The 71,293-nt window shown below is 48.4% G+C and overlaps 5 protein-coding genes and 1 pseudogene across 5 annotated transcripts; 2 read left to right on the top strand and 4 right to left on the bottom strand.

Annotated features, from left to right (window-relative positions):
* Window positions 1–30,517: 30,517 nt before the first annotated feature.
* On the bottom strand, window positions 30,518–31,274 carry LOC127321915 (low molecular mass early light-inducible protein HV90, chloroplastic). The gene is made up of 2 exons (XM_051350875.2): window positions 31,017–31,274; window positions 30,518–30,923 (listed from the first exon to the last, which is right to left on the bottom strand). Exons 1-2 carry the CDS (start codon window positions 31,161–31,163, stop codon window positions 30,570–30,572), a joined length of 501 nt encoding a protein of 166 aa, XP_051206835.1. The 5' UTR covers window positions 31,164–31,274; the 3' UTR covers window positions 30,518–30,569.
* Window positions 31,275–32,016: 742 nt separating this feature from the next.
* On the top strand, window positions 32,017–35,244 carry LOC139835634 (uncharacterized; annotated as a pseudogene).
* A 16,226-nt stretch (window positions 35,245–51,470) lies between these two features.
* On the bottom strand, window positions 51,471–52,106 carry LOC127321949 (low molecular mass early light-inducible protein HV90, chloroplastic-like). The gene has a single exon (XM_051350902.2). The coding sequence runs from the start codon at window positions 52,022–52,024 to the stop codon at window positions 51,503–51,505; it is 522 nt and encodes a 173-aa protein (XP_051206862.1). The 5' UTR covers window positions 52,025–52,106; the 3' UTR covers window positions 51,471–51,502.
* Window positions 52,107–57,552: 5,446 nt separating this feature from the next.
* On the top strand, window positions 57,553–57,879 carry LOC139835633 (uncharacterized). The gene has a single exon (XM_071825491.1). The coding sequence runs from the start codon at window positions 57,553–57,555 to the stop codon at window positions 57,877–57,879; it is 327 nt and encodes a 108-aa protein (XP_071681592.1).
* A 1,901-nt stretch (window positions 57,880–59,780) lies between these two features.
* Window positions 59,781–60,550, bottom strand: LOC127322060 (low molecular mass early light-inducible protein HV90, chloroplastic-like). Its single transcript, XM_051351012.2, has one exon. It carries the CDS (start codon window positions 60,408–60,410, stop codon window positions 59,886–59,888), a length of 525 nt encoding a protein of 174 aa, XP_051206972.1. The 5' UTR covers window positions 60,411–60,550; the 3' UTR covers window positions 59,781–59,885.
* Window positions 60,551–62,044: 1,494 nt separating this feature from the next.
* LOC127322059 (high molecular mass early light-inducible protein HV58, chloroplastic) lies at window positions 62,045–63,018 on the bottom strand. The gene is made up of 2 exons (XM_051351011.2): window positions 62,755–63,018; window positions 62,045–62,678 (listed from the first exon to the last, which is right to left on the bottom strand). The coding sequence occupies exons 1-2, from the start codon at window positions 62,869–62,871 to the stop codon at window positions 62,223–62,225; spliced, it is 573 nt and encodes a 190-aa protein (XP_051206971.1). The 5' UTR covers window positions 62,872–63,018; the 3' UTR covers window positions 62,045–62,222.
* Between the last annotated feature and the right edge of the window lie 8,275 nt (window positions 63,019–71,293).

The following is a 71,293-nucleotide window of genomic DNA, read 5'->3' as shown; positions in this document are numbered from 1 at the left end:
GGAAAACCTTCCAGAGCCGCCGCCATCGCGAAGCCAAGATCTGGGGGACAGGAGTCTCTGTTCCGGCACGCCGCCGGGACGGGGAAGTGCCCCCGGAAGGCTCCTCCATCAACACCACCGCCATCTTCATCAACGCTGTTGTCTCCCATGAGGAGGGAGTAGTTCTCCATCGAGGCTCGGGGCTGTACCGGTAGCTATGTGGTTCATCTCTCTCCTATGTACTTCAATACAATAATCTCATGAGCTGCCTTACATGATTGAGATTCATATGATGATGCTTGTAATCTAGATGTCATTATGCTAGTCAAGTGAGTTTTACTTATGTGATCTCCGGAGACTCCTTGTCCCACGTGTGTAAAGGTGACAGTGTGTGCACCGTGTGGGTCTCTTAGGCTATATTTCACAGAATACGTATTCACTGTTATGAATGGCATAGTGAAGTGCTTATTTATATCTCTTTATGATTGCAATGTGTTTTGTATCACAATTTATCTATGTGCTACTCTAGTGATGTTATTAAAGTAGTTTTATTCCTCCTGCACGGTGTAATGGTGACAGTGTGTGCATCCGTGTTAGTACTTGGCGTAGGCTATGATTATGATCTCTTGTAGATTATGAAGTTAACTATTGCTATGATGGTATTGATGTGATCTATTCCTCCTACATAGTGTGAAGGTGACAGTGTGCATGCTATGTTAGTACTTGGTTTAGTCGTATTGATCTTTCATGCACTCTAAGGTTATTTAAATATGAACATTGAATTGTGGAGCTTGTTAACTCCGGCATTGAGGGTTCGTGTAATCCTACGCAATGGTGTTCATCATCCAACAAGAGTGTAGAGTATGCATTTATCTATTCTATTATGTGATCAAAGTTGAGAGTGTCCACTAGTGAAAGTGTAATCCCTAGGCCTTGTTCCTAAATACTGCTATCGCTGCTTGTTTCTTTTTTCTTTGCGTTACTACTGCTGCGTTACTACTTCTTGTTTACTGTCCTGGGCAAAGCACTTTTCTGGTGCCGTTGCTACTGCTCATATATATTCATACCACCTGTATTTCACTATCTCTTCGCCGAACTAGTGCACCTATTAGGTGTGTTGGGGACACAAGAGACTTCTTGCTTTGTGGTTGCAGGGTTGCATGAGAGGGATATCTTTGACCTCTTCCTCCCTGAGTTCGATAAACCTTGGGTGATCCACTTAAGGGAAAACTTGCTGCTGTTCTACAAACCTCTGCTCTTGGAGGCCCAACACTGTCTACAGGAAAAGGAGGGGGGCGTAGACATCAATAAGCAGGTACCTAGACAAAGCGAAGCAGAGGTTCAGCGGGATGAAGTCTCACGACTGTCACGTGCTGATGACGCAGATACTTCCGGTTGCAATCCGTGGGATCATGGACGCGCACGTCCGTGAAACGCTTTTTGGCCTATGCAACTTTTTCGACGTCATCTCTCGGAAGTTTGTTGGCGTGAGGCAACTTAGAAGGCTACAGGAAGAGATCGTGGTGATACTGTGCAAGCTTGAGATGTACTTCCCGCCCGCATTCTCCGACGTTATGGTGCATCTGCTGGTACATATCGTGGAGGATATCATCCAACTGGGGCCGACGTTCCTGCACAGCATGATGCCGTTCGAAAGGATGAATGGTGTCATTAAAGGGTACGTTCGGAACAGGGCACGTCCAGACGGAAGCATAGCCAAGGGCTTTCTGACCGAAGAGTGCATCTCCTTCTGCACGAGTTATCTAGAAATCGAGAACCCCATTGGCCTGCCCGTAAACAGGCATCTCGGGAAGCTCGCTGGATGGGATCACCGCGACGGTAGCCGCGAAATGCATGTCGACTTCAAGGGTCAAATCGCCGACTTTGAAAGAGCAAACCTAGTCGCGCTACAACACATAGACGTGGTCGATCCTTGGGTGGTAGAGCACAAAACCTTCATCGCAAAGACGTACAGTGATCTGGGCCAACAGATGACGGACGGAGATATAATCAAAGAGCACAACTCAACCTTCACGCGGTGTGTCGAGGGTGCTCCTCGGCAATGCCCTCCGATAGGGGCTTAGGGTTGATGGAATCCTGCAAGCCGACACGAGACATCGGTACACAGACAAGCGGGGAGAGCGATTTACCCAGGTTCGGGGCCCTCGATGAGGTAAAACCCTTACGTCCTTCCTGTCTGTTCTTTGATTATGATGAAAACAGGTTACAATGGGGTGCCGAATAGTTCGGCTGTGATCTCGTCGAGATGCTAGTTGCTAGGGTAACCTAGTTCTAAGCTTCTGCTAGCTAGTTTTTCTAAGATTCATTGTCCTTCGATAGCCCCTCTCCTGGCCTTTATATAGGTGGCCAGGTCCCGAGAGGTCTAATCGAGCACGAGTAGGTTTACAATAGATCTATCTCCAATCTTTCCTTGTTCGGCTTCTTCCGCGTCTTGTACTCCAAGTAATCTTCCGTCGCACCGCCCTAGTGGCCCATCTTGCCATCGGGTACCTTCATGGGCCTCTAGTTGGACCGTGTAGGGTAGAGCAACATTGGTTACCCGAAGGGTAATGCCCATGTCAGTAGCCCCCGAGTGTCTAGCCGAACATAGTTCGGGTAGAGACTAGAGCATGTCTTCTCCCGAAGTTCTTCTCCTTGATCATTCTTGCGTTTCTTCTATCTTCTATTTTCTATCGGGTGCGCGTCAGCGCTCCCGATGGGAGTAGCCCCCGAGTCTAGGTACGGATGCTTGCAATCCGTGCGTAGACTCAAGTTGTACTACTCGAACATTTTCATCTGCCGAAGCTTTTTCCTGCAAGTCTCTGTGGTCCATCCGATACATTTTCTTTATGCAAGGGATAACGAATAACGTGCCCAACTTTTGTTGGTTAACTGCCGATGGCAAAACAACGTTATCCTACACAGAATCAAGTCCCCGGGCATGATCCTGGAGTGCGAAAAAAAAAAGTTTTATCGGGTGCGCATTCAACGCCCCCGATGGGAGTAGCCCCCGAGTCTGGGTACGGGCGTTTACGTTCGGATGCAGACTTGAGTCAAGTTTTTCCTTCGAGTCTTTATTCTATCGGGTGCGCGTCAGCGCTCCCGATGGGAGTAGCCCCCAAGCCTAGGTGCGGATGCTCGCAATCCGTGCGTAGGCTCAAGTTGATCACCCGATACTTTTCTTATCTCTTCGTATGCAATCAACAGTGCCCATGACGTCACTAATGACACGCTGCTGTTGTGACCTGATTGACAAGACTTGACCCCCCGGGCCCACCCTAGTTCTGCGCAAGCAGTTTTTAGGTTTTGACCAGTGCACGCACAGCGACCGAGGCGTTTCCTCGATTTTCGCGCGACGTGGGAATAATGGGCCGCCGGTTCCATCCTGTTTTCTAGCGCCACATGTACAGCTGGATTCGCTCCACCTCCCACGACGCCCACGGAGTTATGGCCACGATCTTATGTTAATCCTTTTGGTATAAATAGAGGGCTTCCTCATTTTTACTTTTTTACACCTCCTACTACTCATCTCCTTCGCGCATCCTCTCCTTCTTCCTGCATCCTTCCCTCAGAAGCTTCAAGCGCCATGGGTAAAAAGAAGGGTGCTAGCGCTTCGGAGACGGCCAAGGTTAGCCGTGATTGGAGTGCTTCCGCCATCTCCAACCGCGACATCAACAAACTGCGGGCCCTCGGATTCATCTCCGCATCTAAGGACGATATTCGCCTTCCAGGTGCAGTTTCTCGCCCAAAGCCCCCAAAGGGCTTCACCGTCATGTTCATTGCTTTCTTGTTCCGCGGCCTTTCCCTTCCCGCACACGAATTCCTTCGTTCTCTTCTTTTCTACTACGGAATTCAGCTCTGGCAGCTGACCCCAAACTCCATCCTCCACCTTTCTATCGTCATCACTGTCTGCGAAGCCTTCCTTGGCATTGATCCCCACTGGGGTCTCTGGAGGAAGATCTTCTACGTGAAGCGTCATAATGACAGCAATGGCCCCCCCGTTGTCGGTGGTGTTGGCTTTGTTGTTAGGAAGGAAGTCGACTACTTCGATTATCCAATGAAGGAATCCGTCCAAGGCTGGCGCAACAAGTGGTTTTACCTGCGGGATCCGCTAGTGCCTGGGCGACGCTTAAACCTTCCTCCTTTCGAAGATAGGCTGATAGCTAAGCCAAAGAAATCTTGGCGAAACACTCTTTCTCCCGAAGAAAGATTGACAGCCGACAGGCTGTTCGACCAAATAGTCATTCTGAAGAATACGGGAGGCCTGACAATGTGCGGTACTGAGGTTGTCTCAGTGTTCCTTCAACGTTGAGTGCAACCACTGAAGTCTCGCCCCCACCAGCTGTGGCTTTACACAGGCAAGGAGGATGAGTCTAGAGTTAGCTCTGCCGAACTTTCGGCTGAAGACCTCCGGGACGAAGTCCGCCACTTAACATGCCTTAGTATGAGGGACAACATCGTCCTAACGTCGGCCCGTCCTCCTTATGATTCTGATCATCCTCCAACTGAGGTAATTCTCTGCCTTGTTTCTTTTTTTTTCTTCTGCTGTTACTATTCCATTATCCATCGTGCCTTACAAACTCCTTTTCCTTCGGCAGGCGCTTGCTGCTGCCCGGTGCTATCCTCCTACACCTGAAAGCGGTGTGATACTAGAGGATGATGATGAAGATTCTGACGGAACCGAGGAGGCCCCGCATGCCCTTGAGGATAGTGATGTCCAAGAGGAAGAGGCTACTGAGGACGACGCCTTCATCAGGAGTAGGCGTCGGAAGCAGGTACATGACGACCTTATCACTTCGGCTGAATCAAGTCCTCGCGGAGGAGATAATGATGCCGATGAAGCTACCGCGCCTCCTCCCACCAAGAAGGGTTCAACAAGCTTCTTCGCAGGCGAAGATGACCTTGACCTGTGAGTGTCTCTTACTCCTTCTTTGATTTATTTCTCATTCTCTTGCATGCTAAGTGTGCACTATTTTTAAGCAGCTCTGAAGATGATGAAGACGAAGTCCCTCTTGCGAAGAGGGCCAAATTTGTTTCTGAAAAAACTGCTTCGGCCAAGGAATCCAATCCTTCTCCCGCGAAATCGATGCCTCCCTCGCGAACGGTTGTAGAGAAGGTTCCAGTGTCGACGGTTATTCCTCCTGGCGACGTTCCTACTTCATCGGCGGGTCGCGACCATGTAAGTATTCAACCTGCTCCGCTTCTGCCGAAACTTCCTTTATATCGACTGAATGCTTATGATCTTTTTTCGCCGCAGCCGATTTATGCCACAGTCGATGCTGTGGCGGAGTTTGCCGAAGAGTTCACTCGGCTAGAAACCGAAAACTCCCAACTTCGAAAGACTATCAGATCTTCGGCTGATCAAGTGCTTGAGGCCAACAGGCTTGCCACTGACGCCAAGAACGAGAACGTCTTGCTGAAGGAGGAAGTGAAGAAGCTGAAGCAACGACTGAAGGATGAGCAAGACGCCAAGCGTGCAGCGGCGGCCGCGATCGACAGGAAGGAAGGCGCTCTTTGCGAGTCTATCAAGGATTTGTTAGGTAGAACTCATAGTCCCCCGTTTTTCGTCTTGGTGTTTCTATCATCGATTACTGATCTGCCTTCTTTTCAGATGGTGCCGACTTAACCGTCACCCGACGTCATCAACTTCGGGAGGACTCTACAGCCGACGCCTTGTCACTTGCCACCGAGTCCAATGTCCAAGTACTTGCCCTTTTGCAAAAGGCCAAAGGAGCGTTGTCGAGGTTATACTCGATGATCTTCCCCAAGATGAAGGAGGACAAGACTCTCGACGAGATGGCGACTTCTTTCCTTGTTGACCCTTCCGAGCCTGTGGAGGTATTGAAACGTCGTAACCGTTTATTTGGGGCAGTTCTTACTTTCCAACTGCTCATGGGCCACGGAATGGGGTCAGACTTGGAGGAGTTGTCTAAGGTGTTGCCTGTCGATAGTGACAATCATTTAGTCGACCTTGGACCTTACAAGCAATCGGCAGTTACTTGTGCCAATCGACTCCTGAAGCTGGTGGATGAAGCTCAAGCCAAGCCTGCTCCCGAATCTGCCCCTGGCTCTTCATCAGCGAACCCTTGAAATTTTCATTCAACTTGTTGTAAATAAGATCAGTCGTAACTTCGATGCAGTCCAATTTTATTTCGGCTCTGTTGCCAATTTGAACATGCTTTTGAATGTATCACATATGCCCAGTGCTCCCGATGGGAGTTTTACTTTGATACTAGTCTGAATTAAGGATTGCACTGCAGATTCCTCCGTCTACTTCTCGTGCTGAGCTTTTTCCGAATCCTTCAAATAATGATGATTCAGGCCTCGTTCGCCGCTTGCGAGAACAAGTGTCTAGTTTGGACAAAGATATCACTTCTCTTCGTGCGATGGCGGCCTTGGTGAAGAAGAGGGGGGAGATAGCGACAGCTATCGAACAGTACGCTCTTGATGGTCTCCATGTTGCTACCGAAAGTTTAGGCTGTAAGTATTAACCCATGCTCTGTTCTCTGCAATAATTCTGAATATTCCCTTAACTGGTTCTTATTCCTTTCCAGTTGTAGCTCCAGATGTGGCTGAGGAGAACAAGAAGATTCATGAAGAAGTTGAGGCAATGACTGACGTTGCACACCCGAATCATGGTTTGTGGCTGCATCGTCCGAAGGCTGTCGTCATGGTGAAGTTTAAGTATCGGGTGGGAAAGGCGCATTATTATTTTGATAAGTTTCATGCTCATCTCACGATGGTTTGGAACACCTTGTTTCCTCTGGACCAAGCACCTGAAACCTTATCTGCCTTGTTCACCCGATTCAAGTCTCCCGAAAGGATTCGGCAGCTGGTGCGGAAGGAACTCCTGGCTGGTGCGGAGCTTGCTTTTGCTTCAATATTGGCATGTCATCCATCTCTAGATTTGGGAGCCGTAGCGAACACCGAGAGGAGTTTAAGCCAGTATCATGATGCCGCTAGAGGTCCTGCTTACACCATTGTTTCCCGGATGGAGTCGTGTCTTGAAAAGGATCTGAAGGCCCATTGGGACCGGGGAGCTCGACTATGAATGCAATAGCCTTATTTCCTGCGTAAAATTACTTTGTATAAATTTATTGCGTACGTTGTACGCTATGTTAATTCGATTGATATTTTATTTGTCGGGGGCGGCTGAGTGATCAGTTCAACCTGCTCTCCCGACGACTTCGTTGGATTATGCAATGTTATTGCAAAGCCTTTGTGTAAGTTTTGTAAGAGCGAGACCCATCGACTTAGTCGAGGGAATTAGATGCTTGGCATCGTCACGCGGTGCACCGGTTTGAGCCTTGTTTTGTGATAATGTAACCATCGACTGCAGCACTCGCGTATTTTTCGAGGCTTGGATTGGTTGTTTTCTTTTTGTGTGTCACTAATCTTAGCTCTCGTTGAGAGTATTTAATTAATGACACTGCATGTTTTCTGGGCCAACGCTCCCGATGGGAGTAAGAGCCGAAGGTAGGGGCCGCAGTCGACCTGTTCAGGTGGTGGGCCTAAAAAAAAGGAGGCAGAAAACTTGATTAAAACTTTATTCATAAGGAAAAGCAACCTTAAGGGCTGTAAAAAATAAAAACAATCGCGTCCTATGTATAGAACCGTCGCAGGTGTGCGACATTCCATGGATTGCCGACATCTTTTCCTGAAGTTGGATTCTTGAGCCTGTACGCTCCTCCTGGTATCACTTCGGTGATGATGTAGGGTCCCTCCCATGCAGACTCGAGTTTCGAGGGCCTTTTTTGCTTCAGCCGAAGTACCATATCTCCAACGTTAAAGCATCGGTTGCGTATTCGTCGACGGTGGTACTTCCTCAGCGCCTGCTGGTATACCGTGGTTCTGGCTAAAGCAATGTCTCGGGCTTCATCTAGTAGGTCTACAGCATCTTGCAGTGCGATGTTGGAGGAGGTTTCTGTGTATGCCGTCACTCGAGGTGCTTCGAATCGAACATCAGCTGGCAGGACTGCCTCGGCCCCATGTACCAAAAAGAATGGGGTGTACTGAGTCGACATGTTAGGCGTGGTACGCAAACTCCAAAGTACTGATGGTAACTCTTCGACCCAAGCTCCCTCTGCGCCTGTAAGGCGTTTCTTAAGACCGTCCCCTATTAGACCGTTGATCCTTTCCACCTGACCGTTTGTTTGCGGGTGAGCCACTGATGCAAATTTCAATTTTATTCCCCTGTCATCACAAAATTCTCGGAACTCTTTGGAGTCAAAGTTAGTCCCATTATCTGTGACGATACTGTGAGGCATGCCGAATCTACACGTTATTTCCTTGAAGAATTGGACTGCTGTTTTTGCCTTCTGGTTTCGTACTGGTACTGCCTCGATCCACTTTGTAAATTTATCGACTACGACTAATAAGTACGTGTGTCCTCCAGGCGATGATCTCGGCAGTGGCCCAACTTGATCGAGTCCCCATTGGGCAAACGGCCACGCCAAGGGTATCGTCATTAGGTCTGTTGCGGGGGCGTGCGGTTTTGGGGAAAACCGTTGGCAAGGGTCGCACTTCATGACCAAATCTCGAGCGTCCGCTGCTGCCGTTGGCCAGTAAAACCCTGCCCTGAAGGCTTTTGCGACGAGAGCCCTACTTACCGCATGATGCCCGCAAGTTCCCTCGTGTATCTCGCGCAGCAGTGCCCTTCCGTCGTCGATGGCGATGCACCTTTGGAAGATGCCGGATATGCTACGCTTGTAGAGTTCACCGTTTACTATGGCGAAAGCTTTCGATCGCCTGATGATTCGTTTTGCTTCTACTGGATCCGCCGGCAGTTCCTGCCTTGTAAGGTACGCCAGGAACGGTTTAGTCCATAACGGCTCAAGGAGGAGGACCTGTTCGGCTGGGAGAGCTGGAGCTTTGTCGATAACTTGCTGCGGGTTTGCCTCTGCATCCTCAGTCGATGGTTTTAAGGGTGCCGGCGCCTTCTCTTTTATTGATCGCTGAGTGATTACCTCGTAAAATACTCCGTCTGGGATGGGAGAACACATGGAGCCGATATTTGCTAAGGTGTCGGCTTCCTCATTGCTGGCTCTACCGATATGTTTGAGCTCGCACCCTTCAAACTTGGCTTCCATATTTTGATATAGCTGCCGATAGGCGATCATGTTGTCGCTAACTGCATCGCACAGATTCATCGACTGTTGTACTACCAAGTTTGAGTCCCCGTAGATTTCCAGGCGGGTCGCCCCACACGCCTTTGCCATCTTCATTCCGTGCAGCAGTGCTTCGTATTCTGCTTCATTGTTTGTCGGCAGGGAGAAGTTCATACGTAGTATGTACTTCATCTTATCTCCTTGTGGTGATATCAACACTACTCCTGCTGCAGCGCTTGTGCTTCGCTTTGACCCATCGAAGTACATTATCCATGATCCCGACATGTCGGGTGCTGCCGGTGTCTGGGATTGAATCCAGTCTGCCACAAAGTCTGGGAGGATTTGGGATTTTATGGCCGTCCGGTTAACATAAGTTATGTCGTGAGGTGCTATCTCGATAGCCCATTGAGACACTCGACCTGTGGCCTCTGGATTGGTCATTATATTTTTCAACGGCGCTTCGCTCACGACGACGATCGGATGCTCTGTGAAGTAGTGCCGTAGCTTGCGGGCTGACCTCCACACTGCATATGCCAGCTTCTGATGATGAGGATATCTCTGTCTTGCGGGTGTGAGTACTTCGCTGAGATAGTAAACGGGCCTTTGTACGCCATGAACTCTTCCTGCCTCTTCTCGTTCGACGACCAAGACGCTGCTGAAGACTTCGGCTGTCGCAGCTATGTACATGAGCAGCGTTTCCTTCTCGCGGGGGGTTACAAGGACTGGAGATGTCGACAAGATCTTCTTCAGATTGTCGAAGGATTCCTGCGCCTCCTTTGTCCATTCGAACTTTTCCGATTTTTTCATCAAATTGTAGAAAGGCAAAGCTTTTTCTCCTAGCTTGGCGATGAACCTGCTGAGTGCTGCCAAACGTCCTGCCAACTGCTGCACTTGATGCAGATTCTTTGGTGGCTCCATGTCGAGAATAGCTTTGATTTTCAAAGGGTTAGCTTCGATTCCCCTGGCTGAGATGAAGTATCCTAGTACTTGCCCCCCTGGTACTCCGAAGAAGCATTTTTTGGGGTTTAACTTGATCTTGTACCTTTCTAGGTTATCGAAGGTTTCCCGCAAATCGTCCACGAGGGTGGCAGTGGGCTTCGTTTTCACTACGATATCATCGATATAGACTTCGATGTTTCGCCCGATCTGTTCTCCAAGGCAAGCTTGCATGCAACGTTGGTAAGTTGCTCCCGCATTTTTCAGCCCGAAGGTCATGACGTTGTAGCAGAAAACGCCGTGTGGGGTGATGAACGTGGTTAGCTCCTGATCTTCCTTCTTCAATTTGATCTGGTTATACCCAGAGTAGGCATCGAGGAAGGAGAGGCGGTCGCATCCGGCTGTGGAATCAACTATCTGGTCAATCCTCGGCAGCGGGAAGTGATCTTTCGGACAGTGCTTGTTGAGACCGGTGTAGTTGATACACATACAAAGAGCGGTGGTGTCCTTCTTGGGTACCATGATAGGGTTAGCCACCCACTCTGATTCCTTGAGCTCTCGGATGAATCCTGCTTTACGAAGTCGATTGATTTCCTTACCAATTGCTCTCCTCTTGGGTTCAGAGAATTGACGCATCGACTGCTGCACTGGTTTGGCTGTCGGGTCAACATTAAGGGCGTGCTCAGCGAGTTCCCTGGGGATACCTGGCATGTCGGATGGTTCCCATGCAAATATCTCCCAGCGCTCACGGAGGAACTCGATGAGCACGCCTTCCTATGCGACCGTAAGGTCAGCCGATATATTGACCGTTTTCTTCGGGTCAGTGGGGTGCACCTGCAGCTTCTTGGCTTCCTTTGTAGCATCAAACTCGTCGGATCTTACGTTTCGGTTGTCGGCTGGTGGTTGCGTATGATCCACAGCTGCGTCGATCGCATTGAGTTCCTCCTTAGCGCCGAATTTCGAGGCGATCTTCTGGAACTCCCTGTCACAGGTGTCTGATCGAGCAAAACTCCGGTGAACGGTTATTGGGGTTCCGTTGTTGCCTGGCATCTTTAGTTTTAAGTACGCATAATGAGGCACGGCCATAAACTTGGCAAACGCTGGCCTGCCGAGGATGGCATGGTACTGAGACTCCCAGTCGATAACTTCGAACTCGATCTTCTCTCTCCTAAAATTGGTGGGCGTGCCGAAGACTACATCCAACGATGTTTTCCCAAGAGAATAAGCGGGTCGAGTCGGTATAATGCCATGAAATCCTGTGTCTGATTCCCTCAGCATATCGACTGTTAAACCCATTGCTCTCATTGTGTTGGCGAACAGTAGGTTTAAGCCGCTTCCTCCGTCCATGAATACTTTGCTCATGTTGTACCCTCCGATCTGCGCCTCGAGGACTAGGGCTGCATGGCCTGGTCTAGGGACGGCTTTCGGGTGATCTGTCCTGTCGAAGGAGATACTTTGTTCCGACCAGTCAATGAATTCGGGTGTATCGACCATAGCGACTTCTGCGTACTTCACTTCTCGCGAGAATTTCTTGACTTCCCTTTTTGAAAAGCTGGTTTTGTGGATCATGCTGACCTGCCCGCGTGGTTCTGGGAATACCTCAGCTGGTACATACTCGTCCTTCTCCATTGGTTCGCATGGCTTCGGTACGTACGGCTCCGGTACGCACGGCTCTGCCCGATAGTTGTACGATCTTGCCCTCTTCTCCATCATGTGGACTCTTGATATAGCTTCGCTCCTGAGGTCATCGCAGAACTGTCGAATCTCCAAGAAGTGTCTGCAGTTCCTCAACAAGTGACTGGATTTCTCCCAACCGTCATTTGGGTCGATATAGGAGTGGAGATAGCATGGTGCATCGAGTTGCTCCGTGGCCGATAAGTGCGGTGAACGAGCGTGGCCATGGATCGATTGCACGCCCTCCTGTTCCCGTTCGGGCTGTCGAGGGTGAGGTGCTGCACGTTCTTCTTCTCCATGGTATAATTCCCTTCGTCTTTTCTTTCGCCCTGCTGCGGGGTCGAAACCTCCACGGCTGCCTCCATGCGTGCTTCGGGTGGAATTCCTAAGGCTGCTGCCAAGGTATCCTCTGCCGAAACCGAGGGGCCCAAACCGGACGTATCCGTCCTAGGGAGGCGAAGAAAGCCTCCGGAGTCGATGATGAAGTGGACCCCTCCAAAAGTGGTGGTCATGTCGTCACGAGATTCCGCAGGGATCGAGTGCGACGTCTTGGGGTGTGACACGAACTCGTAGGATCCGCAACGGATTGGATCTTTTGGACCTGGAGGTGTTGGTGACTCGAGCACGAATGCTGCAGATGTGACTGGTACTGCCGATGCCCTGCCTTGTGCCGACAGGCTTCCCACAGACGGCGCCAATTGTCGAGGGTGCTCCTCGGCAATGCCCTCCGATAGGGGCTTAGGGTTGATGGAATCCTGCAAGCCGACACGAGACATCGGTACACAGACAAGCGGGGAGAGCGATTTACCCAGGTTCGGGGCCCTCGATGAGGTAAAACCCTTACGTCCTACCTGTCTGTTCTTTGATTATGATGAAAACAGGTTACAATGGGGTGCCGAATAGTTCGGCTGTGATCTCGTCGAGATGCTAGTTGCTAGGGTAACCTAGTTCTAAGCTTCTGCTAGCTAGTTTTTCTAAGATTCATTGTCCTTCGATAGCCCCTCTCCTGGCCTTTATATAGGTGGCCAGGTCCCGAGAGGTCTAATCGAGCACGAGTAGGTTTACAATAGATCTATCTCCAATCTTTCCTTGTTCGGCTTCTTCCGCGTCTTGTACTCCAAGTAATCTTCCGTCGCACCGCCCTAGTGGCCCATCTTGCCATCGGGTACCTTCATGGGCCTCTAGTTGGACCGTGTAGGGTAGAGCAACATTGGTTACCCGAAGGGTAATGCCCACGTCACGGTGGTTCAAGGACAAGATGCTGACGTACCCTATAGACGAGGATTCTTCTACGGAAGAAAAACTCATATTCGCCTTGTCACAGGGCGCCGAACACAACCTGATGACATTTCAGGCGTACGATATCAACGGCTACACATTCTATACCGAGGAAAAGGACATGAAGAGCGATTATCAGAACTCCGGGGTAACGATGGAGTCCTACACCGGTGACGTCAAGCAGAGATACTACGGAAAGATCGAGGAGATCTGGGAGCAGAGCTACGCCGGAGAGAATGTGCCGATGTTCCGTGTCAGGTGGGCCAAGAACGTCATAAAAGAAGACCGGCATTTCACCACCATGGTTATACCCGAAGCCAAATCCAAGACAGCGGGCGCAAAGGTCACTGCGAAATATGAGCCATGGGTACTAGCTTCCCAAGTGGACCAATGCTTCTTCATTACCGACCCGCAAAAGCCCAGCCGTGTTGTCGTGAGGAGAGGCAAAAGGAGCATCATCGGAATGGATGGAGCCGCCAACGAGCTAGAATTTGACCAGTACGGCGATCCGAAGATGGAAGATGACGACGACGATGATGAAGAACCATACACAACAAGAAGAAGCAGGACCACCCTACCTAAAGGCCGTCCATTCAAGAGAAGAAGTCTAGGAGTTCCGGGGCTAAATTATTCAACCGCGAGAAAGAAGGGCAAGAAGATTGTGAAAAGATAATTATGTATCATTTTCTTGTATGAATAATGGTTGTCATATTGTTAATCTACACATTGTACCGATCAAAATAGACATATAATTTATATTTTTGGATATTTTCTAGATTCTATAGTATTTTAAATATTCTACATAATTATAATTATTTATGCCTTTTATTTTCGTGTATTATGCTATTTTGGATGTTTATTATAGTGTTAAATCAATTTAAAAAGAAAAGGAAAAAAATTGGGGCCGCCAGGGTTCGAACCTGGGCGGCAGGGTTTGGCTGACATAAAAATGACAGCACACAAGACAAAGTTTAATTAGCATCAGGTTTCCTTTTGATTTTCTCTGTTTGAACTCCACAGTACCATGAACAAGCTTACTGAATTTTTATTTTTATGTTTTTCAAGGCAGAGTTGAGCACCTGACCGCCGCCCTCGCATCTTCCTCGACCCGGAGCAACAACTCACCTCTCGGAGACTCCACGCGACTCACGGTGAGCTTGATGCTGCTTGCTACTGCCGCTAGCTGCTAACTGCTGCTGCTTGCTAGCTGCTTGCTGCTTGCTGCTGCTAGCTAGCTGCTACTGCTTGCTAGTTGCTTGCTGTTGCTGCTAGTTGCTGCTTGCTGCTACTGCTAGCTGTAGCTGCTGCTGCTTGCTAGCTGCTGCTGCTTGCTGCTGCTAGCTGTACCTGCTGCTTGCTAGCTGCTTGCTGCTGCTGCTAGTTGCTGCTTGCTGCTTGTTGCTGCTTGCTGCTTGATGTATGCCCATGGTTAGCTGATGCATATAGCTAGCTGATGCATGCTGTTGAGTGCTCAGCTGGTGGAGGATCAATTGTATATGTGCCATGGTGTATATGGAGGAACAATTGTGTATGTGCCATGGTGCTCAGCTGGTGGATTGTTTTCCTGGTGTATTTGTGTCATATTCTTGTGCAGGGATCGACAGAGTTGCCCATTATCGCCGAAATGTTGATTCATTTCCGTTTCGGCGAAAATGGGGCACTCATATGTCCATAAATTAGCATAGGTCATGCCCAATTTTTCCGTGAAATCTTGCGCTAACTTTATGCATTTTTTCCTACTTAGTTCGAACATGGCCAACAACGAAGAGGCCGGCGGCAGCGGTAGCAAGCCATTCTGGATGCTAACCGATGAAATGGAGGTGATGGAGTCACAACCTCGCCGCGACGACGGTGAGGATGATGGCACCGATCCAGAGTACCGAGCGGACGATGCCGCCGAGGATGACACCACTGATGGTGCTAGCGAGGATGACACCACGGATGGTGCCGGCGAGGATGACACCGGCGCACCGAAGAAGCTACGGAGGGAGCGTCGCCCGAATGTGCTCAGCACCGTGAAGCAGGCATTCACCGAAGTGAACGCCAGTGGGCATCCAACGGCGCCCCCTGATTTAGTCAAAGGGTACGCAGCCCAACTCGGGTGCATCCTCCGGAGCACGGTCTCGATCAACACCGAGAACCTCAGGCATCCTGACCGAGCGAATTTGCGCACCCTCCTCTTCAAGAAGCTGCACGAACGATACGAGTTCCCGGTGGACTGCTCAGAAAAGCGTCTCATGCAGAACAAAGTGCACAATGCCGCCCTCACGAAGATGAGTGATACGTCTCCGACGTATCGATAATTTCTTATGTTCCATGCCACATTATTGATGATATCTACATGTTTTATACACATTATATGTCATTATTATGCGTTTTCCGGAACTAACCTATTGACGAGATGCCGAAGTGCCAGTTCCTGTTTTCTGCTGTTTTTGGTTTCAGAAATCCTAGTAAGGAAATATTCTCGGAATTGGACGAAATCAACGCCCAGGGGCCTATTTTTACACGAAGCTTCCAGAAGACCGGAGGACTTACGAAGTGGGGCCACGAGGTGGCCAGACACCAGGGCGGCGCGGCCTGGGCCTTGGCCGCGCCGGCCTGTCGTGTGGGTCCCTCGTGACTCCACCGACCTTGCCCTTCCGCCTACTTAAAGCCCCCGTCGCGAAAACCCTATCACGTTGGACGAAACCAGAGAAAACCTTCCAGAGCCGCCGCCATCGCGAAGCCAAGATCTAGGGGACAGGAGTCTCTGTTCCGGCACGCCGCCGGGATGGGGAAGTGCCCCCGGAAGGCTTCTCCATCGACACCACCGCCATCTTCATCAACGCTGCTGTCTCCCATGAGGAGGGAGTAGTTCTCCATCGAGGCTCGGGGCTGTACCGGTAGCTATGTGGTTCATCTCTCTCCTATGTACTTCAATACAATAATCTCATGAGCTGCCTTACATGATTGAGATTCATATGATGATGCTTGTAATCTAGATGTCATTATGCTAGTCAAGTGGATTTTACTTATGTGATCTCCGGAGACTCCTTGTCCCACGTGTGTAAAGGTGACAGTGTGTGCACCGTGTGGGTCTCTTAGGCTATATTTCACAGAATACTTATTCGCTATTATGAATGGCATAGTGAAGTGCTTATTTATATCCCTTTATGATTGCAATGTGTTTTGTATCACAATATATCTGCGTGCTACTCTAGTGATGTTATTAAAGTAGTTTATTCCTCCTGCACGGTGTAATGGTGACAGTGTGTGCATCGTGTAGTACTTGGCGTAGGCTATGATTGTGATCTCTTGTAGATTATGAAGTTAACTATTGCTATGATAGTATTGATGTGATCTATTCCTCCTTTCGTAGTGTGAAGGTGACAGTGTGCATGCTATGTTAGTACTTGATTTGGTTATGTTGATCTGTTATGCACTCTAAGGTTATTTAAACATGAACATTGAATATTGTGGAGCTTGTTAACTCCGGCATTGAGGGTTCGTGTAATCCTACACAGTTAGTGGTGTTCATCATCCAACAAGAGGGTGTAGAGTCTAGCATCTATTTATTTATTCTGTTATGTGATCAATGTTGAGAGTGTCCACTAGTGAAAGTATGATCCCTAGGCCTTGTTCCTAAATACTGCTATCGCTGCTTGTTTACTGTTTTACTGCATCTTTACTTCCTGCAATATTACTACCATCAACTGCACGCCAGCAAGCACTTTTCTGGCGCCGTTACTACTGCTCATACTTATTCATACCACCTGTATTTCACTATCTCTTCGCCGAACTAGTGCACCTATTAGGTGTGTTGGGGACACAAGAGACTTCTTGCTTTGTGGTTGCAGGGTTGCATGAGAGGGATATCTTTGACCTCTTCCTCCCTGAGTTCGATAAACCTTGGGTGATCCACTTAAGGGAAACTTGCTGCTGTTCTACAAACCTCTGCTCTTGGAGGCCCAACACTGTCTACAAGAATAGAAGCACCTGTAGACATCAAGCTATTTTCTGGCGCCGTTGCCGGGGAGGAAAGGTAAAAGGCACTCATACTCCGATCCCAGGTAAAATACTTTTCTGTTGCCGTTGTGTGTGCGCTCGAAGCTATTTCCTTTAGATCCTGCAATTGCATCTTTTTGTTTCTTGTTTACACTAGTTTGGCATAATGGACAACAATGAGCTTCTTATTCTATTTCCTGATTTAAGACATGGATGGTTTGATGCGAAAATTAAAAAACCTATGGAACATATTAGTATGAACTCTTTGAACACCATTGTTGCTAATGATATGGAAAATTCTAAGCTTGGGGAAGCTGGCTTTGATGAGCATGATATTTTTAGTCCCCCAAGCATTGAGGAGAAAATTTACTTTGATGATACTTTGCCTCCTATTTATGATGATTATAATGATATTGGTCTTTTAGTACACTTTGTTATGGAGGATAAATTTGATTATGATTATATTATGCCTCCTATATTTGATGATGAGAATAATAATGATAGCTACTTTGTTGAATTTGCTCCCACTACAACTAATAAAATTGATTATGCCTATGTGGAGAGTAATAATTTTATGCATGAGACTCATGATAAGAATGCTTTATGTGATACTTATATTGTTGAGTTTATCCATGATGCCTCTGAAAATTATTATGAGAGAGGAAAATATGGCTGTAGAAATTTTCATGTTACTAAAACACCTCTCTATGTGCTGAAATTTTTGAAGCTACACTTGTTCTATCTTCCTATGCTTGTTACTTTGCTCTTCATGAACTTGTTTATTTACAAGATTCCTATGCATAGGAAGCATGCTAGGCTTAAATTTGCTTTGAATTTGCCTCTTGATGCTCCTTTTTGCTCCAAATACTATTTCTTGCGAGTACATCATTAAAACTGCTAAGCCCATCTTAATGGCTATAAAGAAAGAACTTCTTGGGAGATAACCCATGTGTTTATTTTGCTACAGTACCTTTGTTTTATATTTGTGTCTTGGAAGTTGTTACTACTGTAGAAACCTCTCCTTATCTTATTTTATTGCATTGTTGTGCCAAGTAAAGTCTTTGATAGCAAGGTTGATACTAGATTTGGATTACTGCGCAGAAACAGATTTCTGTCTGTCATGAATCTGGGCAGAATTCTCTGTAGGTAACTCAGAAAAATCTGCCAATTTACGTGCGTGATCCTCAGATATGTACGCAACTTTCATTCAATTTGGGCATTTTCATCTGAGCAAGTCTGGTGCCACTTTAAAATTCATCTTTACGGACTGTTCTGTTTTGACAGATTCTGCCTTTTATTTCGCATTGCCTCTTTTGCTGTGTTGGGTGGATTTCTTTGTTCCATTACCTTCCAGTAGCTTTGGGCAATGTCCAGAAGTGTTAAGAATGATTGTGTCACCTCTGAACATGTGAAATTTTTGATTATGCACTAACCCTCTAATGAGTTTGTTTCGAGTTTGGTGTGGAGGAAGTTTTCAAGGGTCAAGAGAGGAGGATGATATACTATGATGAAGAAGAGTGAAGAGTCTAAGCTTGGGGATGCCCCCGTGGTTCATCCCTGCATATTTCAAGAAGACTCAAGCATCTAAGCTTGGGGATGCCCAAGGCATCCCCTTCTTCATCGACAACTTATCAGGTTTCTTCTCTTGAAACTATATTTTTATTCGGTCACATCTTATGTACTTTACTTGGAGCGTCTGTGTGCTTTTGTTTGTGTTTTTTTTGAATAAATGCTTGTGTGGGAGAGAGACACGCTCCGCTGGTTCGTATGAACACATGTGTTCTTAGCTTTTAATGTTCATGGCGAAGGTTGAAACTGCTTCGTTCATTGTTATACGGTTGGAAACGGAAAATGCTACATGTAGTAATTGGTAAAATGTCTTGGATAATTTGATACTTGGCAATTGTTGTGCTCATGTTTAAGCTCTTGCATCATATACTTTGCACCCATTAATGAAGAAATACATAGAGCTTGCTAAAATTTGGTTTGCATAATTGGTCTCTCTAAGGTCTAGATAATTTCTAGTATTGAGTTTTGAATAACAAGGAAGACGGTGTAGAGTCTTATAATGTTTACAATATGTCTTTTATGTAAGTTTTGCTGCACCGGTTCATCCTTGTGTTTGTTTCAAATAACCTTGCTAGCCTAAACCTTGTATCGAGAGGGAATACTTCTCATGCATCCAAAATCCTTGAGCCAACCACTATGCCATTTGTGTCCACCATACCTACCTACTACATGGTATTTCTCTGCCATTCCAAGCAAATACTTCATGTGCTACCTTTAACCAATTCAAAAGCTATTATCTCTTATTTGTGTCAATGTTTTATAGCTCATGAGGAAGTATGTGGTGTTTTATCTTTTGATCTTGTCATTTACTTTTGACAGACTTTCACCAATGGACTAGTGGCTTCATCCGCTTATCCAATAATTTTGCAAAAAGAGCTGGCAACGGGGTTCCTAGCCCCAATTAATTAACTTGCATTAATAATTCTCTTCACATGTTTTGCTCTGATTCATCAGTAAGCAACTTAATTTTGCAAATAGACACTCCTCCATGGTATGAGATTGTTGGAAGGCACCCGAGGATTCGGTTAGCCATGGCTTGAGAAAGCAAAGGTTGGGAGGAGTGTCATCTGAAAAATAAAAAATAAAAACTAAACTAAAATACATGTGTAAACAAAAGAGAAGAGGGATGATCTACCTTGCTGGTAGAGATAACGTCCTTCATGGGAGCCGCTCTTGAAAGTCTGGTTGATAAGGTAGTTAGAGTACCCGCTACCATTCGTTGACAACAACAAACACCTCTCAAAACTTTACTTTTATGCTCTCTATATGATTTCAAAACTTAAAAAGCTCTAGCACATGATTTAATCCCTGCTTCCCTCTGTGAAGGGCCTTTCTTTTACTTTTATGTTGAGTCAGTTCACCTATCTCTCTCCACCTCAAGAAGCAAACACTTGTGTGAACTGTGCATTGATTCCTACATACTTGCATATTGCATTTGTTATATTACTTTACATTGACAATATCCATGAGATATACATGTTATAAGTTGAAAGCAACCGCTGAAACTTAATCTTCCTTTGTGTTGCTTCAATACCTCTACTTTGAATTATTGCTTTACGAGCTAACTCTTATGCAAGACTTATTGATGCTTGTCTTGAAGTACTATTCATGAAAAGTCTTTGCTTTATGATTCATTTGTTTACTCATATCATTACCATTGTTTTGATCGCTGCATTCATTACATATGCTTACAATAGTATGATCAAGGTTATGATGGCATGTCACTCCAGAAATTATCTTTGTTATCGTTTACTCGCTGGACGAGCAGGAACTAAGCTTGGGGATGCTGATACGTCTCCGACGTATCGATAATTTCTTATGTTCCATGCCACATTATTGATGATATCTACATGTTTTATACACATTATATGTCATTATTATGCGTTTTCCGGAACTAACCTATTGACGAGATGCCGAAGTGCCAGTTCCTATTTTCTGTTGTTTTTGGTTTCAGAAATCCTAGTAAGGAAATATTCTCGGAATTGGACGAAATCAACGCCCAGGGGCCTATTTTTACACGAAGCTTCCAGAAGACCGGAGGACTTACGAAGTGGGGCCACGAGGTGGCCAGACACCAGGGCGGCGCGGCCTGGGCCTTGGCCGCGCCGGCCTGTCGTGTGGGTCCCTCGTGACTCCACCAACCTTGCCCTTCCGCCTACTTAAAGCCCCCGTCTCGAAAACCCAATCACGTTGGACGAAACCAGAGAAAACCTTCCAGAGCCGCCGCCATCGCGAAGCCAAGATCTGGGGGACAGGACTCTCTGTTCCGGCACGCCGCCGGGACGGGGAAGTGCCCCCGGAAGGCTTCTCCATCGACACCATCGCCATCTTCATCAACGCTGCTGTCTCCCATGAGGAGGGAGTAGTTCTCCATCGAGGCTCGGGGCTGTACCGGTAGCTATGTGGTTCATCTCTCTCCTATGTACTTCAATACAATAATCTCATGAGCTACCTTACATGATTGAGATTCATATGATGATGCTTGTAATCTAGATGTCATTATGCTAGTCAACTGGATTTTACTTATGTGATCTCCGGAGACTCCTTGTCCCACGTGTGTAAAGGTGACAGTGTGTGCACCGTGTGGGTCTCTTAGGCTATATTTCACAGAATACTTATTCGCTGTTATGAATGGCATAGTGAAGTGCTTATTTATATCCCTTTATGATTGCAATGTGTTTTGTATCACAATATATCTGCGTGCTACTCTAGTGATGTTATTAAAGTAGTTTATTCCTCCTGCACGGTGTAATGGTGACAGTGTGTGCATCGTGTAGTACTTGGCGTAGGCTATGATTGTGATCTCTTGTAGATTATGAAGTTAACTATTGCTATGATAGTATTGATGTGATATATTCCTCCTTTCGTAGTGTGAAGGTGACAGTGTGCATGCTATGTTAGTACTTGGTTTGGTTATGTTGATCTGTTATGCACTCTAAGGTTATTTAAACATGAACATTGAATATTGTGGAGCTTGTTAACTCCGGCATTGAGGGTTCGTGTAATCCTACACAGTTAGTGGTGTTCATCATCCAACAAGAGGGTGTAGAGTCTAGCATCTATTTATTTATTCTGTTATGTGATCAATGTTGAGAGTGTCCACTAGTGAAAGTATGATCCCTAGGCCTTGTTCCTAAATACTGCTATCGCTGCTTGTTTACTGTTTTACTGCATCTTTACTTCCTGCAATATTACTACCATCAACTGCACGCCAGCAAGCACTTTTCTGGCGCTGTTACTACTGCTCATACTTATTCATACCACCTGTATTTCACTATCTCTTCGCCGAACTAGTGCACCTATTAGGTGTGTTGGGGACACAAGAGACTTCTTGCTTTGTGGTTGCAGGGTTGCATGAGAGGGATATCTTTGACCTCTTCCTCCCTGAGTTCGATAAACCTTGGGTGATCCACTTAAGGGAAACTTGCTGCTGTTCTACAAACCTCTGCTCTTGGAGGCCCAACACTGTCTACAAGAATAGAAGCACCCGTAGACATCAATGAGCACCGCCCTCACTAGTTGGAGGACCCGAGTGAAGAAAATGATTAATAGTGGTGAGAGTTACGAGAAGATCAAGGAGTCAAATCCCTCGATCACCGAGCAAGACTACGCTGATTTCAAGATCAAGTGCGAGAGCGAGTCAACGTCGGATTCTAGTCAGTGGGGGAAGGACATGCGAAAACTGAACTTAGGCACCCACAAACTTGGTCCTGGCGGTTTTAGGGTGGCGCAACCGAAATGGGACGCCGCGGATGAGGAGCGTGTGAATAACGGCCTCGAGCCCCTCTTCCCGCAATACAAAAACAAGCAAACCAGGAACTTTCTCCTGGCCCGGTACCGTATTGACCCGGAAACAAAGGAGCTCACCACCACTCCGGATGTGAAGCAGTTTGAGGCTCTTCTGGTAAGGAATGCACCCGCTTAATTAGCTCCTTTATGGTTGCATTCTTATTGATGAATCCAAATTTCTAAATGGTTCATGCATGTTCCTCCCGTAGGCTAAGGAGGTTGCTGCGGAAAGTGAAAAGGAAGCTAGTAGCGGCACGGGGTCCACGAGCTCCTCGCAGTGTGCCCCTTGGGACAACCCTTTAAATAGGGCGTTGAATGCCCACAAGAAGAGGGATCCATTGAGTAAGCCGACGTCGGCTGGTCGTGTGGTCAGCGAAGGATGCTCTATGAAATGGTCAGAATACTATAAGTCGGGGAAAAAGGAGAAAAAGGCCACCATCGATGAGAAGGAGGTCGCACATCTCAAGGCACAAGTTGCGCAGATCCCGACATTGGTCGAGGAGCAAGTGCAGCAACAAGTGCAACAAATCGTGGAGACCCAACAGAGGACGCAACGACAGCAAGTGGAGGACCAAGTGGGCACGACGCTTAGCTCCCTCATCCCTGCCTTGGTTGCCGGTCTGGACACGTGGTATAAGGGAGGACAAAAGGGGGAACCCCCGGTTCCCAGTTTCGCGGGTAGCAACTCCCACAACGTGGAGCCATCGGTGTGTCCGCAGGCGGCAACAATGGTGTCTCCGGCGGCGCCAACCTTGGTGGCTCCCGCGGCGCCAACCGTGGTGGCTCCCGCGGCGCCTACCTTGGTGTCTCCCGCGGCGCCATTACTTCAGCTCAATGCACCCGTCGCTGCGGATACTACGCCGCCCGGCACCGCGCCAACAAGCGGCCACTCCATCAGTTGCACGCCCGCCGCCGGCGGTGCCTCGACCTTAGCCGAGCTAGACGCCATCACGGTAACCAACCCTTGGCCAATGACTTCCATATCCTTGCCTTTGACTAGCTAGCCATCCCTAACGCCCTACATGTTTTCCGCAGAGCTCCGCCGTCGACGTCCCATGCACTCTCCTGCAGTTTGTGAACGGCGAGTTGATCGATGTTGCCAAGGCCAAAATCGTTCAACCGAGCAACCGTCAGTTACACGGTAGACCCATGCAACCCGACGTGTATAGGATTCAACTGGTTCGGGTGCTTAGCGGCTACGACGACGTGCTACCTCCCTTTCAACCCCATGGTGCCGACGAAGATGAGGTCCTTACCCTCCAGCATTGCTTCAATTGGTCCATGGTTTGGCCAAAGAGCCAGATTCGTTTGGGGGCGAGGGACACCACCCCACAGACAGCACCCCCAGCCGTGCCGGCGCCAAGCCATGGCAAGACCACCCCAACGGTGCCGCCATCAGCTGATGTGGACATGCAGATGGCACAGGATCCGAACGATGGTCTGGACGAGGACAGTACGTTCGCCAACCTGGACTGCAACTTCGATTTTGGGGTGATGGACTACGATCTCAGTAGCCAACCCTCCCAAGCTGCCGCCGAGGGGAAAACCTATTGCAACAAACGGCGCCTATTCTGTTCTCAGGAGACGCCTCCAGCTGCCGACTTCACCGAGACTCAGCCGATAGCCGAGGTGAGAAGTGTTATCAGTCCTAACACACTGAAGAAGGCTTGCGAAGAGGAGAATGCAGTCCCAGTAAATACGAAGCCGAAGGGACAGAAAAGAAAGAAGAAGGATGACAAGTCTGCCAGCCAGCCGGCACCTATCCGTGCTCAGGACGGGCCACCAGTGCCCAAGAATATAGAGGCGAGGGTGCATGTGTCGGGTGAGCGGATGCTAATTCAACGATTGTACGATGCTGCACCCGGTCCTATGCGATCTCTGGTTGACGGTGTTATGTTTATGGAGGAGCGGCGTCTCAGGGAGAAAGATCATGGATACCCAGTGTATGTTGCCAAGGTGCCCTCGGGCCATGGCTTTGTCGATAGTGGCTTCGCGGAGAAGATCTTCCTGCGGTATGATGACATCTTCGCCATGCTGAACAGTTATCCGCTGCACTACACCTTCATTCGCCTATACTCGCTCAGCAAGGCGATGCGGATCATTAGACACAACATCCCGGACATCGCGATAGCCGACCCCTTCTACATGCGTGCCGTCCACTTGGCCACCACCGGAGACCGGGCAGTCGCGAGTCGATACCTCAAAGACTTCTTTCTAGCAAACCAGAAGAAGTGTAACATCCTCCTGCCTGTATTTCCCGAGTAAGTCACCCCCTCACCGTACCAGTCTTCACTCGTGATTTTTTTAGATTTCAATCGTCATGTTCTAAAACATTATGTGTTCTACGCAGAGACAAAACCTGCACACTCATCTCCATAACCCCGAAACATTCCGTGGCCACATACCTCGATGCGGACGGTAAGTCAACCACGGACTACACGAATGTCAAGGCCGTACTTGATGATGCTCTCAATGGCTACATCAAAGCGAAAGGCAACATGCAGAGGCCAAATGTTAGGTACGGGAAGCATGTGTTCAAGCACCAAACAAAGTTTCCCTGCGTCAAGAAGCCGCCTTCTAGTAACAAGGATGCCTACTACGCCCTCTATCACATGGATAAGTTCATACGGGACCAGCAGCAGCTTACGCTACCTGAGCATCTCAGAGACTGGGCCAACAAATTGTCGCGGGTCCCTGACGACGGCATCAAGCAAGACTTCTTCCGCATCCAAGTAGAGTTTTGTGAAATCATCCATCAAGATGTCGTTAGAAGCGCGGGGGAGTTCTACGCCGGTTATCAGCCGTCAAACAGTGACATAGACACAATGCTCCAAATGCAGGGTGATGACTACCGCTCATGGATGTGCTTGAAGAAAGGCGGCGGTTTTATCCACGCTCCGAGAAAGTCTTGATGTGCAAGCCTAGTTATGTAGTTGTGAACTAAAGACGAGCTTCTGTTGTAATAAACTTTATCCAGCACTTTACTTGCTATTAATTACTAGTTCGGCTATGTTTGTGAACTTATATATATGGCTCTATCGTTTTCCGCACTTGATTTGGTCGTTAATTTTGTTTGCATATGCCGATGATTAGAATGGTTGGTCACTTGTACACTCGGGGGTGGAGCGAGCGAGCCTGGTGTGATGGCACAAATATCCATGTCTTGTGCATCCTACCTGGCCTCGCTCACTCCATCCCTGAATGTTAAAATTTGTTTTGACCAACAATGTATGAGGCATTCCATTTAGTTCATAGTAGCTACTTATCTCTTGTTTGAGTTGGCACTTCTTAATTGCATTTGGCCGATGATTAGAATGGTTGGTCACTTGTATACTCCGTGGTGACGTAAGCGAGCCTGGTGTGATGGCACAAATATCCATGTCTTATGCATCCTACATGGCCTCGCTGACGCCATCACGGAATGTTAATATTTGTTTTGACCGACAAAGTATGGGGCATTCCATTTAGTTCATACTAGCTACTTATCTCTTGTTTGAGTTGGCACTTCTTAATTGCATTTGGCCGATGATTAGAATGGTTGGTCACTTGTACACTCCGTGGTGACGTAAGCGAGCCTGGTGTGATGGCACAAATATCCATGTCTTGTGCATCCTACCTGGTCTCGCTTACTCCATCACGGAATGTTAATATTTGTTTTGACCGACAAAGTATGAGGCCCTTGTCATTCTTCCATTTGCTTTCGTATTTCAAAATGCCGATGATTAGAATGTTTTGTCACTTGTACACTCGGGGGAGGGGCTAGTGAACCTGGTGCGATGACACAAGTATCAATCTCTTGTGCATCCTACTTGGTTTCACTAACCCCTTCCCTAAATGTTGATATTTGTTCCGACCAACAATGTATGAGGCATGCCTTTTAGTTCATACTACTTGGATCGTTTTTGAGTTTGCTCTTATTCGTTGCAAACATCTATGAGCGTGCACTAATGTTTCTTTGGCTTGTTCATATATGTGCAGATATGACGTGGTATGTCGTGTACAAGGGCAAGGTTCCCGGAGTCTACAACGACTGGGAGGAGTGTCGGAGACAGGTTCACCGTTTTAGCGGTAACAGCTACAAAGGGTACACCACTAGAGCGGAGGCCGAAGATAGATACGCACGCTATTTGGCGGGAGAGAGGAGGGAGCGGAGGAGGAACCGGATGAAGACCACTATCATCGGGATGGTGCTAGTAGTGACTCTAGCTCTCTTCTATGTGATTGTACTTTAGATGATCGATCTTGTGTAACCACTAGCTCATTTGCGACTTTGTAACCCCGTAACTTGCATTGTAACCTCGTAACTTCTCTAATGTGAAATCTTGTGAATCATGTGGGGCTAATGTGAAGAACTATGTATGGATAAGCTGTGCTGTTGTTTATATGTGTTATATATCCTGTATTGTGCTATTGTACTGTGATATACAACCTGTATAAATACCTGCCAGGATACAAAAAAAAATTGAAATTCGTAGCAGTGGCGCACTAGTGGCCCATCAGTGGCGCACGTCCACTAAGTAGCAGTGGCGCACTGCGCTGGATCCAGTGGCGCACTGCCCTGTGATCCCCTCCGAGACTAGCAGTGGCGCACCAGGAACCTCAGCAAGGGCGCACGTCCCCGGAGACAGCAGTGGCGCACGTCCACACGCAGCAGTGGCGCACCACCTCGCTGAAACAGTGGCGCACGCAAACGGTAGCGATGGCGCACCTCGTCTAGACAGTGGTGGCGCATCGCCATCGACCAACGATGGCGCACCACTTTGGAGTAATAGTGGCGCAACTGCTGGACATGTCAATGGCGCACCACGCGTGCGCCATCGGGTATCTGTGCTAGTAGTGGCGCACCCCTAGTGCGCCACTACTAGGAGTTAGCAGTGGCGTGATAGCAGTGGCGCACCACTAGTGCGCCACTGAAGGCTATATGTGGTGCGCCACTGATTGCCTTTTTCCTAGTAGTGAGAAGAGTGCGGGGAGGCCGCCTCGGTACCACCCCGCCCTCATTTATAAGCGCCTGTCGCGCGGCCAAGTGGGGGGCGTGGGCCACGACGCTAGATTAACTGCGCCACGATCTCCCCCACGTCCGCAGCGGTTACTAGTAACGGCCACACCACGATGCCCACTACCGCAGAAGATCCGAAGGAGACATTGATTTGACCAGACGAAGAGACACAACAGTAGTTGCCGTCAGAACCGTCCAGTCGGGCGCAGGGCCCGAGGCGGCGGAGACTCTGGCGCGCCCAAGCCGCAGCCGGACGTCCCTTCCCAATCCGGCCCATGTTCTCCCAACGAGGCGGAAGTGCTTCCAACACTTATAAAAAACAAAACCGCAAAAACAAAGCGGCGTCCGGCTCGAGAGTAGCCGGATGAAGCAAGCCGAATGAGGGCGTAGCCGGCTGAACGTAAACTCTCAGCCGGCCACTCGAGTGCTTTCCAGACAAAGTTCATGAGATCGGAGACTAATGGCCAGGAAAACCTGCCAAGGCCCTTCTCCACGCAGGACCTTGCTAGCTTCAGGGGCTAATGTCGGGGAGAAGACCCCGGGTAGGGCAAAAGACTAGGAGCAGCTGGCTCAAGGCCGGCTGGCCCGCGGCAAAGGCCGGCTGAGGAGCAGCTGGCTGGAGCCGTGGCTGGCTGCCTTGGGAGCCGGCTGGTTCAAGGTCTACGATGGCCTAGTCACGGCCGCATGCGCTGTGGCTGGGCCGGCTTCTACGTGCCATATCCGGCTGGTTTATCTCTCCCTGACCGGCTCGAGGCTGGCGAGCCTTGCAGGAGAAGGAGCTGGAAGGGTGATCCGGGTGCACAAAGTCCAGGCTGATCTCACCTTCCCTAAAGTAAGGGGCACTGTGGAGCAACAGTGCCCCCGTCAGATAGGCCATCATGGCTCAGGTTGCGCCACGCCGCTACAGGCCATCGATGGCGACAGGGACGCTTCCTCCGTACCGCTGACTTCGGCAGGAGACAAGATAGGCCTCAACGCCTCAACGGCTGCTGACGACAGCGCCTCGGGAAGGAGCGGGAAGCTGGAGCCGGCGCAGCCGGCCACTAGATCATAGGGACTTCTTTGTATATTGTCAGCGTCTATATAAGCTGTGCTACCCCTCTCGTGCGGGGGGACGATCGATACTTTGCCATTTCTAGTCTTAGAGCTGCCTGTGAGAGAGACCTTCGTCTACCTTAGCCTCTCAGGTGCAGCCGGATACAGCTCAAGGAGCACCATTGTACTGTGATATCTCTTATACACTCTAGAGCAGGAGTAGGGGTGTTACCTCCATACGAGGGCCCCGAACCTGGGTACGTCGCCGTGTCGCTCGTGCTCATACCCGCATCCGGATACCGCCGTAGACCATATCAGGAACCACTCTCATTAGCCACCCTATGGCATATGCCGTGACGATACCACGACAATAAGTAGAACCTAAAAAAACATACCAATATTGCTTACTCAACACCAAAGCTTTACATCTTTTTTAAAAATATAATGTAATTCGAACAATCAAGACGTTTGATTATCCCTTCCCTCGTTCACGCAACTCGGTTTTGATTATCTTTTTGCTGGAAAATCCTTTCAATTTTTGATGTCACCACTGGTACATTTCAAATATCTGAAAATCTTTGAAGTCTTCAATTCTACAAGTATGTATAATGAATAACTCAAGCTTATCTTGTATATACTAGGGTGCATTCAATGTTCAATGATAAATCTATGTAATACAAACAATATTATTTACATTGATCCTAGAATACGAGTTCATGTTTGGAGGTAAAAATAGTCTATGTTTTTTTGGTCTCTAATCGATTTTGCGTAGTGTTCACCAAAACACGCATAACTTTCTCATACGGAGTCCGTTTTCGATGTATGATCACTCAACATTTTCAGAAAAAACACACGCATCTAAATATATTCACCAAAAATCAAGGTAGGGCGGCTGCCCTACCTTGCCCTACTAGGAGCTTCGCCCCTAACAGCCATAGCTCTAACTTTTGCATCGATTGATGCATGCAACTCTTTTATTAGCTTATTTCAGCATCAGTTTAAAGTTGCAGTTTACAAATAAATACATCGTGGGTAACTTAGGATCGATACATGTATCAATTAACCACTAAAAACTAAAGAGAGCATGAAAGCATGCTATCCCAAAATCAAAATACTAAATGCATTGGGTGTACATATCCCGTTCAACCCTCTCTAGCCAGTTAAATCTAGTATCTAAATTATCTGGTTTCTCCATTGGTTGTAGGAAGGACCACATACGGATTCAATACGTTGCTGTGAAAATAATCATTACGCATATTCCACATGGCCAATAATAAAATGAATACAACGCATACACCCACTCATATTTGCACTTTATCCTTCTTATTAACGCGGCGTAACTAAATCCCAAACAAATTACTAGTAATGTTACACAAATTAGTAATGTTACTCCAGGGAACTATATTGAATGCCATATGTACTATCCGCCCAACCACTTTAGCTGATATGCAATTTATAAATAAATGTTATATTGTCTCCTCATGATCTGAAAAGTAACATTTTGTATAGCCTTGCCATTTTCTCTTGCCTAAGTTTTTTTTGTAAGGATTACTTTTTGGTACAGGAACTACATATTTTTTAGAGGTAATTTATTTTCTAAATGTACTTATACAGAAATAGTGTATTGTCATTAATATGGTCTAGGTATAATGATTTAACTGAAAAGGCGCCCGATATTGTTAGTCCCCAAACAAAGGCATCAAGATTCGTGGTTAGGTTAACATCAAGAAGCCAAGTGACTAAATGGATCCGTAGAACTTCTCCATTCCCAGTTAAATTTCTCCCAAACACTTATTCACCAAGTGTTTGGCGAAATTCGAAGTGCTTGTACATTTGATCTGTCCCTCCCCTACTGAGCAAGTCACCAGCATACAGATTGTTGTATGCATAGACAACCAGCCATAGTAATTATGTTCAATGGCTAGCCCGTTCAGTACGTAGAAACTCGATTGAATTTTAGTTTGTACCCTTACTTAACATTTTACAAGAATTGCCCCACTTAAAATATCTTCATGCAAACAGTACGCGGAATTGTGCAGTAGTACCGCGGACAAAGGGAGCCAAATTTCAGTAACACTGCGATATTTTGCAAAGAAAACCCGAAGGACCTGTACATTTTTCCTATCCACTGTATTACGGCCTAGCGAAGCAAGTACGGAGTACAAAAACTCAAGATACGAACATACACGAATGACTAGCTAGAAGCCCAAACTAATCTAGATGTTGATGAATGGCGCGCCGGTGAGGATCTCGGTGGCGGCGAGCGCGACGAGTCCGAGCATGGCGAAGCGGCCGTTCCAGAGCTCGGCGTTGGCGTTCATGATGGCACCGGCCCTGCCCTCGGCGCTCTCGCCCTGGAGGAGCGGCACCAGCGACGCCACTGAGAGCACCGCCACGGTGTACGCGAACCACGCCTGCCCGGTGCTGTTGCCGAGCTGCGAGAGGAGGCCGTCGCCGCGCCCTGCTTCGACGGCCAGCGCCGTGACGAATCCCACCATGGCCAGACGCCCATTGATGCGCTCTGGGGCCGGTCCGCTGAACGCCAGCGCGTCCCAGATTGAGGGGCTCGGCTGTGGCAGGAACAAATATCAGAAATTTGCAAATGAACCGGGTGACATAGTGACATGTAAGTCGTACTACAAGTTCAACTTCAACAAACGTACCTTGGGCGATGGTGTACTCGGCTTCTCTGTTTGTGCCCGGACTACGAAGGCGTGTCGGCCCAGCGCAGACAGAGACCGGGCGCCGAGGCGGCCGGCCGGCAAGACGGCGGCACCGGCGAAGGAGCTCATGGCCATCACAGTCGCCATCTATTGCGCGGAAAGTGCAGGAAGGGAGGAAGAAGCTACGGAAATTGCTAGTACTAGATGATTGCTACTTGCTGTTTGTGTCGTAGAGTGTTGCTGATGTATTTGCTGTGAGCGAGTGGGCGCAATTTATAGGCCCGTGGTCGGGGCTAGCGAGGTAACCCGTGAGGAGCTGGGCGGTGGCCGCGACGGTGCCCACGTCGCGAGCGGCTCCCGGCCGTGAGTTGGCCTTGTACGTGGACTTGGAGGCCACCCTGCGAAGGGCTTCATAACCCGCCAAACAAAGAAAAGTTGCAAAACATAGGTTGGGGACTCTTATGGGAATGGTCACACTCACGAGAATCAAGACATGAGGAGGTGAGAAATCAGCACTAGTGGAGAAGAGACTTTGGTCCCAAGCCCCAGTTATGAACCAAATCGGGATCAATGGGGGGCATTGGTCCTGGTTCGTTTAGCGCAGGGCGACCCCACCCGCTGGCGTCTGTCCGTTAGCGACTTATGGTTCCGGTTTGTAGTACAAACCGGGACAAAGTCTCCAATCTGCCTATATAACCTTGCCCCTGCCTAAGTGTGAGCCACACTTAGCCATTTTATCACTTTCTTCACAAGAGGGGTGTATTGCTTTGCTCTCTTCACATGCACAAGAGGTGTTCGATGAGATGCTTAAGAGGATTTGCCACTTGAGTTTACACAAATCAAGCCACACTTAACTTGTTTTTTTCTTCTCCATCGAGGTTAACAACTTTATCCTTTCATCTGTAATTGATAAAATGCATGTGTATATATATATACATCATGATGTTCTGTAATGGTTTTTGATAAGCTTAATTATATCATGCATATGAATCGGCAATGGATGTACATTGACCGACGCTTTGACGAGTTCACTTCGGGCCTGAGTAATTTTATGGCCGTTGCTGAGGCAAACAAACATGGTGGCTTCATCTATTGTCCATGTGTTGACTGCAAGAATATCGTAAATTACGCTCACTCGAGTACCATTCACGACCACCTTCTGCGGAACGGTTTCATGCCCAGTTACTATTGTTGGACCAAGCACGGAGAAAGAGGGGTTATGATGGAAGAGAATGAAGAACAGGAAAAGGATGATGATAGTTATCCCATGTTCCCTGAATACGGTGATACTGCAGAAGGCAATGAAGACAATGAAGCAGAAGATCAAGAGGCACCAGATGAGCCTGCTGATGATGATCTTGGTCGGTCCATTGCTGATGCAAGGAGAGAATGTGAAACTGAAATGGAAAGGTTGGCCTTCGACCAAATGATAGAAGATCACAACAAATTGTTATACCCAACTTGCGAAGATGGCCATAAAAAGCTACGCATTACACTGAAATTATTGCAATAGAAGGCAGAGAACGGTGTCACTGACTCAGGATTTGGAAAGTTGCTGACAATAATTAAGAGGAAGCTTCCAAGGGGTAACGAATTGCCCGCCAGTACGTACGAAGCGAAGAAGATTGTCTGCCCTCTAGGATTAGATGTGCAAAAGATACATGCATTCATTAATGACTGCATCCTCTACCGCGGTGAGTACGAGAATTTGGATGCATGTCCGGTGTGCACTGCATTGCGGTATAAGATCAGAAGAGATGACCCTGCCAAGGTTATGTGGTATGCTCCTATAATACCACGGCTGAAACGCTTGTTCAGAAATAAAGAGCACGCTAGGTTGTTGCGATGGCACAAAGAAGACCGTAAGAAAGACGTGATGTTGAGGCACCCTGCTGATGGATCCCAATGGAGAAAAATCAATAGAGATTTCCCGTACTTTGCACAGGATGCAAGGAACTTAAGGTTTGGTCTAAGTACAGATGGCATGAATCCTTCTGGAGAGCAGAACTACAGCCATAGCACTTGGCCTGTGACTATTTGTATATATAACCTTCCTCCTTGGTTGTGCATGAAGCGGAAGTTCATTATGATTCCAGTGCTCATACAAGGCCCGAAGCAACCCGGGAACGACATTGACGTGTACCTGAAGCCATTAGTTGAAGAACTTCTACGGCTGTGGTCCATAGCAGGTGTACCTGTGTGGGACGAGCACAAGCAGGAGGAATTTGACCTACGAGCGCTGCTTTTCGTAACCATCAATGACTGGCCTGCTCTTGGTAACATTTCAGGACAGTCAAATAAGGGATACAATGCATGCGCGCACTGTTTACATGAGTTCGAAGGTGATTATTTGGATAAATGTAAGAAGGTCGTGTACCTGGGGCATCATCGATTTCTTAGGCATACCCATCCCGTAAGAAAGAAAGGCAAGCATTACAACGGTGAGGATGATCACTGGAAGAAGCCTCTCCATCCTGATGGTGTTGATATATTTAGTATGGTCAAGGATCTAGATGTAATATTTGGAAAGGGTCCTGGCGGATGGTCTGTTCCGAATGACGCTGCCGGACACGCGCCAATGTGGAAGAAGAAATCTATATTTGGGATCTACCCTATTGGCAAGTCTTAGAGGTCCGCTCTTTAATCGATGTGATGCACGTGACGAAGAATCTTTGCGTGAACCTGCTAGGCTTTCTGGGCGTGTACGGGAAGACAAAAGATACACCAGAAGCACGGGAGGACCAGCAACGTAGGAAAGACCGCAAAAAACTGCATGAGACAGATAAAGGACGTCATTACTCCAGCTACGCTCTTACAAAAGCAGAGAAGGAAATATTTTTTGAATGTCTGAGCAGTATCAAGGTCCCGTCTGGCTTCTCCTCCAATATAAAGGGAATAATAAATATGGAGAAGAAAACATTCCAGAACCTGAAGTCTCATGACTGCCACGTGATAATGACACAGTTGCTTCCGATTGCATTGAAGGGCTTCTACCAGAAAATGTCCGACTGCCCATTGTGAAGCTATGTGCATTCCTCAATGCAATTTCTCAGAAGGTAATAAATCCAGAAATTCTACCGAGGTTGCAGAATGATGTGGTCCAATGTCTCGTTAGTTTTGAGCTGGTGTTCCCACCATCCTTCTTCAATATTATGACACATCTCCGCGTTCACCTGGTCGATGAGAGTTCCATTCTCGGTCCTGTGTTTCTACACAATATGTTCCCTTTCGAGAGGTTCATGGGAATCTTAAAGAAATATGTTCATAACCGTGCTAGGCCAGAAGGAAGCATCTCCAAGGGCTATGGAACAGAGGAGGTCATTGAGTTCTGTGTTGACTTTATTCCTGACCTTAAGCCGATTGGTGTTCCTGAATCGCGGCATGAGGGGAGACTAAGTGGAAAAGGCACGCTAGCAAGGAAATCAATGATATGTAGGGACGGGATTTCTTTGACTCAAGCACACTACACAGTTCTACAAAGTTCCACCTTGGTAGCTCCGTATATCGGTGACCACAAGAACTTTGTACGCTCCCAGAACCCGGGGAAGTCGAACGATTGGATTAGACGTGAACACATGTCGACTTTCGGCGGTTGGTTGCAAAAACATCTCCTGAATAACATCGATATTGAAGATCAGCTGTACTTGTTGGCCCAGACACCATCTTCGACTGTAGTGACTTTCCAAGGGTACGAGATAAATGGGAATACATTTTACACGATAGCCCAAGATAAAAAGAGCACCAACTAAAATAGTGGTGTCCGATTTGATGCAATAAACAACGAAGGCCCAAATGACACATATTATGGTTACATAGAGGATATATGGGAACTTGACTATGGACCTTCTTTTAAGGTCCCTTTGTTTAGGTGCAAATGGGTCAACAAAACAGGAGGCGGGGTTCAGGTAGACAAGTTGTATGGAATGACACCAGTGGATCTCAACAATCTTGGGTGTAGAGACGAACCATTCGTCCTAGCCAAGGATGTGGCCCAGGTTTTCTATGTGAAGGATATGTCTACCAAACCAAGAAAAAGGAAACATAAGGAAACGAATACATCAAACGATGAGCCAAAGCGCCACATAGTTCTTTCTGGAAAAAGAAACATCGTGGAGTGGACGACAAGACAGACATGTCAGAAGATTATAATAAGTTTGATGAAATTCCACCCTTCAGAGTGAACATTGACCCAAGCATCAAGTTAAATGATGAAGATGCTCCATGGTAGAAGGTTAAATGATGAAGATGCTCCATCATCAAGTTAATTGAAGAATGTTCATGGCACAAATGATTATCTCAACATGCCAATCAATTTCCCATTTATTTTTGTGTAATCGTGTAACTGTATGTAAGATATTAAAAGTGGAGATGGTTGGCTTTTTGTACCATATATATATAGAGGAGATGTAGTTGTTCACAGGCTTGCAGGGAAAAAATTCCGAGGCGCAGCTTCCGAAGATGTCGTAGGGCGTGTGCACCAACGACATCTTCGAGAAGCTGCGCCACGGGAGATTTCCCAACCCTTTCCCCAACACTGTTAGAGGAGATGTAGTCGTTCACGGCTTGCAGGAAAAAAATTCCGAGGAGCAACTTCCGAAGATGCCGTAGGGCGTGTGCACCAACGACATCTTCGAAAAGCTGCGCCACGGGAGATTTCCCAACCCTTTCCCCAACACTGTTAGAGGAGATGTAGTCGTTCACGGCTTGCAGGGGAAAAATTCCGAGGAGCAGCTTCCGAAGATGCCGTAGGGCATGTGCACCAACGACATCTTCGAGAAGCTGCGCCACGGGAGATTTCCCAACCCTTTCCTTCATCCATGGGAATGAAACTCTGCTTGGCTTGTTGATCTGCTTGGCAAGGCGTATCGATGCTCCTTTTATAGGCACGGCACCGCTTCTACTTTGTCTTGTTCCTTCGACAGGTCGTCGTGCGCTACATGCTTTATCTCATCGAGCAGTGCGTCCACCCATGCGTTCTTATCCTGCTGACATCTTTAGTCCCGGTTGCACCCACCAGCCGGGACTAAAGGTTACCGACACGTACTTATCCCACCGACAGTTTTGTTAGATGACAAAAAAAAGGATCTTTAGTCCCGGTTGTACCCACCAGCCGGGACTAAAGGTTACCCACACGTCCTTATCCCACCGACAGTTTTGTTAGATGACAAAAAAAAGGATCTTTAGTCCCGGTTGTACCCACCAGCCGGGACTAATGTTTGCCTGACTAATCCTCCCCAGATAATGTAGAAACCAGATAAGCCTCCCCCAGATTAAGCCTCCCATCTATTGTCCCGGTTTGAGCCCCCAACCGGGATGAAAGTTTCCGGTGCCACTGCGTTCCCGCCTATTTTTCTTCCCGCGCTTTCCACTGCTTCCCGCCACCGTCTTCCCGCCATTTTTTCACTATATATATGTAGGCTTGGCCTCCATTTACATATCACATCGACTCATATCTGCAAACCTCATCACTCTGTCCCATGGCTTCCATCGTATCTCTAACCCCCCGGGAGGCGGAGGCGCTTTGCGCCTCAAACTACCCCTGCCCGCCGGGCTACCGCGTCCCGACCGGCTGGTTGCTGAGCGTCGGAGGCGTACCGGTCCCACCTGTTCCTCTAGGTGTGGCGCGCGAGATGGCCATCACAAACCACTACTACTTCGAGCTCACGCCAGAGCAGCGGAGGAATCCCCAGTGGCATCCCGACTACATCCCGACTTGGGACAGCTTCTTCATCAATCGGCTTGAGAGTGCGCTTGCCAGGCACGAGGAGGACGGCCCGCCTCGTTCGAACTTCAACGAGGCCGGTCGTCGGCTGTGGTGGCGCGGCCGGACTCTCCAGAGTGTCATGGCCTACCGTGGTCCCCGCCTACGCTACCCTCAGTCCCAGACCACGCGTGCTCACCCGCCGAGGTTCGACTACCGCGACTCCGATGCCAGCGACGATGATGTCGGTGACTACGACGACTACAGTGGCGACTACTATAGGGCTAGGCACGAGTATGACTGAATGACTCGAACAGTCGAATCTGGCCATGTATCTTAATTTTCAGTTGAGCTCTGTACTTTAATTCCAGTTCAATCGTAATAATTTTTTTATTCACGTCCATTGTTTCCCGCCCTTTTCCTCCCGTGCGCCGTTGTGGCGGGAAACTTTTCTCATCATCAGCGTCTGCCACGATGAAGCCACCAACTCTGGGATAAAAGGGGTATATAAACAAAATTTAAACTAAAACAATTGACAATGACTTTATTGAAAATACAATTAAAATAGATAAACAACTATTCTAGTCGATCTACTCGTCGTCGAAGGTTGTCTCGGTCCAAATGTCATCCCACCGAGGGTCGTTGTCGGCCAAGTTGTATTCGGGTTGTCGAGCTTGAACTCGGCGACGGCCCGACGGTGGCGCCTATTGGACCTGCGATGTGCCCGGAGGTTAGCGAAGAACGCGTCGGTGTTGTTGACGTTGTTGGGGAACTGCGCCCTCCACTGGCGCATCAACTCCTCGTCGTGCTCGGTGATGGCGATCCGGCGCTGCACCTGGCGGTGGCGGCGACGGTCCTCGTCGTCGATGAGGCACGGCGTCGGCGTGAGGAACTCCGCCTCCTCTAGCGATTCGACGTCTGGGAAGTTCATGTCGCGCCGTGGCCGCCGAAATCGCCACACGGCCGCGTCGTAAGCGCGCGCCGCCAGCTCCGGGGTGTTGTACGTGCCGAGGGTGAGCCGGAAGCCACCGGCGCGCATCTCGGCGTAGAACCTACCGTTCGAACGCGCTCGGACGCCACAGAAACCGGACGAGCCGCGACGGCGTGGCGGCATCCCGGAGACGAATGAGCGGAGGCAACGGCGACGTGTGGTTCCGCGCGCTGTTGGCGTGTGAAGCACACGTTCGTTGGGAACCCCAAGAGGAAGGTGTGATGCGTATAGCAGAAAGTTTCCCTCAGTAAGAAACCAAGGTTATCGAACCAGTAGGAGATGAAGGCCACGTGAAGGTTGTTGGTGAAGGAGTGTAGTGCGGCGCAACACCAGGGATTCCGGCGCCAACGTGGAACCTGCACAACACAATCACAATACTTTGCCCCAACTTAACAGTGAGGTTGTCAATCTCACCGGCTTGCTGAAAACAAAGGATTAAACGTATGGTGTGGAGAATGATGTTTGTTTGCGATGAACAACAAAGAACAGAGATTGCAGTAGATTGTATTTCAGATGTAAAAGAATGGGCCGGGGTCCACAGTTCACTAGTGGTGTCTCTCCAATAAGATAAATAGCATGTTGGGTGAACAAATTACAGTTGGGCAATTGACATTAGAGATGCACATACATATATCATGATGACTACTATGAGATTTAATTAGGGCATTACGACAAAGAACATAGACCGCTATCCAGCATGCATCTATGCCTAAAAAGTTCACCTTTGGGTTAGCATCCGCACCCCTTCCAGTATTAAGTTGCAAACAACAGACAATTGCATTAAGTACTGCGTGTAATGTAATCAACACAAATATCCTTAGACAAAGCATCGATGTTTTATCCCTAGTGGCAACAGCACATCCACAACCTTAGAACTTTCTCACACATCGTCCTGCATTCAATGGAGGCATCTACCCACTATCGAGCATAAATACTCCCTCTTGGAATCACAAGTATCAACTTGGCCAGAGCCTCTACTAGCAACGGAGAGCATGCAAGAACATAAACAACACATATATGATAGATTGATTATCAACTTGACATAGTATTCAATATTCATCGGATCCCAACAAACGCAACATGTAGTATTACAAATAGATGATCTTGATCATGATAGGCAGCTCACAAGATCTAAACATGATAGCACAAGAGGAGAAGACAACCATCTAGCTACTGCTATGGACCCATAGTCCAAGGATGAACTACTCACGCATCAGTCCGGAGGCGGGCATGGTGATGTAGAGCCCTCCGGTGATGATTCCCCTCTCCGGCAGGGTGCCGGAGGCGATCTCCTGAATCCCCCGAGATGGGATTGGCGGCGGCGGCGTCTCTGGAACTTTTCTCGTATCGTGGCTCTCGGTGATAGGGTTTTCGCGACGGAGAGAATATATAGGCGAAGGGGCAGAGTCGGGAGACGACCGAGGGGCCCACCCCATAGGGCGGCGCGCCCAAGGGTGGGGCCGCGCCCCCCTAGGTTGTGGCCGCCTCGTCGCCCCTCTTCGTCTCCTCTTCGGACTTCTGGAAGGCTCCGTGCAAAATAAGACCGTGGGCTTTTGTTTCGTCCAATTCCGAGAATATTTCCTGTGTAGGATTTCTGAAACCAAAAACAGCAGAAAACAGGAACTGGCGCTTCGGCATCTTGTTAATAGGTTAGTGCCGGAAAATGCATCAAAATGATGTAAAGTGTATATAAAACATGTGAGTATTGTCATATAACTAGCATGGAACATAAGAAATTATAGATACGTTTGAGACGTATCACGCGCACGCGACGCTTTATAGCACGCAAAGCGACGCGGCAAGTTTGGCGATAGGTGGCGTGGGGCAGCGGCGGGGCATGGCACGTGGAAGCGACATCTACACGTCGCACGCCGACGGCGACGGGGCGAGGCGCGCACGTGGAAGCGGTGGCGACACGTGGCACGGGGAAGGAACACGTGTGGCACAGTGGCGGCGGTGGCAGGGTGGCACGTGGAAGGGGCGGCGACACGTGGTGCGGGAAAGTGGCGGGGCATAGCACGTGGAAGGGACACATGTGGCACGGCGGCGGCGGCTTCAAATTCAAAAGTTATTTAAATTCGTACGGAAATTATACTTTTATTAGATAGAGATTTTTCTGAACATTTTGATATATCATAGCCCTTTTTTTGATTTGAAATAAGGCGGGAACGAAAAAAATTAAAAATTTGGCCTCTGGACCCGGTTTGTGCCACAAACCGGGACCGAAGGCCAATTTTGCGCGCGCAGCGAAAAACGCAGCGAAAATAGGCCTTCGGTCCCGGTTGATGGAACAAACCGGGACCAAAGGGGGGCCTTTGGTCCCAGTTTGTGCCACGAACCGGGACCAAAGGGGGGGTATAAACTGTATCGCTTCGTCTCCGCGGAGATCAATCTCGCGGAGACGAGCGCACAGACACGCCGCCAGGCTACCGCGCTGCCGAACCGCCGCGTGCCGCCGCCCTCCGTCTCGCTCTCCACCTCCGCCACTCGCGCGCGCGCCCCGTCTGCCCTCTCTCCTCTCTCCCGACGCCGCGTGCCGTCTCCGCCGCCGCCCGCGCGCGCGCCTCCTCTCTCCGCCCGCCTCCTCCTCCTCCACCGCCGCTTCCTCCTCGCCCGCCGCCGTCGCCTCCTCTCTCCACCCGCGTCGGCCACCTCCTCCTCGACCGCCGCGCCTCCTCTCCGCCGGCCAGGTGAGCCCCGGCCGCCCCCTCTTTTAATTTTTCTTTCATTTTTATTATTCTTATTTATATTTGTAAAATTTGTATATTGTTAGTATATTTGTTTGTATATTTGTTAGTATATTTAATTAGAAAAATTGTTAGTATATAGTTCTTAATTAGATAGTTGTTATTATATATATTGTTAGTATACATATATATATATAGTTGTTAGTATATTGTTAGTATAGTTAATTCGAAAAATTTGTTATATAAAAAATAGTGAAATTTATATTAGTTAGAAATAATATATAGTTACAAATATTAGTTAAAAAATTAGTTAGAAGTACTTGTTAGTTAAAAATTTATATGTTAGAAAAAAGTAATGAAAATTATAGTTAGAAAAAAGTTGTGAAAAGAATATTTGTTAGAAATAAGTTATTCAAATTCAAATATTGAAATTTAAAAAGTTGTGAAAATTATATGTTAGAAATATTTACATGTTAGAATATAAAATAATATTTGTTAGATAAATTTTATTAGTTAGAAATATTTCTTAGTAAAAAAGCATTGACATTATATGTTAGAAATATTTGTTAGTAAAAAAGTAGTGAAGTTTTTTTATTTAGCACAATATCATTTTTTTATTTATGTTAGTACATATATGAATTAGTTTCGTAGCTACGATGCCGCGCCAGCCGCCGCGTCGTGGAGGGTCCATTTTGGAGCAGATGTTGTCGATGGGGGAGGTCCGGGACTGGGCTCCGCCGGGGTGGCACTGGGAGGTGTTATCTTCCGGGGCGCGCACCTTGGTGCGGAATCCGGGTCCCGTCGTCGACTCGGATATTCTCTGGTGGAGGTCGCGTGGGCCACGGTCGTTTCAGAAGGAGCCGGCCCCGCCGGAGGTGGTAGCTCAGCGCATTATAGAGGAGGACGAGCACGTTCGCCGTTACATGTATGCGTTAGACACCTATTATAGGACCGGATGGTCAGTATTGCAGGGATCTCACATTCACTATGACCCTGTTACTGTTCCGTGGCTTTGGGTGTTTAGCCGGCGGGGTTCAGCACCCGGTCGGCGCCGTTGAGAGGTTCTAGTAGTGATCGATGTATTAGGGTTAAATAAGATCTATGCATGCATGTAACTGCACTATCTGCTTTCAGCACTACATTATCGATCCTTAATTAATAACTATATATATATGTAACTCCAATTTCAGTTTTCTGCATTATCCTTAATTTGATCATATGATGGTTCATATATGTAACTTGCAAGTCGTTGTAGAAAGCATGGACGGACACAGAGATGAAGCCCAAGAAAAATTCATGGCTGACCTCATAGCCAACGGTACTCTGGATGATCGCGACGACGGTATTCCAGATGATGGTGGCGACGATGTCACCGCAACTTTTTTTGAATGACTCCGGTGAGGGAGCGGAAAATATTGAGCGAAGAGAAGATGGCTACGATGAGGAAGAAGATCCTAATGGCTCCGGTGAGGAAGAAGATCATCATAATGGCTCCGGAATCGTAGTTATCACCCAGGTATATAAATTAAGCCACTGCTGACTAGATGCATTAACTAATTAAATTGTACTGAGGATGAATTATTTCTTTTTTAGCCCTCCGGATCGAGCACTTATTTTGTAAAGTCGAAGAAGCGAGGCCCGGCCAAAAAGTTGGACGACGGTGTTAGGCGCGACATCACCCATATCGCTAAGGATGGTAAACCGATTGCTCCCGAGAAGCATGCAAAGTCATTTATAGCTCAATGCGGAGTGCTTGTTAGGGACTACATCCCGATCACCGTTCGAGATTGGCACAAGCCGAAGGGACTAGAGCTGTCTGCAGAGGAAGAAGCTCAAGGTCTTTATATTGATGATGTAGCCAAAAACAGCATTCTGACCAAGCTCATGGCACATTTCAACATAGTACCTCTAGAGGGGGATGCCGATGGAGAAGGCAGTCTGTGACTTTGCTTTGAAGAAGATGGCCGAACTATTCAAGAACCACAAGAAAAGATTGCGCGGCCTTATCAAGAAAGACAAGACTCCGGACAGTGAGAAGGTAAAAAATCACTGGGACGAATTCGTGAAGTACAGCATGGAGTCAGAAGAATTTAAGAAAAGGTCGGAAACAAATAAGGAAAATGCTGCATTGAAGAAATATCACCAAGTTATGGGTCCAGGTGGATACAGGGCTAACCGTCCTAAGTGGCAGGCAGCTGAGGCGGAACTGACCAAGAAAGGGATCAGATTAGGGACACACGGTTGGACCGAACGGTCGAAGGAGTGGTTCTACGGGATTGGGGGAAAGTTGGATCCAGAAATAGGGAAGTGTATCTATAAGAAAGCTCATCTGAAGCAGCCCATTGCAGCCCTGGAACAAGCACATAAGGACGTGGAGGCGGGGAGGTTCCAGCCCGAAAGAGAGAACGATGAGCTGACACGCGCCCTTGGGAACAAAGAACACGGCGGACAAACACGGGGCACAGAAGGCTCTGTTCCGTGGAAGATTGGCTTTCCTCTGGAAAGGAAGAGATTTCCTGATAAAAGCCATGAGAGGAGAAATGCAAGGGAAACAGACCGCATAGCGTCCTTAGAGGATTCTATGAGCACCATGAAAGCCCAATTTGCCATAGTAACCCAAAGTACTTACATCCCAGATGGCTCAGGGGCAGGCTGTAGATCCTGCATTGCTCGATGCTATCGTCCCGCTGCAATCTCAACACCGGAAAAGCAGCGTGGCTTCCACTCAGCTGGATAATGATGATGATGACCAGGTGGTCGAGCCTCCTCGCTACCCCCCCCCCCCCCCGTGGATGATCTCACTAAGAGCCGTCCTTGTGAGCTGCATGTTAAAGTTTTCAACCTATCCTTCAAGGCGGCGGTAGGCATTCTCTTACCTACAAGGACTTACCATTGCCGTCCGGTCCAAGACGACTTTGCTGTTGTGATGGTGGATGAAGTGCTGAGAGATTATGAGCAGTTGGTCCTTGAGCACCCTGCAGGTGAAGATGGGGAAATCAAAGAACTGGGAGAAGCCCGTAGAACCACCGTGCAATGGCGGAAGGAGAACATTGTGTTTCCAGGTGAGAAGCCACCAAGCAGGCCACCTCGTCCGCCTCCTCCGCCACCTGCGCAGTCTCCTCCGCGTGATGATTCTCCTCTGCGCGATGATGATTCCCCTGTGCATGAGCAGTCTCCTCAGGCTTCGTCGTCTCCTCCGCGTGACAATACTCCGCCGCCTCCTCCTCCTCTTCAGGAGACTCCGCCGCCTCCACCTAAGCAAAAGAGGAAGCTAACCGCGACACCTCCTACAGGAGACTCCACCGCCTCCGAAGAGATCATCAACTCCGATGAGGGCACATACTCCAGAGTTGTTACCACATGAGCAGACTGATGAGCAAAAGGTGTTTCTTGCGCTGAAGAAGATGTTTATTCCACCGCATACAATGAAGCACTTTGCTGAGACGAGAATAAAGAGAGCTGAGCCGAGAAGTGATTATGACCGCTCTCTTGGACAGTCCTATAGAGCGAGCAAAGCGAAAAATGTCGCCCAGCTTGGACATCAGGACAAACATTCCATACCCCACTTCGTCGTGCAGTCCTATGATGATCCAGAGACGGCATCGATGATCGAACGGGAGGCTAGAGGTCAGGGAGCAGATGTTCAGTACGAAGATTACTATCCAATGGCTCAAGTCGTAAACAAGTATAGATATGGATATGATCTCATCAAACCTGGCGAGCTCGCGCGTCTAGGGACTTAGATGCAAAGGTTGCATGAATGGTACCTGAAAACCTGTCGAAGAGGTGATCGCTACCTCACGGTGCATCTTAGAGATGAGCATTACTTCCGGGGGCGGGAGGAGATAAACCTTGAGTTAGAAGAACTATTTCAGTTATTCAATCAAGACGCCCTCGATAAATCTGTCATCAGTTGCTACTACCTGTAAGTGATGTATTTATGTAATTAAGTTTGTAGCTCAGCTCATTCATTTGCACTAACAATTATCCTCACTATATTCTTTGTTTACGCTATATATTAATTATGCAGAATGAAGAAGCTCGAATGCAAAAGAGGCAAGCTCCATGACATGGGGTTCATTGACCCAGACACAGTTCATGAAGTTACGGTTCGACAGTACCCCAAGACCATAGAGGACAACTGCTAAGGTTTTTAGTGAAGCAAGCAAACAAAGAGGATATATTCTTTCCCTACAACTTCATGTGAGTGTTATAACATACATTATGCTTGTGCAGCTTCCACTTTATTCTCGTAATCATTGAGCTATGCTTCTGCAGATTCCACTTTATTCTCCTAATCATTGATCTTCACAAAGGAGTCGTAAATGTCATGGACTCGAAACGTAAAGAACATGCGGAATGGGCGAACATGGCTGCCGTGCTCCAGAGGTAATTTCAATCAATTTCGTATCGACATCTTCATCTGTTCTAATTCGACGATATCATCAACTAATCAATAACTCATTTACTCATTTTTTTTCTTTGCCGGGCAGGGCTTGGAAACGGGTCATCAATATTGTTCCGGGTAAATGGAAACCGGAGCTTACATTTAAAGATTACCCTGTAAGTAGTACTATATATATAGCTATATCCGTGAATCTCATTGATATTTTCTTTCAATACGATGCTTGATTATTAGTTTGATCGAACTATTTTTTCGTAAAGTGTATGAGGAAGGAACCCGGGAATAACTTATGTGGATACTACGTCTGCGACTTCATTCATGAGATGTCCTGTCACAGGGATGCGGAGGAAGCTATACCCCACACTCGTGTACGTTAACAATATTTCACAATTAATCTTAGTACCATCAGTTGTATTGAGTTCCATTCATATATATATTGATCTCCTTTTTTAAATATAAATGATACGCCTGCGGGACACTCTCATAACGGATGATCGCATACGAGCAATTCAAGAGGAAATCGCGGGTTTCTTTCTTAACGAGGCCATTGCCCCAACTGGAGAGCACTATCGGGAGTTCGTAGATCTTGATAAACTTCGTAATCGATAGGCATATATGAAATAGATTTAATAAAGAGATTCGACTTTATATTGTAAATATACATGCATTACGTGTACTGTTGACGATGTCTATATATTCACGACGATATTTTGTGGTTTCTTGAATGATATATGCATTGCTGAAATTCTGCCGCGGCAGAGAAACGCCCATTTTCTCTGCCGCGACAGAGAAACGCTGCTCCACCCTAAACCTGTGCCGCGGCAGAGAAACGGTAATTTTCTTCCACGGCAGAGACCCTCCAATCTCGGTTCGTACCACGAACCGGGACCAAATGTCCTTCACCTCGAGCGCCCTCGCCGCACCACGTGGCGGGGCCTTTGGACCCGGTGCATCTTTAAACCGGGACTAAAGGGGGACCCTTTAGTCTCGCCTTGTTGGTCCCGGTTTGCAAACCGGGACTGAAGCCTCAAACGAACCGGGTCTATTGCCCCGTTTTCCACTAGTGCAGGCAGATGCCAAGGCATCCCATTTCGAAAAACATGGTGAGAAATCTCAGCCGAGTGCTGACCTGTTTTTTTTATATACCCTGTGGCTTGTGCTCCTAGTGCATTCGATCTTTCCTTGGTATATTTTATGATGCTACATTCGGGAAAAAAGAGTTACATACGCAGGTAAAAGTTACATTTTAATTATTTTGTATTATTGGTGGATTTTCTTTGCACCATAACTTCGCGATTTGACTTTTTCCGATATGGGAGCAACGTCCTAACCTCCGTCCCGTTTTAATTAACTTGGGGGAGGAAAACGTTTCACAGATGTCATTTTACAGTCTAGTCCTGCATATTTCAAAACATAACAAAAAAAAACTCCCAGATCTGATCGGTCAGTCCCAGATCCATTCGCCGTCCAGACGGAATCGATCGATCGATCGTCAGACGGAATCGATCGATCAATCGTCAGCTGGAGCGGTACCTCCACCGCGCGATCGTCAGCTGCTGGAGCGGCACCTCCGCCTGGAAGCTCCACCAGGCACCTCCGCCTGGAATCTGGAGCTGGAACGATTGATTCGATCTTCAGCTGGAACCTCCGCCTGGAAGCTCCACCAGGCACCTCCCCTGAAATCTGGAGCTGGAACGATTGATTCGATCGTCAGCTGGAATCGATCGATCGATCGTCAGCCTCCGGAACAGCGCCATGCTCTCCACCCTGCTGGAGCGGCAGCTCCACCACGCGCCTGTGCCTGGTTCTCCTCGCCCAGCTCCTGCTCGACAACTGCTGGACCGGCAGCTCCACCAGGCACCTCCGCCTGGTTCTCCTCGCACATCTCCTGCTCGACAGCTGCTGGAGCGGCAGCTCCACCACGCGCCTCCGCCTGGTTCTCCTCGGCCACCTCCTGCTAGACAGCTGCTGGAGCGGCAGCACCGCCATCCGCCTCCGCCTGCTTCTCCTCGGCCCCCTCCTGCTCGACAGCGTCCTCCACCTGCTTCTTCTCAGGCCCCTCCTGCTCGACAGATGCCGGAGCGACAGCTCCGCCACCCGCCTCCGCCTCCTCCTCGTCGACACCCTCCTGGAGAACCGCTTGCCTCAGATTGGCTCCGCCGCCCGCCTCCCCTTATTCAAGCTCGTCAGCCTCCAGTTCGCCACGCTCCTTCATCCGACAGCTCGTCTTCATCTGGCAGCGGCAGCTCGTCTTCATCCGGCAGCGCCAGCTCTTCTTCATCCGGCAGCGGCAGCTCATCTTCATCCGGCAGCGGCAGCTCATCTTCATCCGGCAGTGGCAGCTCGTCAAGGTTATATTCTGATCATTGCAAGTGCCACATGGTTAACAATTCAAATCTTGTAAAGGAATTTTGTACTGCTACAAAACATATTGCTCACCGTAGTGTAAAGTATAGAAATCTGGTTCAGTCATTAAAATTTAGCCTAACACAATTAATTTTCAGTTAAGTTTCACAAAATTTAGCTTAACACAATTTATCTACAGTGTTCAAGACACAACAAACAGTAGATTCTTCAACCCTTGCTGCAACAAACAGTATTGATCAAGCACAACAACGAAAAGAGCATTACCATTTACGTCAAAAAAGATCAGTAATAAAAAGTGGAAACGAAAGAATGAGCAATAGTCTATAGCATGCCCAAATGGTGTCCAGGGGGAGTTGAATTAGCCAGGTGACAGGGAATTAGCTGAATGACTACCTGAAAGTTCTTGAGATCCCCAACTGAACTCGGGATGCTCCCAGTAAGATGATTGTCTGACATGTCAAGTGTCTTTAGCATCCCCAGCCTGCCTATGGTGGCAGGAATAGTGCCAGAAATCGCGTTGTTCTGCAACAGCATGTCCAAGAACAAGAAATGTGAACACTTGCAGTTTCTCATTTGTCTAGAAACCTGTAATTTTTGGCATATTTCCAATTTTAAACGGGACAGGATGACTGCGCTTACACAGATTGCAGTCTTGTGAGGAACCAGGAGATGGCACATTGTACTCCTGAATTGCGGCGATGGAGTATTAACCAAGTATCGATAAGCCTTCACACCAATAGAGCAAATTTACTTTCATGGAGTATAACAATTTCAGCACAAGAAACTAAGACTAAGAATTGAGTAACTCAAATATTGCAAGCAAGCATAAGCATAAACATCATCAGATTTGCACAAGCATCATCATCAGTACTTACCTGTTCTTCTTGTCATGCAGTTCCATCATGGTTGAAGTGGAAGTACTCGAAGAAGATAACGGCCATGTAGTCAATGATGCAGGAGGTGTTGGGCAGCCATCTGGAAAAGACCTATCAGACCAAGCAAGATTTGGAGCTTACTTTGCTATGCAATTTATACAGACCAGAGATGGAAAGGTGGATAAAAAAGACAAGGAGCTTGTTGCTGGTCTATTAAAGACAAGTCTAAGTACAGTTGACAAAATCTGGAAAGATGCACGACAACAAATTGCAGCAGGGCAAGAAGTAGATGTTTCATCGAAGAAAAAAGGTAGAGTTGGACGTAAGAGAAAAGATCTAGAGCTCTCCAGGGTAACCTCAATCCCATTGAATAGAAGAAAAACAGTCAGAGCTCTAGCAAGGGAACTCAATGTTAGTCGAACAACCTTGCACAGAAGGTTAGAATGGGGTGAACTAAATCGTTGCTCAAACACTTTGAAGCCAGCTCTAAAGCCAGCTAACAGAATTTTGTCCATATCGACGAAAAATGGTTTGACTTGACACAGAAAAACAATGTGTACTATCTAGTCCCTGGAGAGCCTACCCCATATCGAACAGTGCATAATAAGAACAGTATAGGGAAGGTTATGTTTTTAACTGCTGTGGCTAAGCCAAGGTTTGCCATTGTTGATGGAATAAAGGTTTGCTCTTTTGATGGAAAAATAGGCACATGGCCATTTGTCACTGAAACTGCAGCTGTTAGAAGAAGCGAAAACAGGGAAAAGGGTACTCTTGAACTGAAATCAATGAAAGTTAACAGAGATGTAATGAGAGATTTCATGTGCAATAAAGTAATCCCTGCTATACTAGACAAGTGGCCAGATGAGGACGCAGGGAGAACTATCTATATACAACAAGACAATGCCACCCCACACATCAAAGCTAACGACCCTGTTTTCCTACAAGTTGTTGCACAAACTGACCTGAACATTGTGTTACTGCAACAACCACCTAATAGTCCTGATATGAACATTCTAGATCTATGCTTCTTTCGGTCTATTCAATCTCTCACTGACTGCAGAGCACCTAAAAATATTAGGGAACTGATTGAAGCAGTGGAGGAAGAATTTGAGAACTATGAGGTGGATAAGCTATCTAAAAGCTTTCTAACATTGCAAACATGCTTGAGAGAGACTATGAAGAAGCAAGGAGGGAATTGCTATGACATCCAACACATGGGTAAAGATAAAAGGATAAAGGAAGGAAGACTCCCTATCTTTCTTACTTGCAAGGTTGATCTAGTTGCAGATACATTAAAAATTATAGAAGAAGCACAAGCTATTGAGAATAGCACAAGCAGCAAAGAAGCAAAAGCACAGCAGCTTAAGCAGTTGATAGAAGAGGCAGAAGCAAGAGCAAAAGAAAAAGCAGAAGCAGCACAAGAAGCACCTTGAGTAGTTTTAAGTTATGCAATACTCCGTAGTTTTAAGTTATGTGGAACCTGCTGTATATATGCAACAGTCAAATACTCCGTAGTTTTAAGTTATGTGGAGTACATCATGTGCTGTACTAGTGGAAGGACTAGTACAACATCAGTCTCAAAATATTCATATTAGGAGTACTCTGTAAAAAATATTCATAGTAGGAGTGCAAGCAAGATATGGCAGCTGTTGTTGCATCTGCCTGTAGGCTCCATCATCATACTCCACCCAATGTGAGCTTGTCGAGTCCACCACCCTGCGGCAGAAATAAGAGTGAATAAATTTGACAATCAGCCAGATTAAATAAGCACATTATAATTTTGATAAGAAAATTTTAGCTGTACGCAAGAAATCTACGGATTCGCATACATCTAGCTAGCCGTAGGCCTTAATCATCAATTTTGTTTGCAGATATTTGCGGAAGTATTTTGTCCGTACATCCTTTTAACACCAAAATATTGCTTTATAAGAGGTGGTTGCCAGTACTGAACTTGCAATGACTCGTCAGAAGCAAAAATCACAGAGTGCGAGAAGAACAAATCACAAAGTACCACCACAAACATCGAGCATGATCCGCAATGGGTGCTGCTGTGAGGAAAGTGGTGTAGTAGTATTGCAGTAGTACCACCACAAACCATCAGTTCCATGATCAACAAGAACCTGATACTAGATTAACAATACAGTTCACCATCATAACATAAATCCCCGAAGACAGTGAACTAAGGCAATCATAACCTGACGCAACATCCTAGTAGGCGAAACATCAGACCCATGCACAAACAACCACCGCTCAGAATCGTACTGGCTAAACTACTCCAAGTGAAAGCGTCTAAATCAAAACACAAGCTAACGAGCTGCTACTAGGATGTCATGGACTACAACAGGACCAATACAAACAGGCGGAACAGCCAAGCAGTTGCCATTCAGCATACGACAATGATGGGATCGTCCAAACTAAAGCTAGAACAGCTAATCAGTGGCTCAACTAAAAGGAGTAGCCTGAGAGCGCGACGGGCAAGAAGAGGACGGGCTGGGTCTCACCTTGAGGCCGATGTAGCGGTTGCTGTGCGCCCTCTTGAAGTGCTTGGTCCTCTTCTTCACGATCTTGGTCGTCAGCAGCGGCACCGCCATCTGCACATCGAAGATCGGAAATTCGGGGTGAGAAGATCCAAAACGGAGGACGTATCGATCGATTAGGCGTGCGTCGGCGGTACCTTTGCAAAGACTGCGGAGGAGCGGGCGAGCTAGCGGCGGTGACGGAGTAGCAGAGATGGATCGCAGCTGCTAACCTGAGGGCGACGCCGCGTGAGCGCCATGGCGAGGTCGGGGCTGGCCAGATCTTTCGGCGGCGAGGGCGAGGCCGGCGAGATCTCGCGTGGGCGGGGCCGTGGGGTCATGGCGCTGGGGATTAAGTAGCTCCCTCGCGGCGGCGTGCATCGCCTGGAACTCCTCCACGACCCTGTCGTCCTCCTCCGACAGCCGCAGCATCCGCCGCTCTTGCTACTGCCAGCCAAAGCCAAGAACCAATCGGTTAGGAGAGCGTGAAACAAATCCAAATTCACCCAATAAAGAAGAACGCCACCGGATCTGTTGAAAAGGTCGAAAAAATTCAACCTTTTTCACGGATCCAGCCGCGTCGTGGAGATGGGGATCTTCTGGATATCAGTTGGAGAAGGGAACGGGGATGGCGAGCGGCGATGGGCACTGACGGTTGGTGAGAAGACTCGGAGGAAAAGGAGAAGGAGATAGGTAGGGCGACGGGGAGCGGCGGCGATGCGGTGCCGGCGACGGCGACGGCCACTGCCAAGGTGTCGCGAGGAGAAGGGCATGTACTGGTTGGTTACGGCCTTACGGGACGGAAATTGCCACCCACGACACGCGGGGACGGAGCGGTGACGAGTAACTCACAATGTGGGGGTTTTCGCAAAATTACAACCAAATTAATTAAATCGGGACGGAGGGAGTACAAGTTGTGTTATCCGGTCGACAACAAAATAGGTTTACACGTTAATGAAGGGCGCGCCCGTGACGATCTCGGTGGCGGCGAGCGCAACGAGGCCGAGCATGGCAAAACGGCCATTCCAAAGCTCGGCATTGGCATTCATGATGGCCCCGGCCCTGCCCTCGGCGCTCTCACCTTGGAGCAACGGCACGAGCGACGCCACGGACAGCACCGCCACGGTGTAGGCGAACCACGCCTGCCCGGTGCCGCTTCCGAGCTGCGAAAGGAGGCCGTCGCCGCGCCCCGCCTCGACGGCCAGCGCCGTCACGAAACCCACCATAGCGAGGCGCCCGTTGATACGCTCCGGCGCGGGGCCGCTGAATGCCAGCGCGTCCCAGATCGAGGTGCTCGCCTTGGGCTTGTTTGGTGGTGGCGTGCTCGGCTCGTCGGCCTGGGCCCTGACGGCGACGGCGCGTCGGCGCAGCGCCAGAGCCGGGGAGCGGGCAGCGAAGCGGCGGCCTGCTCCCTGAATCACGACGGCGGCACCGGCGAACGAGGTGATGGCCATCATGGTCGCCATTAATGAGCAGCTCGAAAGTGCAGGATGCTAACTAGAAATCCGTCGGCACAGTTAAGTACTTAAGTTGCAGGGGAATGTATGATGATCACCTCTCTGTGTTGTCGGGATGATGTTTGTGGTGTGTTGCTTTTAGTTCAGTTAGCGGGAGCAGTTTATATAGGCTGATGCTTGGGTAGTCGTTGAGATCGGGGAGTGAGTGAGCAGTGAGCTAGCCCGTGACCATGGAGGTGCCGGTGATCCCCAGCCGCGAATCGATCGAACCACCACTCGACGTGGAGCAAGGCAGGTCCTGATACGGCCAGCGAACGTGGACGTCATGGGCGCCGTGCGTGCAAAGGGCTCCGGCAAGGGGGAGCGGCATGATACGTACGTCCGGCAAACGCACCGGTCCACGTGCCAGACACCACATGGAAGCGCGATGAGAGGGACCAGAGAGTGGGTGCTAGTGCTATACGTACGATCTATGTTTTGGTTTATCTGACTTGGTTTCTAGCTTGATTCGCCACTTGTTCCTAGCGTTAGCAAAGGAGAAGCACCCGGAGGTACACGTAGGTAGGTACCGTGATTGAAGTGTGCATCAGGTGCATGCACACACGCAAAGTCAGCAGCTGGTGCTGACAATGCCGTTGCAAGATCGACATTGTCATCTGTAAACAGTTCACGGAACAGATTCTCGATCACTCGAGAAATCGATAATCGGTAATAGTAGTATATATCTTCGTTTGATATTGTTTTTCGTGGAATTCTTCCAACACGGCGCTTTTCATGGATGCTCGCAATTTATATGGGTAAATGAATTCTAAAAATGTTTTTTCATGGGAGATGATAGATCCCCTGGCCTTGTATTTTCATTTGCATAGAGTCTGGAAAGTCGGAGAAAGGGCATACATTCGCCCCCGCGTCTGACCCCCGCGTCGCCCTCCCAGGGTGGCTCGGGCGGACGCCCAGATCCACCGCCACCGGCTCTCCTCCTCTAAGCCCTACTCTCCGCCGCCGAAGGAGGCCTTCGGGCGAAGCCTAGCTGGCGGACGGCGGCGGCGGGCCCCCCTTTTCTTCCTCGCAGTGATGCTATCGGTGGGGGAGGCCCGGCCTCCTGCTGTGATGTGGCTGCTCGGGGGCGCTCCCCATGGCGGCTGGCGGCGTCCTCGCTCGGGTCCTGAGGCCCCAGCCTCAGGCAGTGACGGCTTGAGCCTCAACGGCGGGACTCCTCCTGCCGGCTGGCTGCGGCAGCGCCAGGAAGTGCAGGTCCGTCTTGCGGCTTGGCTCTGACGAGATGGGGCGGGGTGGCGTCCCCCTCAAAGCTCTGGCAATGGCAGCTGCTTCACGGGGTGCTCTGCAGTTCGCGTTCCGACGGGTGGTGCTCGTCAGATCTCGCTGGATCTAGCATGTCACGCTTGGCTGACCCGGTGGCGGCTAGTTGATGCTTGGGGATGCGGCTGGCGGCGGGGGTGACCCTGACGGCCGTGGATCCGGCGTCTTCGGCGACATGGTCGTGCCTGGTGGTGGCCGGTGAATCCTCTGCGCCTCTCCTTCCCGGTGGCTCACGGTGGCGGCCTTCTTCGGGTTTGGGGAAGGCGACGGACGTTTCGTCGCCGGGTCTATGGTCGGTGGTGGCCTCCTCTTCTGCCGATGAGGTCAGCCGGCGGGCGGCGTCGAGGGGGCTGTCGTTCTACCTAATAAAGGTGGTTGTCCTAGGGTTTCTCTCGCGCCAAGTGAAGATCGATCGGAAGCTTTCTCCCACCGGGCTGGCTGGATTGTAGAGTTCCGGAAGGTCCTGCCGGCGAAATTCATTGTGCGGTCAATGCCTGAATATTGCTGGATTTGGTGTTTTCGGTCGTGCACACCCATGTTTTTATCTGACCGTTTGGTTTCAGAGGGAGCGCTTCGAAGATCTGCTGGCTGTTAATATCATGGAGTTCGTTTTCTTTCCATGGTGCTGGCGGAGAAGGTCATGAAAGCCGAGATTGGTGGAAGAGCAATGGTGGTCAGATCTTGGTGGTGAGGTGGAACTGGCTTGGAGCTTCGTGACTTCAAACTGGGACTTGTATGTGAGGGTGACTACACAGGAGAAGTTAGAGTTCTATCTTTCAGGGTGAAAATCCAAGATCTGGCCTTAATTGGTTGTGCCTGGCAATGTTCTTGTTGAAGGCATTGTTTTGAGAGGGGGGATTTCTTCAGGGTGAAAACCTAAGATCTGTGATCGGGCAATGACAGTGTTTGTGCACTGTTTCCTTCTTGGAGGCGTCGCTCATGGAGAAGTTGATCTTCTGGTGTTGTCTTGGTGGTGTCAGTGTTGTTGTTTCAAGTTTTCGATCTCTGTAGCGGGATTTTTCTTTATTTTTTCTATATTTTTTTTGCTGTGTGCATCCTTTATGCCATTAGGGCATGATGTTGTTGCAGAGGCTGGGTGTAATTGGTATCTCCACGATATTAATTTATGCTTTTTATCAAAAAAAGGGAGATGATAGATCTGATAACTTAGTCTCTCCTCTCTCGGATATGCTCATAGTGAACAATAATCCTACACCTAAGGAATGAATCATACGGGCTCCTGTTACGGACTGACGTGGAGCAATGCAGTTGGTGGTGAATTTTATCTTTCCTTGAATTGTGGAACTCACTCTTGTTTTTTCCAGTCTCATGTACAAAGTGGTTGCCCGTAGATGTAGCATTGCTCCATAGTGCATGGTGTGTGCATTTATATGGGTGAATGTCTCTTCGTTTGTAATGAGTTCAGCGAAATAAAAAATGTTAGATAAGACGAATAGATGTAAGTAGTATTTCACTCGTCCTTTTGCATCTTTCATTCACCATTGATTGCGTCAACCATGGATATACGCTGCATGGGATGCAGGATATCACCGCAAAGGTCGGACATTGCCCACCGGACGAGCAAGCCAGAGGAGATTATGGATGTGCCTGACGGCGGATGGATCCGATCACACCCGGCGGGATTTGCTCTTCGATCTATACTCCTGGGCAAATTCCTACAAGGTGTGACCAGATCTCGCGTCGGAGGATAGGAGGACGAGTAACCGTCGTATCTAGACATGACGAATGCTCTCTCTCTCTCTCTCTCTCTCTCTCTATATATATATATATATATATATATATATATATATATATATATATATATATATCTCTCGCAACGGGACAACGAGTGAGAGACCACTAGGTCACCTTGAGCGCCGATGTCGCGTATCGTTTTGATGCAGGGAGAGAGTGGGGATGGGGTTCCCGTCAGGATTAAGTGTTGTATATAGAGGAAATGGATTTATCGAAAAGGAGGTCTTTGTAGCACCGTTTTCATTCGGACATATATTTCAAATGGAGTTCCAAAAAGAGGCTTGTTAATTAGTGATATTTCACTAACGTACATATAAATTTCACCGTCGCTGTGTCTCCCCAGCCGTGAATCGAACTACCACTCGACGTGGAGCAAGGCAGGTCCTGATACGGCCAGCAAACGTGGACGCGAGGGGCGCCGTGCGTGCAGACAGCTCCGGCAAGGGCAAGATACGTCCGGCGAACGCTCCGGTCCACGTGCCAGACACCACATGCAAGCGAGATGAGAGGGACCAGAGTGGGTGCTATACGTATGCAGGCCCGGTCCTGAGATTTCGGGGGCCCGGGACGAAATTAGATTATGGGCCCCTTAGTGTGAACACCATATTAGGAATTGGTTTTGTATAAAAATTGAAAACAATATCAATATTATAAAATTTATAAACATTATATTAACGTTTCTAACACACATGTATGCAAACTCGTTGGTGATGGTGTACAAAGATTTTATTATGATCAACTGGAATCATGTCGTCACAATGGCGTGTGGAAGCAGTACGTGACATCTTTTCTAGGCGACCGGACCGCTGGCCTCTTGGCCTAGATGCATAGGACTAGCGACTCATGAATGGTTGAGGCGTGTCATATGGCACGCAACGAATGAAGAATCAGACTTGTATATAATTACGACCTTGCAAATTTATTTTTCTCCAAACTACTATGTGGCGTGGTTTTTTTGGTGGGTTTAGAATAGACATTGTTGTAATTGTCACGCTATGTTTTCTCCGCCGTCTATAATTTTCCTTGCACACCGCCCTAGCCATCGCTATGTTTTGGTTACCGCAATAGTGTTGAGCGTGTTCCGGCAACAATTACAAAAAATGGCACAAGATGAAATTAGATTATTTTTAGGATAAAACAAAACATGAAAGCCTTGTTCATGTCGTATTCTGCAGTCCTGGAGTCCATTGTGAATTCTGAAGGCCTCGCCCCGACTTTCCTTTCTAGAGCAGAACGGCCAGATCCATTTAATCACCACGTAAAAAAAGAGAGGAGAAAAAGGCATATGTTAGCTAAAGAAAAAAAAAGCCCAAGAACAATCCCACCAAAAAGATGTACGCTTCGGCTGTTCCTCCTTCATGTCTATGAAACGGCCGCGAGAAAAAGCTTCAGAACTGCCTCTAATGGCACTCTTCTCTCCCAACGCTGCATATGCCATCCCTAGGTAGGGCATTCTTTGTCTCGGGGGCCCAGGGCGGCCGCCCCTCCCACCCCCCTCAGGGCCGGGCCTGTACGTATGATCTGTGTTTTGGTTTATCTGACTTGGTTTCTAGCTTTGATTCGCCACTTGTTTCTAGCGTTAGCAAAGAAGAAGCGCCCGGAGGTACACGTAGGTAGAGGTACCGGGATTGAAGTGTGTATCAGGTGCATGCACGCACGCAAATTCAGCAGCTGGTGCTGACAATGCCGTTGCAAGATCGAGAGAACCGGTAACTACCGGTCATCATCCCACCGGTAGTGGCCTCGGCGCCTCGCCGATTCGTTTTATATAAAGATAATATGAAATTTTACCAGGCGGCGGCGCGGTGGCCTGGACGCGTGCAGAGCAAGCACAGCCCTTGGAAATCATCATAGGCGACGGCGACACGCCCAGTATGCGCCGCCCTCGCTGCCACCTTCCTCCCGCCGCGGCGACCCCTGGCGCGCTTGCGGGTGACATGGGAGGGCTCCTCCCATGGCGCATCGTCATCTTCCTCCTCGAGCGGATCATCGGCGTCGTCCAGCTCGTCAAAGGCCAAGCTTTCCTCTTCGCGGCAGACCATGGACCGCATCTCCCTCGCCCTGGACGACTCCGGCACCTCCGCGCGCGCCGCTGCACGCTCGCCGGCGAGCGCATCCCGGTAGGACCTTGGGGTATCCTCCGAATCGGAGCCGCGCCCCCTGCGCCACCGGTCGCTGCGGCCACGCGGGCTGGCCTCCGGGGAAGGAGAAGGGGATAGGGGGTGGGTGGGGGTGGGGGGAGACGGCGGTGATGCCATGGCCGACGTGGAGGTGGGCGGGCTGGCCGGACGCCGACGCCGGCGCGGCGGCGGCGGGATTGGGTTTCTCACCTCGAGCTCTCCGCGGGGCTCCGTCCGCTCTCTCTCTCTCTCTCGCTCGCTCTGTCCGCGGGTGAGAGGCTGGCGCGGCGGGGCCTGCCGCATGCGCCTAGATGCCCGCTGTGCGACCAGGCTGTGGAGACCATGACACACCTGCTCACTGGGTGCTCGTTCTCCAGGGTGGTCTGGTACGAGGTCCTCTCGTGGATCCGATCGACCTCAGGACCTCCCACGGCAGAGGGCGACTTCGCGGAGTGGTGGTCGCTGGTGGTGCGGACTGCCCCTCGCCAGCTGCGCAAGGGCACTTCGTCGATAATCATGCTTACGGCGTGGTGGATATGGAAACACCGGAATGTTGCGGTCTTCGACAACGCACTTCCCTCGGTGACGTCCCTATTCAACGACATTAGGTCTGAGGCGCGTCAATGGGCGGACGCGGGAGCCCGGGGTGTTCGCCAGCTCCTCCCCTAGATTAGTTTCTTCTCTTGGGTTGAGTTGTAAGGCGTGGTGTGTGCCCTCTCGGGGGTTTGTACATATAACCTTCTTTCTATCAATGCATCGAAACGCAAGGCTTTTGCGTTTTCGCGAAAAAAAATTACCAAACTTTCTTTTCAATTTTGTAGATATATATCATATGAAGATGATACGCACTAGATATAGAAAGAGAATCTGGCACGAATCACGAAGGGGTGACCGGTGGATGTGTATCCGGTAGTTAGCGGCTCCGTTAGAATGGACTTTCTGTTGCAGATCGACATTGTCATCTGTAAACAGTTCACGGAACAGGTTCTCTCGAGAAATCGATAATCTGCAATTGTACATATCTTTGTTTGATATTCTTTTTCGTGGAATTTTTCCAACCGGGCTCTTTTCATGGATGCTCGCAATTTATATGGGTGAAAGCATTCTAGAATGTCCTTTTAATGGGAGATGATAGATCTGAAAACTTAGTCTCTCCTCTGATCCTCTCTCGGATATATATGCGCATAGTACAAGGTGTGTGCATTTATATGGGTGAATGTCTTATCGTTTGTAATGTGTTTATCAAAACAAAACTGCTAGATAAGACAAATGGATGTAAGTTGTACTTCACTCTTCCCTTTGCACCTTCCATTCACCAGTGATTGTGCCATCCACGGATATACATCCACGAATATACGTTGCATGGGATGCAGGATATCACCGCAAAGGTGCCGGACATTGCCCACCGGACGAGCAGGCCAGAGGAGATTCCGGATGTGCCCGACGGCAGATGGATCCGACCACATCCGGCAGGATTTACTCTTCGATCTATACTTCTGGGCCAATTCCTACAAGGTGTGACCAGATCTGGCGTTGGAGTATAGGAGGACGAGTAGCCAACGTATCTAGACATGGCGGATGCGCTCTCTCTCGCAACGGGACAATGAGCGAGAGACCACTAGGTCACCTAGAGCATTGCCATCCCGTATCGTTCAGATGCAGGGAGAGAGTGAGGATGGGGTTTCCGTCAGGATTAAGTGTTGAGGGAATGAATTTATCGAAAAGGAGGTCTTTGCAGCACCGTGTTCATTGGGACATATATTTCAAACGGAGTTCCAAAAGGAGGCTTGTTAGTGATATTTCGTACATATAAATTTCATTGTCGCCTCCTATGTTGTCTCCGCGGGTCTGGCCCATCTCGCGTAGGCCTCCTTTGCCACGCGTAAAATTATTCAACCGTGGCTCGTATCGTTGTCGTTTCCTTAGAGGGATGTCCTTAGTGACAATTGCATAGTTATGTATTAGTTTCCCTTATTCTTTCGCTAGAGAAAAAAGGAGAATAAAGTGGTTCGTTTTTACTTGGTCAAATATCACACAAACACATTGCCCTTGACATTGATATTCATAAAATAGAAAATTAAGTTAAACAATATATGCATAAATAGACGATATTCATGGGTATTAACTATTAAGCTAGCTACTAGGATAGTTGTGCAAGCACATGTTAGGAAATGTGCATTTTTAACTTGTACTAGCACACGTAAGAAGGCTTACAAGAAAGAAGACTTATGAATATAGTTTGTTCCGTAAGATATGAATGTCCATCTTTAAAAAAAATGTAAATATAATACTCACTCCGATTCATATTAATTGACTTCAATATGAATATATCTAGAACTAAAATGTGTCTAGATACGTCTATATTAGAGTCAATTAATATGAACCTAGCATCGTAGAGAAATGAATGTGTCAAACATATGTAGAGATACGAGAAAGAAGACTTACGACTACAGCATAAACCGAGAAACCGTTGAAAAAGACATAAAGAAAATTCATACGACTATAGAAAGCGTCGACTGAGAAACAAAGCCACATCAATCTCGAAAAAAGAAAAACAAAGCCACATCCGATAGTACGAACTGTTTTTGATTAGTGTATATGAGGATCAGTAGTAGCGACTGTTACATGTCCTAGCTAGATACAAGTTGTGTTATCCGGTCGACAACAAAATAGGTTTACACGTTAATGAAGGGCGCGCCCGTGACGATCTCGGTGGCGGCGAGCGCAACGAGGCCGAGCATGGCAAAACGGCCATTCCAAAGCTCGGCATTGGCATTCATGATGGCCCCGGCCCTGCCCTCGGCGCTCTCGCCCTGTAGCAGCGGCACCAGCGACGCCACGGACAGCACTGCCACGGTGTACGCGAACCACGCCTGCCCGGTGCCGCTGCCCAGCTGCGACAGGAGCCCGTCGCCGCGCCCCGCCTCGACAGCCAGCGCCGTCACAAAGCCCACCATGGCGAGCCGCCCGTTGATGCGCTCTGGCGCGGGGCCGCTGAACGCCAGCGCGTCCCAGATCGAGGTCCCTGCCTTGGGCTTGTTTGGTGGTGGCGCGCTAGGCTCGACGGCCTGGGCCCTGATGGCGACGGCGCGTCGGCGCAGTGCCAGAGCCGGGGAGCGGGCAGCGAAGCGGCCGCCTGCTCCCTGAAGCCCGACGGCGGCACCGGCGAACGAGGTCATGGCCATCGTCATGGTCGCCATTAATCAGCAGCTCTAAAAATCAAGCTCGAAAGTGTAGGATGCTAACTAGCTAGGAATCAGGCGGCACAGTTAAGTTGCAGGAGGGTGATGAGCAGTTCTCTATGTTGTCGAGATGATGTTGCTGCTGTGTTGCTTTTAGTTCAAATGTGCGGGCGCAGTTTATATAGGCAGCTGCTGGGTAGTGGAGAACTGGAGATTGGGGAGTGAGCAGCGAGCTTGCCCGCGACCATGGAGGTGGCCGGTGATCCCCAGCCGTGAATCGATCGAACACGACGTGGTGCGAGGCAGGCCCTCTCGCCCTGATACGGATAGCGAACGTGGACGTCAGGGGCACCGTGCGTGCAGATTGCAGAGGGCTCCGGCAAGGGCCGGGGAGCGGCATCATGATACGTCCGACGAACGGTTGGTACGTCTGGGCCCACGTGGCAGACACCACATGGAAGCGCGAGGAGAGTGGGCGCTAGACATACATATGATCTGCGTTTTGGTTTATCTGACTTGGTTTCTAGCTTGATTCGCTGATTCGTCACTTGTTTCTAGCGGCAGCAAAAGAGAAGCACCCGGGGTTACACGTAGATAGGGCCAGGCTACCGTGATCGAATTGTGTATTAGGTGCATGCACGCACGCCAACTCAGCAGCTGGTGCTCACAATTCCGTTGTAAGATCGACATTGTTGATTGCTCTATAAACAGTTTACGGGAACAGGGTTCTCGATATGTCGAGAATAAACTAGGTGCATCGACGTTGATAGTCTACATGTCTATATAAAATTATATATGCATATATTTCTTTCGGATATTTTGATAATGCAGAATGTAACTTGTATCTTCACGAAAAATATGTATTCATGATGAAAATAATGATGCTCATTTAGATCATTGATAGGCTAGCTCCCTACAAATATTGTCAACAATAAAATAAAGTTTGACTTCTTATAAAACACAAAGATACTTTAAAACCCCGAGGAAGTACGCATATGTACATAATGTTTCTTCTTTTTCTTCTATCACTACACTTCTACTTAATCTTTAATAGACTATGACATTTTTATTTATACTAATACTAATATAATGTTTGTTTGAGTTTTAAGTTTATGTCCTAAATTTGACATGGATGCTTCCATTTTTTAGATTTATTTGAGACGTTCCTGACTTCCTGCAATGGTCTTTTAGACTATACATAGATCTGCTAACTCAATCTCTCGGATACGCCCACAAATGGTAAGGTGTGCATATACGATCATAAAGGTGAGTGTGCATACTTGTATGTGAATATCTGTATTTGTATTGTGTTTCTTGGAACAAAATTACATGGGAAAATGATTGGAAGCAAGTTATATTTCATTCTTCTTTTTTGTAGTTTTCATATATATTTATTTTTTGCATAAAAGAATGAAGAAGAGGTGACTCTCAGGACATATCACGGATGTTGTGGGCACCTCATCATTCGAAACGTTTAAGCATAGGTATTTTGGCCTTCTCTCTGAAAAAAGATAACTATTCCCTTTGATTTTAAATTAGTTGGCGTGACTTTAGTTAGATTTAGATTTATTATAGACATGTTTCAGTCTGTAGGTTTATTTGAGTGTGTAACTTCCAGCATCTATTCCAAGAACCTTATCCGCAGTTCAATGTAGAGGAAACAAAATTCATTCAGCCACTATTTCTAGATTCCGAAAAATCTTACAAACACATCCATGACCGTACCATGAAAAAATAAGCTAAGCATACGAGTTTACAACTTGCCTCAGCATGACCATCAATATGTACATGCACGTACGGGGTTCGTAACACTACTCTAGCTTAATTAATCTAGACGTTGACAAAGGGCGTGCCGGTGATGAACTCGGTGACGGCGAGCGCGACGAGTCCGAGCATGGCGAAGCGGCCGTTCCAGAGCTCGGCGTCGGCGCTCCAGACGCCGCTGGACTTGCTCTCGACGCTCTGGCCCTGGAGGAGCGGCACCAGTGACGCCACGGAGAACACCGCCGCGGTTGTCAGGAACCAGCTCAGCCCGGCGCCGCTGCCGGCCTGGTCGAGGAGGCCGCCACCGCGCGCCGCCTCCACGGAGAGAGCCGCCACGAAGCCCACCATGGCGAGCCGGCCGTTGATGCGCTCGGGCGCCGGGCCGCTGAAGGCGAGCGCGTCCCAGACCGAGGGGTTAGCCTTGGCCTTGGGCTTGGGTGCCGCTGGGATTGGGGTCGGGGTCGGGGTTGAGCTCGGGGTGGAGGTCTGAGCGGTCGTCTCCTTGATCGGATCCATGTCCGGCTGCAGGGCACCGTGAGTCAGCACAGGAGCACGCAAACAAGTTCTGATGGCAGAGTCTGGTAACGAAAAGGCTTACCTCGGCCTGGGCCCTGACGACGAGGGCGCGCCGGCGCGGCGCCACCGGAGACCGGACAGCGGAGCGGCCAACGACAGCTGCACCGGCGAAGGAGCTCAAGGCCACCATGGTAGTCATTACTTGTACTGGACCTACCGGTGAAGAGTGCACGGGAGGATGAAAAGCTAACTGGGTGAATTAAAGAAGCAGGTGGAAAGAATCGAGTAGATCACACTTCGTTGTGGTATGCTGGTGATCGATGGTTGATGTGTTGCTGGGAGAGATGAGTGGCGATTTTATAGGACGATGGGAGGAGCGATCCCGTCCGTGAGGAGGTGGCCGGTGGCCGCGGCGGTGGCCACGTCGGTGGGCGCTCCCCAGCCGTGAGCGAGTAGAAGTTGTACTGCAGTGTCGCAGTGAGAGCGGGTCACGACGTGGATGTCGAGGCCACCATGGAGAGAGGTTCCGGAGCTCGGCAAAACGTGCGAGGAAAAGTGGCACAAGTCTACTCAACGGACGGCGGAAGAATCGACAAAGCACAAGAGAGGATCCGTAACAAATTTTATCTCATAACTCAATATGTACCATAGGGTATACAAAAGATATTCATAATCACGTATCCTAATGACAATAAATGACAATAAAAATGCGCACAGACAAAATAAAAAGAAGCTATAAAAGAAAAGGTTTCGCTATAGTTTTCCAGTTCCACCAGCATCACAAACATCAACATAACACATGAAGTTTATACTCTCCAAAAGGGACGTCTCCAAGGAAACAGTGGGACGCCTCCAAGAAGAAAACAGTGCACAAGCATTGTCATTGCCTGATCAAAGATCTTAGATTTTCACCACGAAGATAGTCTCTGCTCTCAAAATAATATCTTCAACAAGGCTATTGCTAGGAACAACGAATTAAAGCTAGACCTTGAATTTTCATCCTAAAAGGTGAGGCATTGAACTTCACTTGTACTGTCGCCCCCACGTGCATACCGCTGCTACGAAATCCGAAACACCAAGAAAATTCCACAATGCCGGAAAGACTCGAACCACCATTACTAATCTACAAATCCCGGCTTAAATGACATTCTTCGCCTCTGACTTCACCATGGATAAAACCATGTCGCTTGATGGCAACATATAGCAGAGCTTCGCGCTCCCTCCTGAAACAATGGTCGGGAAAATATGAGTGTGCACGACCGAATCTCATCCGATCCACTAATCTCCAAGCATAAGGCACACTAGGGAATTCTCCGGCGGAGCCTTCCCAAATTCGACACACTTCCTAGATCAAGAACTACATACATCAAGTAGATCTTCGTCATGGCGCGAGAGGAACTGGCCAATGCCCCATGCAACCGGCCATCATCGCGATGTGAAGCAGGACGTGGAGGGCCTCCGTGTGACGTCAGCGGTCGATGGCAAGAAAAGGCAGCAAATTTTTGAAGGCTGCCGATCATAGGACCCAAGGCCCAGATCAAGTGCACCTCAACCACTGCCTCTTGTTAGCCCCGCCACTCGTGGATCCACCACCGAAGCCCACCTGCCGCCGCTTCCTGCAACCACCTCCGTAGATTGGAGAGGAGTTCACCACCGCCAGAGATCGTGGGACGCCCGACGAGGTCCGCCACCGTCGTGCCGCAAGGACTTGGCCCAGCGACGGTGCCAACGGCGTCAGATGGAGGAGCACAAGAGAGGGGTCGAGGGCCGGTGGTTGGTGCCCGCCCGGTGCCAAGGCAGCGGATGGAGGAGGACATGACAAAGATTGGGAGAGGAGCATTTTTGGGCGCGATTGATCGAAATCGAGGCGGTAGGGGGTTGGACAACTCATATACATATAATACATTAAAGCACATATGGATATTGATCAAGTTACTACCATAATCACCAAGTCGATATGGTTGACTACTCTCCTCTCATGTTAGAGAGCAACGTTGGAAATTTTTGGGAGAGTCATGAAACGTTATGAGGCTAGCACCTCCTCAACGCAGACGTACTCCCTTTTGTGGGAGGAACTGCGGGAAACAAACCTCGCCTCGTCTCCGCGCCCCCCGGTTGTATCGCTCCCAAACTTTGTTATTATGCTTAGTTCATTTTCTTGTTGCACTAGCCTAAGATCATACTAGGAACATCTCCACCACTAAAGCTATCACCTTTACCTTCCGCATCGGCTAAAATCTGAAAAAGACTTAAAATTTGTGTAGCGTCCATTCACCCCCCCCCCCCCCCCTCTTGTTCGCTATGATCCGTTCAATTGGTATCAGAGCAAGGTTTTCTTGCTCGGGCTTAACCGCCTAATAAATGGCCGAACAAGAGACGGTTGTGAATTGGTCCCTTCCCCGTGAGCAAACCCCTCCATCATCTACTGTCGATAGCACAATGGCTACGTTGCATGACCTCAAGAAATTAGAGTCATCTATCGTTACCCAAATGAAGGCAATGATGATGGAGTTGGCTGCTCCGAAATCAACCCCCACCATAGATCCTAAGGCAAGTGCCATGGATCCCCCACCAAAAGCTAATCAATTTCCTCTTGTTGATTTTTTCGCTCAATCGACAAAAGACCCGCAAAAGGAAGGGCTTGGGGAGACCGGCACTTCATCTAAGGGGAAGGATGAGACACCGGTTGCGGAACGCTTAGGGGGTAATCATGCGATGCCACCACCAAGTGATTACACCATAAATGTTCCAATTCCTGTGCCGCATATTTTGTCACATGGTTCACCACTGTTACTTGAATCCAATAGCTTTGAAAATTGGAAATTCTTAATGCGTTCTCATGTACGCAGCGCTTCTATAGAGCTTTGGCGCATCATCGAGGAAGGTTATTCACCACGAGACCCGAAGAACTTGACAAGAAGAGAGGTGGTGGATGACCAACTCAACGCCACCGCCATCAACATGATTCACATGGTCGTCACGCCCAAGGACCGCTGACAAAGTATCGACTTGCCAATGCCTACAAATTGTAGACTAGGGTTTTTGGGCAAGTAGATCTCGAAGGTTCATCTGGAAAAGTACTCGGCTGCTAGAAAACTAAGGTTATGTTGACAATGAAATCGATCATTTCTTCGTCCCTCGACTCCCCCTTATACAGGAGGCGGAGCCGAGGGTTTTGTATTACACACGGTTACATATTCCGGGAAACTCTTTGAGTTCAACCCGTAAATTTACAAGCCATTATTCCTATTACAACTCTATATTTCCAAACTATCTCTTAACTGGGCTTCATAAACCTCGGGTCGTGGGCCTTCGGCAGACCCCGGGTACTATCTTCGGTAGACCCTTTGGGGATGCCTATATCATTATCCCCCGAGATTTTGCTTGAATCGAAGAATCGGGGAAAATCTCCACCTTTAAAATGAACACTTGATTTCTTCGAATTATCAGATATATTTTTATGAATCTATCTTATATTGTACAGGGATAATGATAATTGGGGCTGGTGCATCTGACGGATCAGGTACCAGTTAACTGCTCTCGTGGCAATCCCACAAATACCTACTTCAAGATCAAGTCCCTGGACATGATCTCGATATACTGGCGTAGTTTCAACATGTGCCGCTTAAGGTCTTACCATATGCCGAACTCCAGTCGCGTTTTATCGGGTACCTAACGCATCCGTTAGGATTTTTCTTCGCATCTATTGATACGGAAAAAAGTAGCAGAGCGCATTCTGGTGCGATGCCACGCCGCGCAGGACAGATCCTGGGGTCTTACCTTCGCAAAGTATTTGCGGCATTCAGAGATTAAATTGCGCCTGAGGCGCTCTGAGAATATTTTGTCGAGTTCCTTTTTCGGCTGCTGGAATAGCACATTTTCTCGAGTCATATTATGACTATGTTTTTATTGTCTTCCCGATGGGAGTATATGAAGAGTTACACCATAACTCGAAATATGCTCAACAAGATTTCTTTAACTTCATCGGGTACGCGAAAAGCGTTCCCGATGGGAGTAGCCCCCAAGGCTACAATCAAGTACTTGTGCTTGGTTATAGGCTCACCTTTTTTAGTTTCTTTTTCACTATATTGTCGACTTTTTCCAATATTGCCATTTTATCGGGTGCGCGACCAGCGCTCCCGATGGGAGTAGCCCCCGAGGTTACAGTCGAGTATTTATACTTGGTTGTAGGCTCAACTTTTTTCTCTTTTGAATCATCTTCTTAACAGATCCCTTGTAAAAATAGCCCCCGAGCGCTTGAGCAAAAGTTTGTATTTGATCAAAAGCTCCCGACATTCTCAATGATACTTCACTGTCGCCAAATCTCCAAACACTGCAGCCGAAATTCTTCTTTTATTGTGACATCAGCACTAACGATAACCACGATCGCTGACATAGGCATCCCAAATGGACCTGCCGAAGATAGTACCCGGGGTTTACTGAAGGCCCACTACCCGAAGAATAAGAGGATTCGGAAGCCCAAGATATTATTAAGGAAAGCTAGAGTTGTAATAGGAAGCGTTGTTTGTAATCTTGTGGGATGAATTAGAAACCATCCCGGACTCTGTAATTTGTACAACACGAATCCCTCGGCTCCGCCTCCTATATAAAGGGGGAGTCGAGGGACGAGGAAGGCATCGAATCATTGTTTACAAACCCTAGTTTTCATAATCGTCGAGTACTTTTCGGCTGAAACCTTCGAGATCTACTTGCCCTCTACTTCCAACTAAACCCTAGCCTACAATCCATAGGCATTGACAAGTTAATACTTTGTCAATTGGCGCCGTCTGTGGGGACTAGAGGCGTAAGGATCTGATCTTGATGGCACGTTCAAGATCTTCGACATCATCAACCGCAAGCAACGCAATGGATCGAGGTAAACAGATCGCTGCTGGTCCTGTCGATTTTGTTCCTCACCCACCCTCCCGTTTGGATGCATATGCGTATCTGGCGGAGCCTATGGAGATGACGTTCGGAAGGTTTCGCTTTCGTGTCGAGAAAGAAGGATCGTATCGTGTCGAAATTCCGATTTCGTCGGGATCGTCGGCGGTCGATTCCGATTTTTCAAGCTATACATCGTCAACCGAATCAGGAGAAGAAGAAACTTCGTCGACACGCTACGTCAGCACAAGGGCAAGAGAGAAACTCGCCAAGATCTTCAGCGACATGTCGTTTGAGTCATCTGCGGACTCATATATAAGCGATGGCTCAAGCAGTGTCGACAGTTACGACTTCATCGACAAATCCATTACAGTGGGCAAGATCTTCATCAATCTCAACGATGGTGTCACCAAACCCAACATAGATCTGAATACAAAATATCATCAGATTTATGCCATTGAAGAGCCAAATAATGATCAAGAGGAAACATCAGAGGCTTTCGACGATCTGGGAAATCCATACGTCGATCCCTCCGATCTGCGACGAGGCCTGGGCAATAAGTACGTCGGGCCACAGCCGCGACACAGAGTTCAACTCCCGCAAGCAGCGTGGGATAGAGCCGCGAGAGCTATGGACGGCTCAGAACCAATGGCCACCACAGCCACGCCAGAGGAATTGCAAGCATATCAATATAGGCTCGCACGAGCTGCAAGAGAATTGGAAAAACAGACAGCTGAGTTAAACAGAAGAAAGGAGGCAGCTTCTGCATCCAGCAGGAGAAGGGCAGATTTGAGTCGACAATCTAGAACTTCGGGTGATAGCCACAGGGAGGCTCGGAACAGAGCAAGATCGAGGTTACAACACATACCCGAAGCAGAAAGAGAGCACTTGGTCCAAAACCTCGACATGTCCTTTATGTCGATAGATACAAGAGGAAACATCATCCCTAAGACACCAGAGGCTGGGTATATGGCGACACATGCTTTTATCCTCGCATCTAAACCACCTCCAGGAGATCCAAGGGAAACACTATACAATATGGCGATAGCAGGAGTTGGAGCTATGGGGACAGCGTTTGTATCAACGCCTCCCGAAGGAGCGGCAAGGCAAAATAGTCCACGACTCCGCAAAGAAGACAGCGGCAGCCCTGAAGGACCAAGTGGAGCAAGAGACACGGCAGCACAAGCAAGGGTCGACAGAGCGCGGCAAAGCAGAAGGGAACATCGGCAATCCCCGGAGCTTAACGACGAGGATATGTGTGGCTTGCCGTGCTTCACGAGGAGAGTCCGAAAAACTCGAGTCCCTTCAGGATTCAAGTTACCTAACAACTTCAAGAAATTCGACGGCCTTCAAGATCCAGAGGACTGGCTAGTTGATTATCTCGAGACGGTGAAGCTCACAGGAGGAACCAGGGCAATAGCTATGCAAAGCATCCAGGTGCATTTGAGTGGAGCCGCACGATCTTGGATAAAGAAACTTCCTCCAGGATCTATCGACAGCTGGGAAAGCTTCGAGGATGTCTTCGTCAAGAACTTCCGGTCCACATGCAAAAAACCTGCATCGTTAGAAGAGTTGAGAGCATGTCGACAAAAGCCAGACGAGCCAATGAGAAAATATATCCAAAGGTGGAACATCATCAAAAACTCGGCAGAAAATATATCTGACGAGAGAGCGATAGATGCGTTTGTCGCAGGAATCAGGCGTGGAGATTTCGTCGAGGACTTGGGAAGGACCAACCCAAAGACAGTATCCGCGTTAATGGAAATAGCAAACAGATGGGCAGATGGAGAAGATGTTGTCCACAACAAACGGCACAGATCGCCAGAGGAGGACCGTGGTCGAAATTATCAACCGAGGCGACGATTTCCTCGGCAGTACCCGAACTATGACGCTCCAGGACAAATTTCAGCAGGTTTTCGGGCAAACACAGGAGGAAACAACAGAGATGATTATCAGAGAAGCAATGAGCAGCGAGGCGATAATAGGGACGATTCTCGAAACAACAGGCAAAATAGTGGGCCTAGGTTCCCGAGGCCTTTCGTGTCTCCCGAAGAGATGATGAATGGGCCGTGTCAGATGCACTTTTTCCTCGACAGCAACGGAAAAAGACAGTCAGGACATCTGCAGAAAGATTGTCGCAATTTCCAGGCAATGTTAAGGTGGGCAGAGCACACTAACGCTCGGGCAGCACAGAGAAATCCTCGAGAACCTAGGAGCGAGATTCACTTACCACCTCCCCCCGCGATTACAGACGACAATCGATATCAGCTCAGAATAGCGGCAGCACCTCCACCACCACCCTATGTTGATCCTAACTCCAACGGAGCGGTGTCGATGATTCAGAAGGGAAGGCCATCCAATAGAGCTCAGAAAGTAATCTCACGACAGGTGTTTATGGTAGAAAAAATGCCTCCACCAACAGTCGAGTATCTTAATTGGTCAGGGCAAGATATTGGCTTCACCATAGCAGATCATCCGCAGCAAGTTCCTCAACCAGGGCAGTCAGCACTTATTTTACCAGCAGTTATTGCGGGATTTGATGTCTCTCGAGTGTTCATAGACGGCGGCAGCAGCTTAAACCTTATGTATGCAGATACATTGAGGAAGATGAAGATATCCCTAGCGAACTTGAAGCCAACAGACACAAGGTTCCACGGTATCACACCGGAGAAACCAAGTTATCCATTGGGGAAGATCAATCTCGACGTTCAGTTTGGAACCCGAGAGAATTATAGAATCGAGAGGCTGGAATTTGAAGTCGTGGATTTTCCGTCGCAGTACCACGCTCTGTTGGGACGACCAGCATATGCTAGATTTATGGCGGTGCCACACTATACATACCTGTTGTGGAGGATGCCTGGACCAAAGGGACCAATCACAGTCAAAGGAAGCTTCGCCTTAGCCGATAAGTGCGATAAGGATTTTCATCGGATATCAGAAACTTTCGGGATGCAAGCTGAGTATCTGGCGTCAAGGAGTATGACTGACCACGACGTGCTGCCAGACATTGGAAGGCCAAACAAAGAATCAACTTTCAACACCGAGAAAAATTCTAAGGAGGTGCAGATTCACCCGACAGACCCGAAAAAGACGACGTCCATCGCAAACGACATGGACCTCGCATAGGAAAGCGCGCTCGTTGAGTTCCTCCGTGAGAACTGGAAAATCTTCTCATGGTGTCCAGCTGACATGCCAGGAGTACCTAGGGAACTTGCCGAGCACCACCTAAACTTGGATCCACTAGCGAGACCAATCAAACAACCCTTGCGGCGTTTTTCGGAACCAAACCGCAAGGCCATGCTGTCAGAAATCGATCGACTACGAGAAGCTGGTTTTATCAAGGAGTTGTACACAGAAGCCACTTGGGTAGCAAATCCTGTGTTGGTGCCGAAGAAAAACACTAAGGTCCTTCGCATGTGCGTCGACTTTACGTGTCTCAATAAACATTGTCCAAAGGATCACTTTCCCCTCCCGAGGATCGATCAAATTATCGACTCCACGGCTGGATGTGAACGTCTTTCCTTCCAGGACGCATATTCTGGTTACAACCAGATCAGATTGAAAGAAGAAGATGAAGTAAAGATAGCGTTCATTACACCTTACGGCGTGCTTTGCTACAGAACAATGCCCTTTGGTCTAAAAAACGCGGGAGCAACATATCAGAGGATGATGCAGAAGTGTTTGGCGACACAGATTGGGAAAAACGTGCAAGTATACATCGACGATGTCGTCATAACGTC

This window comes from Lolium perenne, chromosome 2 (assembly GCF_019359855.2).
Source record: "Lolium perenne isolate Kyuss_39 chromosome 2, Kyuss_2.0, whole genome shotgun sequence".
NCBI lineage: Eukaryota > Viridiplantae > Streptophyta > Magnoliopsida > Poales > Poaceae > Lolium > Lolium perenne.
This window is presented reverse-complemented; position numbering and strand designations above follow the sequence as displayed.

What these genes read in the sequence shown, in the direction of transcription:
- LOC127321915 (XM_051350875.2), bottom strand. Translation starts at nt 31,163, where the DNA reads ATGGCGACTGTGATGGCCATGAGCTCCTTCGCCGGTGCCGCCGTCTTG. An exon ending in CGAGTACACCATCGCCCAAG is followed by an intron (nt 30,924 to 31,016) that starts GTACGTTTGTTG and finishes TTCCTGCCACAG; the next exon opens with CCGAGCCCCTCAATCTGGGA.
- LOC139835633 (XM_071825491.1), top strand. Translation starts at nt 57,553, where the DNA reads ATGACACACCTGCTCACTGGGTGCTCGTTCTCCAGGGTGGTCTGGTAC.
- LOC127321949 (XM_051350902.2), bottom strand. Translation starts at nt 52,024, where the DNA reads ATGGCGACCATGATGGCCATCACCTCGTTCGCCGGTGCCGCCGTCGTG.
- LOC127322060 (XM_051351012.2), bottom strand. Translation starts at nt 60,410, where the DNA reads ATGGCGACCATGACGATGGCCATGACCTCGTTCGCCGGTGCCGCCGTC.
- LOC127322059 (XM_051351011.2), bottom strand. Translation starts at nt 62,871, where the DNA reads ATGACTACCATGGTGGCCTTGAGCTCCTTCGCCGGTGCAGCTGTCGTT. An exon ending in TCGTCAGGGCCCAGGCCGAG is followed by an intron (nt 62,679 to 62,754) that starts GTAAGCCTTTTC and finishes GGTGCCCTGCAG; the next exon opens with CCGGACATGGATCCGATCAA.